General features: G+C 54.6%; 15 protein-coding genes across 15 annotated transcripts in view; 10 read left to right on the top strand and 5 right to left on the bottom strand.

Annotated features, from left to right (window-relative positions):
• C8A04DRAFT_36302 (hemolysin-III related-domain-containing protein) overlaps window positions 1-1,334 on the top strand; it is a gene marked incomplete at both ends in the record, with an annotated part of 1,488 nt that extends 154 nt beyond the window's left edge. The window contains one exon of the mRNA XM_062783477.1: window positions 1-1,334. This exon is cut by the window's left edge and continues 154 nt beyond it. Within this exon, the coding sequence (XP_062638103.1) occupies window positions 1-1,334 (1,334 nt within the window).
• A 2,627-nt stretch (window positions 1,335-3,961) lies between these two features.
• Window positions 3,962-5,660, bottom strand: C8A04DRAFT_36301 (rab-GTPase-TBC domain-containing protein; the record flags this gene model as incomplete). Its single annotated transcript, XM_062783476.1, has 3 exons — window positions 3,962-4,085; window positions 4,148-4,985; window positions 5,138-5,660. 3 exons carry the CDS (start codon window positions 5,658-5,660, stop codon window positions 3,962-3,964), a joined length of 1,485 nt encoding a protein of 494 aa, XP_062638102.1.
• Window positions 5,661-8,444: 2,784 nt separating this feature from the next.
• Window positions 8,445-11,292, top strand: C8A04DRAFT_36300 (sulfate transporter family-domain-containing protein; the record flags this gene model as incomplete). The annotated part of the gene is made up of 4 exons (XM_062783475.1): window positions 8,445-8,718; window positions 8,779-8,924; window positions 8,996-9,539; window positions 9,614-11,292. 4 exons carry the CDS (start codon window positions 8,445-8,447, stop codon window positions 11,290-11,292), a joined length of 2,643 nt encoding a protein of 880 aa, XP_062638101.1.
• Window positions 11,293-12,181: 889 nt separating this feature from the next.
• C8A04DRAFT_11242 (uncharacterized protein) lies at window positions 12,182-13,828 on the bottom strand (the record flags this gene model as incomplete). The annotated part of the gene is made up of 1 exon (XM_062776896.1): window positions 12,182-13,828. One exon carries the CDS (start codon window positions 13,826-13,828, stop codon window positions 12,182-12,184), a length of 1,647 nt encoding a protein of 548 aa, XP_062638100.1.
• Window positions 13,829-17,912: 4,084 nt separating this feature from the next.
• On the bottom strand, window positions 17,913-20,103 carry C8A04DRAFT_11206 (protein-tyrosine phosphatase-like protein; the record flags this gene model as incomplete). Its single annotated transcript, XM_062776876.1, has 3 exons — window positions 17,913-19,513; window positions 19,586-19,897; window positions 20,046-20,103. 3 exons carry the CDS (start codon window positions 20,101-20,103, stop codon window positions 17,913-17,915), a joined length of 1,971 nt encoding a protein of 656 aa, XP_062638099.1.
• Window positions 20,104-20,813: 710 nt separating this feature from the next.
• C8A04DRAFT_36297 (transcription factor Pcc1-domain-containing protein) lies at window positions 20,814-21,227 on the top strand (the record flags this gene model as incomplete). The annotated part of the gene is made up of 2 exons (XM_062783474.1): window positions 20,814-20,851; window positions 20,939-21,227. The coding sequence occupies 2 exons, from the start codon at window positions 20,814-20,816 to the stop codon at window positions 21,225-21,227; spliced, it is 327 nt and encodes a 108-aa protein (XP_062638098.1).
• Window positions 21,228-21,551: 324 nt separating this feature from the next.
• On the bottom strand, window positions 21,552-23,366 carry C8A04DRAFT_36296 (WD40-repeat-containing domain protein; the record flags this gene model as incomplete). The annotated part of the gene is made up of 2 exons (XM_062783473.1): window positions 21,552-22,185; window positions 22,252-23,366. The coding sequence occupies 2 exons, from the start codon at window positions 23,364-23,366 to the stop codon at window positions 21,552-21,554; spliced, it is 1,749 nt and encodes a 582-aa protein (XP_062638097.1).
• A 693-nt stretch (window positions 23,367-24,059) lies between these two features.
• Window positions 24,060-25,858, top strand: C8A04DRAFT_36295 (Endonuclease/exonuclease/phosphatase; the record flags this gene model as incomplete). Its single annotated transcript, XM_062783472.1, has 3 exons — window positions 24,060-24,888; window positions 24,956-25,740; window positions 25,817-25,858. The coding sequence occupies 3 exons, from the start codon at window positions 24,060-24,062 to the stop codon at window positions 25,856-25,858; spliced, it is 1,656 nt and encodes a 551-aa protein (XP_062638096.1).
• Window positions 25,859-26,147: 289 nt separating this feature from the next.
• Window positions 26,148-27,905, bottom strand: C8A04DRAFT_27446 (uncharacterized protein; the record flags this gene model as incomplete). The annotated part of the gene is made up of 1 exon (XM_062780303.1): window positions 26,148-27,905. The coding sequence occupies one exon, from the start codon at window positions 27,903-27,905 to the stop codon at window positions 26,148-26,150; it is 1,758 nt and encodes a 585-aa protein (XP_062638095.1).
• Window positions 27,906-33,504: 5,599 nt separating this feature from the next.
• Window positions 33,505-36,300, top strand: C8A04DRAFT_11233 (uncharacterized protein; the record flags this gene model as incomplete). The annotated part of the gene is made up of 7 exons (XM_062776890.1): window positions 33,505-33,842; window positions 34,065-34,147; window positions 34,218-34,870; window positions 34,947-35,825; window positions 35,885-35,927; window positions 35,985-36,140; window positions 36,197-36,300. 7 exons carry the CDS (start codon window positions 33,505-33,507, stop codon window positions 36,298-36,300), a joined length of 2,256 nt encoding a protein of 751 aa, XP_062638094.1.
• A 3,070-nt stretch (window positions 36,301-39,370) lies between these two features.
• On the top strand, window positions 39,371-40,746 carry C8A04DRAFT_27444 (uncharacterized protein; the record flags this gene model as incomplete). The annotated part of the gene is made up of 5 exons (XM_062780302.1): window positions 39,371-39,614; window positions 39,670-39,900; window positions 39,950-40,017; window positions 40,077-40,246; window positions 40,302-40,746. 5 exons carry the CDS (start codon window positions 39,371-39,373, stop codon window positions 40,744-40,746), a joined length of 1,158 nt encoding a protein of 385 aa, XP_062638093.1.
• A 14,460-nt stretch (window positions 40,747-55,206) lies between these two features.
• On the top strand, window positions 55,207-56,961 carry C8A04DRAFT_27443 (uncharacterized protein; the record flags this gene model as incomplete). Its single annotated transcript, XM_062780301.1, has 4 exons — window positions 55,207-55,279; window positions 55,344-55,585; window positions 55,645-56,415; window positions 56,479-56,961. The coding sequence occupies 4 exons, from the start codon at window positions 55,207-55,209 to the stop codon at window positions 56,959-56,961; spliced, it is 1,569 nt and encodes a 522-aa protein (XP_062638092.1).
• Window positions 56,962-58,666: 1,705 nt separating this feature from the next.
• C8A04DRAFT_11212 (endoglucanase) lies at window positions 58,667-59,911 on the top strand (the record flags this gene model as incomplete). The annotated part of the gene is made up of 1 exon (XM_062776878.1): window positions 58,667-59,911. One exon carries the CDS (start codon window positions 58,667-58,669, stop codon window positions 59,909-59,911), a length of 1,245 nt encoding a protein of 414 aa, XP_062638091.1.
• A 797-nt stretch (window positions 59,912-60,708) lies between these two features.
• C8A04DRAFT_36289 (CRT10-domain-containing protein) lies at window positions 60,709-63,267 on the top strand (the record flags this gene model as incomplete). The annotated part of the gene is made up of 4 exons (XM_062783471.1): window positions 60,709-60,801; window positions 60,978-61,238; window positions 61,298-62,052; window positions 62,118-63,267. The coding sequence occupies 4 exons, from the start codon at window positions 60,709-60,711 to the stop codon at window positions 63,265-63,267; spliced, it is 2,259 nt and encodes a 752-aa protein (XP_062638090.1).
• Window positions 63,268-67,884: 4,617 nt separating this feature from the next.
• On the top strand, window positions 67,885-68,354 carry C8A04DRAFT_27440 (ammonium transporter AmtB-like domain-containing protein; the record flags this gene model as incomplete). Its single annotated transcript, XM_062780300.1, has 2 exons — window positions 67,885-67,927; window positions 68,023-68,354. Coding segments are annotated over 2 exons (375 nt in total), but the record flags the coding sequence as incomplete, so codon positions are not given.
• Window positions 68,355-68,439: the final 85 nt, after the last annotated feature.

Here is a 68,439-nt window from a genome sequence, read left to right as displayed (position 1 = left end):
TTGTCAATCACCTCATGGACGGAGAGGAAGGCCTCCTTCTTAAGCTGGATCTATTCTTAACCGAACTCGAGAAGCGACTGGATTATTGGGAAAATTATGGAGAGCTCAGCTTGGACTCGAGTATATCAGCCGCCTTCGACACCTTACAGGCTGTCAGGACAAGATGCTCGCAGGTTTCGGGAGAGGTCATGGGCGCTGGGCGCAGGAGACTGCATGTGATGGTGGAAACCCTCGAGTCCGGCTACCAAGACGCGATGGCTGCGGCAGAATCTCTCAACGAAAAGGCGAAGGTCGGCATTGAGCTGCTCGACCAAATGCTGCAGGACCTGGAGGACCAAGCTGCCAGATTCCGGGCGAAGGGCCTCGCGAACACTGCCGAGACCATCATGGATGAAGCGCATCGCGTTGTGGACGAAGGCATCGAAAGGGCGCTCCGTGCGGCTGAATCACTCGAGGACCACGTCCAGCGTGCCATCTCTCGCGCCAGAGAGCACGGGCTACTCCGCTATGAGGACCTCCCCGTTCCCTGGAGGATTAACCCGCACATCACCAAGGGCTATCGCTTCTCCGAGACGAAATTAGCCTGCGTGAGGTCTGCATTCAGCTTTTCCAACGAGCTCGTCAACATCTGGTCCCATACCATAGGCCTTGTCCTCGTTCTCGCTATCGCGTTCTATTTCTACCCCACGAGCGCCAATTTCTCGCTGAGCTCAAAGGCGGACATTTTCATTGCTGCCGTCTTCTTCTTCGCCGCATGCCAGTGCTTGGTCTGCAGTGTCATCTGGCACACCATGAATTCGGTGGCCGATGTTTGCCTCATTTCGATGTTTGCTTGTGTCGACTACACCGGCATCTCGTTGCTCATCGCCGCTTCGATCATGACGACCGAGTACACCGCGTTTTACTGCGAGCCCGTCAGCCGCTGGGTTTACATGGTTACGACGGCATTGTTGGGCATCGGCGGTGTCATCCTTCCTTGGCACCCACGCTTCAATGGCCAGGATATGGCATGGGCACGAGTCGCCTTCTTTGTTGCACTTGCTGCCACGGGCTTCCTCCCCATTCTGCAACTTTCGCTGACACGCTCCCCGGCGACTGTCTTTGAGTTTTACACCCCGATCGGCAAATCTCTCTTGGTATATTTCCTTGGCGCCCTCGTCTATGCCAGCAAGGTACCGGAAAGATGGTGCCCCGGCATGTTCGATTATGTTGGGGGCAGCCATAATCTTTGGCACATTGCCGTTCTTGGTGGCATCCTGTTTCATTACACGGCCATGCAGGAATTCTTCTCCCACGCTTTCCGACTCGCTAGCCATGGTTGCACGACATACTAAGCTTGGACCCAGGTCCATTCCTTCCAGCATAACCATCTGAGCAGGTCTAGCCCAGGTCAGGACCCGATTCGAAAATCGGCGTTCAACGATCCCTAAGCCCACACCACCGGGGCTTTCGAGGGGGGTTGACGGTCGTGGCCTAAATGTCGTTCAACCACGTATCCGATGTGGTCTTCTGGATTGGTGGTGGTTTGAAGCTGGCAGGCGCCTGTGCGTCTGGGGGCTTGAATCGCGCGTTTCTTGCGCACGTCACCAAGTCTTCGTTCTGCGCAAGAGGTTAGCTTTCCCGCCGTCACTCGACAATGGCTCCCTCACATCCAAACAGCAATACCCAGCTACCGGAGCGCACCAGGTACCCTTGCGGCAATATCTGTTGTCCACATCGCAACACGACTACGCCGCCTGTCAGCCGAGCCAGAGCACGAAACCAAGAACATCACTTACGTGTCCCAAAGCTGGGCTATAGCAGGATCCGCTGTTCTGGACTTGATATTCAGCACACGCCGTATCCTTCATCGCGGACGGCAGTATCATACCGCAATCGCCTCATTTTATTGCCTTCAATGATGGCTGTTTTGTTCCTTGGTCGCTTCAGAAGTTTCTCTGACGGCAGTGCTCCTCAAGCACGCTCGTCATCATACGGCCATGCCGATTCCTGCCGGTCTTCAAGAAAGAAGGAAGAAGAACGACTCACTGTCGGTTAAAGAAGAGGGAGTGCAGGTGTTGTTATTTTATCATTATGTTTTATTCTTATTCTTTTGGCGTGTTTCTAGACTAGACTAGACAGGCCTGGTGTTGTTGTTGTCGGTTAGGGTGTTACGCGAAACGAGAACACGGCGGATGGAAATGCCAACGGATAACAAAAGAGCGAGCTGCCGGTGCCAAGAGAACACGGCACATTCCAGCAGGCTGGAGTATAGGCTGGATTAAACAACTAATAAGTAGGGGTACGAGCGATGATGGGTTCTGGATACACCAACGGAGGACGAACAGACTTTAGATTCATCAAGTGCCGCGTTTTATTGAAAAAAGTACGGCATTGATTGGCCAACGTGTGATCATGGATGACTGCGTGGTGGCACGGCGTTCGCAAGGTGCAGTTGATGAATCTATGAATGCTTGACCCATCTCGACACGGCAGGTATTTGAAACAGCAAATCCACTCAGTTCGCCTCCATAAATTATGTGGCTGTTCTCTCATAAACCTGGTGCATCATACCTCCTATGAAACAAGGGCCGCTTAAGCCCGCTTAAAGAAGCCGAGCGGCACGGCTATCCAATTTACCGTACCAATTCCCTTTTGAATGACCGCGCAGGTTATGCCTCGCACTCATAACCCATACGTCCCTGGTATAATGGAGTTAGAGGAGAGAAGAAACGGACCGGATGATACGTTTAAGGGCATGTAACAACGGGCAATAAACCTCAAGCTTTCGTCTCCCGTAAAAGGCGATCGGAAGGTTGAAAAGACCGCGGATCACCAACCGGGACGGCACCGAATTGTAGCCATTTTTATGTGCAATTGATGTCTGGTGTTCAGTCCGCGGACCTCAAGGGTAGCCGGAAGGCAGCCACACGGCTCAGAGATATTGCCGGATATCACGTAATTCACTCTCGGGGCCGAGCCGGTAGGTAGATAGATGTAACAAGCATCCGGACGGCGAAGAAGACATTGAGGCTTGGGCGATTAATGTAAGAAACCTGTTGCGTGAGAAGGAACGACGGGGAGTCTCAAGTCACATATCATACATTACGGTAATATGCGGGCCGTTTTAACCATGAAGGTGGCCGGTTGGAAAATGCTAATTCGTCGGCCCTTTCAAAACTCGGGTTGGGAAGAAAGCTAGCTGCTCCCACGATCGTCTATACGCTTCACACCCCCACCACAGTCCACGCTGTTCGTATTTTCGCGAATCGGAGTCTTCAAAACATTCCTTGAACAAAGCATTTCGCGGCGAAATGGATTACATCGGCACATAGTATACATGCCACTGAGGAGCCGGCAGGCGCTCTGCAATGCTACCACGCGGGGCAACGATGCCAAACCCAATGGCCGGGCTTGCCCATGTGGAGAAGATGGTCAGGCACCCAGGTATTATCCCAGATATTAACAGAACCCAACCAAACGGTGAAGCCACATTCTGGGGCAACCCTCGTCCCTCCGCCGGTACGCGTAGTGCTCCTTTTTTAGAAGTTGAGACGCGTTGCGGGTAAATGTGTGAGCCTCCAGGCCGGCGGAGCGGTGAGCCAACGAATCCCACTGGGTGTTGTTGGAATAAATTCCTACCCCTGCGTCTTTTCCCCACAGCCTTTCCTCGCATGTGGATAGGGCGGGCGGATCGGCCTCGGTTTCACCCCTCTGGTATGGGGTCAGGGAAACGCCATACTAATGGTCTCCAAAAGCCCCCACTCATCCACTTCGCCTCTCCAAAGGGAAGCTGGTTGTTTCCGGCCGTGGCTCGGCGGAGGAGGTGCACGTACGGTATGAGGTCTATCCGTGAATGTCAGGTAGGAGGAATCTGGGTCGTGACATATACAGTGAATAACGCTGTCTCGTCGAGATCCGAAATCGCGTCAGATGGCCGGACGGCCGCGTTAGCGAGAACGCCACATGCCCGTTTCGTTCCTTATCGAGCATGAGCAACAATTTCGGCGTAGACGTCGTCGGGTATCATCTTGGTAACGGCGAGGGTGGTAGCTTTGATTCGATCTGCCTGCAGAGCGGGGAACGACCGAAGAAGTTTGTTCGGGCTAGAGACTCTATGTTAGCGAAACTGCTCACGAGCGGCGTAGCCATGCATGTCTCGGCGTACCTAGGTGACTCCATGATCTCAGTGCGAATCATGACTAGCTGAGCGACAATGCATAGGATATTGAGATGCGGACCGTACGCGAAAAGGAAATCCCAAAGCCGTAGCACCTCAGGTAAAGGAGGCGTACAGGCACAGAGGGTGAGAACGGAAGGGAAGGCGTAGATCTCGGCGGATAGATTCTTGGAGAGCAGGTGGAAACTGAGTTTGGGGTCGACGATAGCCAGCACCTTGTCAAGAAGCGCCAGTCCTTTGTGTACCCCGTCCATCGCACCGCGAATGTAGCCCGGGCATTCCTTCGTCATCAATTGATGAAAGGCGACATATGCCTCGGCCTCGCTACGAGCGGCATACAGAAAGGGAGCAGCCAAAACGTTCATGCCTTGGACGTAGGTGCCTGGCTCTGTCGTGACGCTTGTGACGGAGCCCTCGGTCGTCAGCGTGAGAGCGCGTGCTCTCTTTGCGGCGGGTGACGAAGCAGGGCTACCAAAGTCGCTCCCGTAGCCAGTTCCCGGCCGGCTGCTTGACTGATCAAGCGATTTTCGGCTGCTGCTGGCCACGCTTGGGTCACGAGTCCGCTCCCCGCGGGCATCGTACAACGTCCAGGCAAAGGCGTTGAGCAAACGTATCAAGCTCGCTTCGCTCACGCGGCGTCGGAAGAGGGGGTCGGTGGATAGTGTGCGAAAGGTGTCGTTGCGGATTTTTGAGTAGGCTGGTGACGCGCCGCGGTGGATAAGGGCGAGGTAGTTGTCGGTTTCAAGCATCGGTGCGTTGAGTAAAATGAGCCAGACGTAGATCCGAAGCGAAGACTGTGTGGACGGACTTGTTAGTTCCTGGCCGACTACCTCATTTCTTCTAGTCCCAGTTATAATCCCCCGCGTCCATACCCCAGCATACCCAGCTTCCCCGGACATTCCATGTTACTCACCATGCCATCCGTATCGGATCGGATGCCCTGATCAAGGATCTTGAGGCGCGTGCTCTCGAGAGCACCCTCAATATCGCCGTCGGGGGGGCCTTCTCGGATAAGTTTTTCGAGTGACATTGCGTCGGCCGCGAGGGACCGCCGGCCAAGTGCTGAACGTCGTGTTGCCGTTGTCGCCGTCATAGTTGCTGGATTGAGAAGGGCAGTATTGGGAATGGGTGGTGCGTCGCTGTTTGACCGTCCTCTTTGCGGTGAGCGATTGGTGTTCGCATGATTCCTTGCCGGGGCAGGAGGGTATCGTTGTTGGAGGTGTTGATTCAAATTTTGAAACGACAGTTGTTGTTGGGGTTGTTGCTGTTGCCGTTGTCGTTGCTGCTGCTGTTGCACTCTCTGTTGCGAAATCAGGGACGGCGGGGCCGCGGCCTTCGCGCCCAAACTATGAGCCGACTGCAGTCTTCTGAGCGTTCGATGGTTGCTGGGCGAAGGTGGAGGGTGGAGCTGCACCGCCGACGGAAAAGCCCCTGGCGGAGCAAGGGGCTCCCGGGTGGGACTGGGCACGCCGTCGAATTGATTCAGATTTCGCAGAGTCATGTCGAGCAATTTTCTGACCTTGTTTCTTTTCCGTGGGTTTGTAGCCGCACAAAAGGAAGGTCCCCAGGAAATTGACGACGGTGGCGGCGATGATATTCCGGGCAATGTGGCTGGTGTTTAGGATAAATCCCGACAACGGGAGGTTGGACGAAAGTTGGACGAGTGAGAGCTGCCGCAGAGCCCACCCCAGCGTCCAGCCAGCGTCCAGCGTGTTGATTTCGCGACACCGCGTCTATCCGGCCAATAGCGGAGGACGCCGATTCCTCCGCACAACAAACTCGACGAGGAGAGAGGAGGTGACTTTCGTTGCCGGCATTTTAAGCTTGCAACTTTTGAAGCTGAGGTGTTTGCCCCAAACCATTTTCCCAATTGCTCCCCCTGCTTGCGGTGCATCTGATCCAGAAGAGATGTGTCAGGCCCGCGTGGCTGGTCCAGGTTCTGCGTCCCGATCGGGCGGGTTTGCCCCGCCCATTGATTGACCGATGTTTTGAGGAAGAACGGAAGATATTCAATTCTTCTCGTTACCCAATATCACCCCACAGGCCCGAAGGCATCACATGATTAAATGAACGAAACCTCAACAAGAGGTTAAGTCGAGTCCAAGGTGCAGGAGCCAACATGCACATGATGCACCGCTTTAGAGGTTCTCTTACCTAAAAGCCAGCACTCCAGCTCAACTGTATTTAACTGTCGTTAACTGTGTAAAGTTTGAATCTTCACCGAAGTTGTTCTCGAATACTACACGAGACTTAACTGAAGCCCAAGTGAGGAGTTTGGGGTGTGATACGAGCATCTTGCCGGGCCCTGCTCGCTTCCTCGACAGCAGAATCTCGCTTTTGATCAATTTCATCTCATGAGTGGGCGAAAGACTTACGCCGTGCGTTTCATCGCTTCTTTCCTGAATGGGATGACATCTGTAAGGGGATTGGCTAGCAAAAGAATAACAGCGGCCGAACGGACCGGAGGGTTGCGACGGCGCGGGGCGCAGTGCCCCGTTCCACTCCCGAGTTCTGGAAGGAGGAGAATCGAGGGGTTCCCGTTCTTCAAAATCCGTCGCACCTAACGCCATTCGCCTGAAGCGACGCACCAGGTAGAAGGATTGCATCCGAGTCATCCCCCTCTACACAATTTGGTTACAAGCTCCCAAAAGATGTACCACCTACTCGGGTTTTACTTGTAGCCGGTATCAAGGGAAATGCGGGTTTCGACTTCGTCCGAAGTACCCCCAGGCCCCGCTTTCGGAACCAGCGGCTGCCACAGGAAATTCAACAACATTACGGCGTAGTCAGTGTACTTCCAAGTGTATGGATTTTACACGTGGGCATGGCCGGGCACGCTCGATTCTCCTCAACCCCAAAATGGACGCAATATTGTTACAACGAGCATCTCTACAACAAGGCGTGATGGCCGCGCTAGCTGAAGCCACCCGACCTCTTGATTGAGAGGCCCGGTCAGTGTGACCGAAAAAAGATTCAAATGATTTGTGGTACCCGAGAGCACGAGCCATGCACTCGCACAGATTGGTCTTTTCAGCGTGGGGGTTAAGCTTTGAGGCGAGCACTTGGCAAGCCCACGAGCGAGCACATCATTGTCGGGGCCCGATTGCATCATCGCCACACCAGGCCCGTTCATTCGCTCCATAACGGAGCAGACCGACGCGCCGCGACGCCCCTCCTGCAATGACACCTTGAAAGCTTCAGGGCCTGCAGCCCGCCCGGCCGAACAAGCTCACAAAGGCTAGTTAAGCGCGTGGGATCTTGCATCGTCTCGCAATTTCGTCGCCATTTCGAGAACGAGATGTCACCGGGGGTTGCGAAAGGGCCGCGGCAGCTTCACCACCGAGGCATTGTCGTATCTGTGACCACACTCTTCTTGAGGTTGGTCGGGCGGCGGGATGTCTTTGCGGACACGGGGCACCCACGTTTTCCCGTCAAGAACACAGGGTCTCAAGTCTCGAGGCAACGCAACCCCATGTCTTCTTGACAGGAGTCCTTGTCAGCCCACAGGCAAGATCCTGATGGCCTGTTGAACGTGTGTGCCCGCCCAATCCCAAGTTCCACTGGCAAACTCCCGCTGCAAGCTGTGATAGGTAATCCGACGATTGCGCCATCCAGCTGTGCCCGCTCTCCGCAAATTCCGGGATCCGCTGCCTTGCAAACCTGACTTTGGAACAAGGCCACACTAGACCATATTTTCTATCTTGAGACGGTCCCAGGGGCATTTCGAGAAACCGATTCAGCTTTTTTTCTCTATATCCTAGGATCTGGCCTCTCCCCCCTTCCTTCCATCTTTTGTGCCTGTTTTGTTCTTCCCAGGAACACACCTCGCTCTGTCTCTCTCCAGGGTGCCCCTGTATCGCCTCGCGTCGTTTGACATCCCGCGGTCTTGTTGTATCATTCATTGCCTCTTTTGCCCCGACCCTCTCACATAGAGGTGTGAACTTTGGGCGTCATATATTTTTTCTGCATGCAGCTCACGCGTCGCGGAATTTCCAGCTCTAAACTAGCTGTTTCTCTCTACATGCAGAGCGCAGCATAACACAGCTCAAGCGTCTGCGTGTCTAAGGTTCTCGATACTCGGCACCATATATTTAGATCCGCACCTTCGAAGAGCTCCCGTCCCCCATCGATCGAAGAAACTACACACGTTCGCCTCGCTATCTTTGCCCCTTGTCAACTAAACATACCTAGACGCCCATTCGAAATCTACCCGTTTACGCCAAGAAGCGTCATCGACAGGGCCACATCCATCACATCCGTGTCGTAAAACACGGCACACGGCGAGATGCCTCTCAAAGCCCGCCACGTTGTGGCTAAGGCTCTGGGCATCAAGCTCCAAGACAAGGAACCATACACGGACCTTGAAGAACCGGGGGCCTCCTTAAAATCCCACGGGACAGACCACAGCTTTGTGGAAGAGCCTCCCCAAGTGCTGGACTACATCAACGACCTAATTCCGTCTGGCTCTGAGCTCTACAAATACCTCCTGTCTCTATTTCCCTTCCTGGCTTGGATAGGTCACTACAATTTGCAATGGCTCGTTGGAGATCTTGTTGCTGGTAAGTGTGGCGGTATTCCCTGTGCGCACTGACAGGCGTAGTCGCTAACAGAGTTCAAAGGTATCACAATCGGGGCCGTTGTCGTCCCGCAGGGAATGGCCTACGCCAAGCTGGCTAACTTGGAGGTCCAATTTGGCCTGTACTCATCTTTTATGGGTGTCCTGATTTATTGGTTTTTTGCAACTTCGAAGGACATCACCATTGGTGTAAGTGCAAGAGCACCGGGCGCGAGGTGGATGTATTTGGAGACCCCCTTTGTTGGCTAACCACTCCGCAGCCTGTTGCTGTCATGTCACAACTTACCGGTGGCATTGTTGCCGATCTCACTGAAGCCCTACCGGATCTCGAGCCCCATGCTATTGCTTCCGCCCTTGCGATTCTCGCCGGATCCATCGTCCTATTCATCGGCCTTATCCGCTGTGGATGGATCGTCGATGTTATCTCGCTGACAGCGCTCTCGGCTTTCATGACGGGTTCCGCCATCAACATCGCGGTGGGCCAGATTCCCACCATGATGGGCATCTCGGGCTTCTCGACTCGTGACGCTCCGTACCTAGTCTTCATCCACACGCTTCAGGGACTGCCTCGCACCACTCTCGATGCTGCCATGGGTCTGACTGCCCTGGCCCTTCTCTACATCATCCGGGCCGCTTGCTCGTATGCCGCAAAACGGTGGCCGCAGCACCAGCGGCTTGCCTTCTTCCTGTCGACTCTACGGACTGTCTTCGTTATTCTCCTGTACACCATGATTAGCTGGCTTGTCAACAGAGGCCTCCCAGAAAAACAGGTCAAATTCAAGATTCTGCTTGACGTCCCGCGAGGTAAGTTTTTGCGCGCGCAGATTCGGACCAACTCAAACCTGTGCATTTCCCAGGGGTGCTGACCTTAAACGTAGGCTTCCAAAACGCGGCCGTCCCTGTTCTCAACCAGCGCCTCGCCAGCAACCTCGTCGGCTATCTACCCGCCACCGTCATCGTCCTGCTGATCGAGCACATTGCCATCTCGAAGTCGTTCGGCCGAGTGAACAACTACACCATCAACCCTTCGCAGGAGATGGTCGCCATTGGCGTCACCAACATGCTAGGACCCTTCCTCGGCGGATACGCTGCCACCGGTTCTTTCAGCCGTACGGCCATCAAGTCAAAGGCTGGCGTCCGCACCCCTTTCGCCGGTGTCATCACCGCCGTCGTCGTCCTTCTCGCCATCTACGCCCTCCCAGCCGTGTTCTACTACATCCCGAGCGCCTCGCTATCCGCTGTTATCATTCATGCTGTCGGTGACTTGATCACCCCACCCAACACCGTTTACCAGTTCTGGCTAGTTTCCCCGTTGGAGGTCTTCATTTTCTTCGTCGGCGTCCTCGTCACCATCTTTTCGACTATCGAGAACGGCATCTACTGCACTGTCTGCCTGTCGGCCGCGATGCTCCTCTACCGCATTCTCAGGGCGAGAGGGCGGTTCCTGGGCCGCGTCCGGGTAGCATCCATGCTCGGTGACCATTTTGTCGGAGGCGATGACTCCAAGTACGGCGCCGAGTACGGCACCTTCACCGGTTCGGCCGACGCACCCTTCCGCAATGTGTTCCTGCCCATCACCCACGCCGACGGCTCCAACCCGGAGGTAGCACTCGACAACCCGTACCCGGGTATCTTCATCTACCGCTTTGCCGAGGGCTTCAATTATACCAATGCCAGCCATAGCCTGGGATACATGACCGATTACATTTTCGCCAACACGCGCCGTACCAGCCTGGCGACCTACGACCGGCCGGGCGACCGCCCCTGGAACGACCCCGGACCGTCCCCACGCAAGCTCAAGGCCGCGGCTAAAGCCGGAACCGACGCCAACGCCCTCGACGTGGACCGCAACCTCCCCACGCTCAAGGCCATCATCCTCGACTTCAGCTCCGTCAACCACGTCGACATCACCTCGGTGCAACAACTCATCGACGTGCGCAACCAGCTCGACCGCTACGCCGCCCCAGACACGGTCGACTGGCACATCGCCTACATTACCAACCGCTGGGCCAAGCGCGCCCTCGCCGCCGCTGGCTTCGGATACCCGACCAAGCGGCCCGACCTGCCCCATCTCCGGTGGAAGAGCATCTTCAGCGTGGCTGAGATCGGCGGAACGCAAAGCGCCGCGGCCGCGGCCGAGTTTGTGGACAACGAGAAGCAGCTCGAGTCCAACTACCGGCGCCGGTCCGTCCGCACCTCGCACAGCCGCCACGGGCCGGATCTCGAGGCCGCGTTACCCACAAAAGCCGAAGACGACGAAACTGTCACCGAGCCAGCCGGCGCGACGACCGCTAGCTCTGCGCCTGCTGTCACGCCTACACCCGCGTTAAACACAGGCCGGACCGTGGCCGTGCACGGCATCAACCGGCCGCTGTTCCATGTCGATCTGACTAGTGCGATGCAAAGCGCCATCGCCAACGTGGAGGCGCGTGGAGAGGTTGGCATTGATGACGGCATTGGCAAACAACATCACACAGCCGACACTGATGATGCGGGCCCTATCAAGGCTGGGTCCAGCAGCGGAGAAGGCATAGACCTGCCCACATCTGTGCGTTAAGTAGTGAGACGAGGGTGTAGATGGATGATGGGTTATTGTCGTTTCAATTATTTCAGCGAGAAAGCGAAATGGGTAACTAGGGCAGTGCCATTTTTAGGCAAATGGATATACAACGTCACATATGGGTTCTTAATCGTGGATCGGGCGGGTTTTGTTTTTTGGAAGGGGAAGGGGCTTGTCTAGCTTGGCTGTTAGTTTTGTTCGGCTTTTCTTTTTTCTATTTTTCTTTTTGGAAATACCCTAGTACAGCTACGTGAAGAGAGGATACAGTATCATGTCGGATGCTACATTTGATATTATTCACCATAACGTTCCATGCGTGCGATGAGGAAGTGAGCATTGATGAAGTGGTTCAGGGATGGTCATCCCAACATCACACTTGAGCCTTTAAACAGGATTTCAATGGTTCTAGGCCGTGTTTTTGCTGTAACTTAGTAGATGTTCGATGGCTAAACAGAATAAGTACAACAACGAGGCACCAATGGTTCTCGTTGATCATGACCAGGTGCCGGCAAGGGGATAGTCACGACTGGATGGATGTAAATATCAGTCTATTGCATTCGGTAGATCAACTAGCCGGCTTTTCTAAAATACATATAGACGTTTATCCAGCCACCACTCCAAGCAACTCTCCTTTGTCTCATTACCTGACCTGAATCATAGCGGGATCCCAAAATTACCCTCCGAGAACGCCTATCCTGCGTTACTGGGTCGACCACAGGGTGGGTGTGTACGTGTCGTACCCAATTTCTATTCCTTCCTCCTTCGAGTCAAACCGGTGGTCATGTCATGCTCAGATAGGCCAGCTTCTGATCATGCGGCGCCCAGCACGAATAGACATTTTGTAATGGTAAGTTAAGATTCAGGGTATCTCCGAAGGGCGCACGATTCATGACTCGCGGGCTTTCTTTTTCGTGCCACCCGAACTGTCCGACGGGCCGGCCTCGGAGACGGAGCGTTTTGCCCCTCTGGTGCTTCCCCTGCCGCGACCGGCTTTCCCCCGACCACCACGGCCCATGACACTGGCGGGCATTTCGGGAGTGAGAAATCGCACACTGGTAGATCGGCCGGGCGCGGGCGGTTGAACTGCTCCCGGTGATGGCTCGTCCGGCACCGGTGTCTCGCTTCGTTGGGTACCGCTCCCACCGGCGAAGGGCACATCTTCGGTCTTGTGGCTGCGCATGCGCAATATTAGGTGGCGCATGTTCGTCACGTAGGAAGGCGGAGCGCCCAGTACACCAATTTTGTCCATGATCTCTTCGAGAGCATCGATGAACTGGCTTTGGTCCGCAAGCATGTCGAGCGACGAGAAGACAAAGCCACAGTCTTGATTCCCCACCAAGCGGTCGTATAGAAGACGGTGTTCGACTACTGCTTTGAGAATGGAAACAAGAGCCCTGGCAGCCGAGGCTCGTGCCCAGCTAGAAAGCGGACTCGAGCCGCGGGACACGAGCTTTTCAATCTTTCCCAGACTGCGCTGAATTTGGCAGCAAGCCCAGCTCACGTCTCGGGGACCTTCGGCTCGCGCCCTTCGCGTTTTGGGGAAATTGCTGCGGCCCCCCTCGATTCTCAGGTAAGTGTTCAATCGCTCGATGACACGCATGACTCGGTGTTGAATGCTTCGGAAGGGGTCGAGAGGGAAGTCGGATAGGTCAAGCTCAGAGCGCACCCACTCTGCGAGCGAGTGCGAAGCCAGAATGAGAGAGAACAGCGTGGCCCCAACATCGCCACGGTGTATCAGTACTTCACGGTCGTACTTGACTTCCAAGTCTGGCCGATACTCAGCGAGTTCATTGTCCTGAACACCAGCAACTGCAGCAACAATTTCCCGAGCCTCTCTAAAACGTGTAGCGTTGGGTTGCGGAGCGTCACTGTCGGGCTCCGAGGCATCGCAACGGAGATCGTGGGCGAGAATATCGAGACCGATCTGGGATATTTGGTCAAAGGGGTCGCCAAGTTCTTCGGCATAGCCAGCCTCCGTCAGGGTAAGCTCTGAGTTGGGGTCATGGTCGAAGAGAGCTTGTTTTGAGATCCTGTCAAAGAGCCAGACCAGGTGTTTGCAAGGGCTCACTTGTCGATATCTCGCATCGGGGCACTCGCATTTGGGTACCGAAAACCTTCCGCTGTTTCTCGACCCGATCCGAACAGAGCACGGAACAACCTCGTGCATCTGGAAGGCATAGAATACCCCGGCGTCCTCTGAATCCGAATCCTCCTCTCTGACTCCGCACAACTCGAGCGATATTTGAGGCGGATCTTTGGAGCCGGTTTGGTTAAACAGCCCCTCCACAACGTGTCGGGCTTTTGGGGAGAGCTTAGATGTGTTGTACTTCAAACCCGTCGGCGACAATACGGTGTTTGTCTCTGGTTCCTCTTCCTCGCCCTCGACCTCCCAGTCGCTCCCCTCCAACGAGTGTTGCGAATCCGGCATGGGGGACTCTCGAGCCGTGGGCCGCACTTGGGGGTGGTCTTCAGATGCGGATGAGTTACACGCCAGGGATAGTCCGCTCATCCGGGTGGCCGGAGACAATGACATGGATCCCACAAGGGTGAGTGTGAGAACGAAAATGGCTGATCGAACGAGTTTCAGATCGAAAAACGGGTGGAAAATGGTGGTACCCGGGCCAACTCATTGAGCTGGGCTAAAGTTTGTGTGAATGGTATCTTATATGACTCCTGCGGTGAGCCAGGCAGGCTACCTTAGGTAGGCAAGTAGGTCAATCCGGAATGTGCCCCGCGACCATGTCCGGCCCAACGGGGCTAAGCGGAGACTGTCCACGGGCGCGGTTTGATGCTGTTGGTAGTCACGGTAGGTTTGGGAATCACAGACGGTATCCTCAGGGATGGCCCGGTCACTCGGCTGGGGCATTCCGGGGAGGCTACGAGCCGTGGGGGGGCCATCTTTCTGGCCAACGGCTGCCATGAACCGCCGAGTATCTTGGGCTTGTGCCCCTATTCATGCAGCAACTTGCATGCATGCCCGCCCAGATGCGAAGGGGAAGATGACGGCGGTAGGGCGGGTAGTAGGCAGCCCACGGCTGGGGCCTTAAAATGGATAGGGGGTGACGCAGGGGGAAAGATGGTACATGAGAAATCGCGGGTCATAGATCGTGACTTGAGTGAACGATGAGCCTGCGGTGTATAGAGAGCCCGAGAGCGGCACATGGGTAGATGGCAATCTCACCCCGACGGCACTCTCCTTCAAGGGGCCTCACCCCCCCACCTGCCGAGCCACCTAATCAATTCACAACTGACAAAACAAACAGGATACAACTCGATGTTGGGCTGCAAAGTCGGTCGGGAACCACCTCCTCGCTGGGCGAAGCCCATGCATAGGTAATGCATCTAGCGCGGGGGAGAGAGCAAAAGGAGAAAAGGCCAGGGAGCCGGGGCACAAATGCCACTTTCTTGTACCAGGCATGTGAATGGTACCGGAGGAGCGCACGTCACGAATTCCTATCGTTGGCCGATGTTGGTTCGCGATGGAGAGAAAAAAACAAGAAGTCCCGCTCGGCAGTTGATCGAGGTCGGGCGGCCCCTTCTCTCTTCAATTCTTGCTTACCTTTTTAGGACAAGGCCACACAGCCAGGCCTATAATCGAGGCCAAGTGGTCCGTGCAGCTGCTGAGCCACGCAGTACCAGTTTTTTTTAATTGGCCCTCCGAGCTTTTGTGACCCTCAGCCCTGTCATTTCCTCCTGTTGGTATCCGCGACTTGGGACGACCTCATCATTCCCTCCCGCAGCCTCAGCTCTGCTCCGCCTTGCCATCAATCAGCAAAGGGGGCGTAAGCCTTGGGCCGCCTCGCGATTTAACCCTCAGATACAGAAGGCTTAGTTACATATGGCCGCTTCTTCCGCGGCCCGGCCCCCCATCCCGACGATTTTCACGATTTCATCTTTTCTCACACGGTTGTGACTTTATACAGTGCCACCTCGCACCCTCTCCCTCCCAACCCGGCCGCAGAACGGGCCGCTCATCATTGCAGACCATCGTCCCAAATGCTTCGCCGCCTTATTCAGACGTTTACCAACGGGACCACCGACCACTTTCATCCTAACAGAAGTCGAGAAGCATCTCTCACCGGTCCATTCAGACCCTCCGTCCTGCTGGGCGGTACCGGAATCAAGTGCACTTCTCGACAGCACAAAAAAGGGACAGACTCGTGTTGCCTCGGCCAAACTCGATGGATTGAGAATACCACAGTCGGTCTTTAACCAATGCCCGTTCATTTTTCAGGAGGTGGATCGTCGGCGGCTTGTGTCACCGTCGCTTATCGCGGCAAGGTTGGCAACCAGTCACACAATTCTTAGCCAACCCCCCATCAACTTCGGTGACCTGTGAAGGTCTTTCGAAACCTCGTACTAGTGCTAGGAAGTTGCCCATACAGTAAGCGTAAGGAATCGCCTCTCCCGTCCCCCTTTCCATAGGGAGCGAAGGACCATGCCGCAAGAAAGGTGTAACCCACATGAGTATCGCAGGGAAACACACCGGTAGCCAATAACTAGATAGCCCCAAGGCTGGGCCCGAAGGTGCTCTACTCCGAACCCCTTTCTTTCCCCCTATCTCGTCACTTGGCGAAAAGATTTCCTATTTTCCTCCAGTATGATCAGTGCTGCCAATGTCATGGATGTAACCAGGGGGCCGGACAGGTACTGCACCACATAAAAATCCCATCTCGTCCTTGGGATGTGCGGCCAACGCCTCTGACGGGCAACGAGTGAAAAATAATGGGACGCACCATATGGCCCGCCCCCACTACCCAAGTAGTACATTACCTGGGCGGTTGACCGAGCCGGTTTTTGCCCGATCTCCATAGGTAGGTAGTTCCGAAGCCTGCCCGATTTCAGAGGGTTCTTGTTAGATGCAACCAAACCCAAGTAGTCCTTAACAGCTCGCTCTCTTGACGGCCCTAAAAGCTTTCTTGAATTCTAGCCAAGTATCCGTAACGACCGTGGATGACTTGCTTGGGGGTAACTTCCAACGGTCGAAGTAAATGTTACCCACCCCGAACGATGATCCACAGATCGTTCATCGAGCCACTCAAGTGGCCTCACATGATTTCCCGCTATTGGGGTGGCTCGGCTCCGTGTTGGCCGGATCTGGGGCCGGATCTGGGGCCGGGTAGGTGGGGGTATGTATGTACATGCATATACAGCATCCATGGGATCCCGCATTTTGGGCCGGTCGAGTCAATTTCAGGCCGAAAGATGGCAAAGCACTGAGCTCGTCAATGTGTATGCGAACTGCATGAGCAACAGACTTGACTTTCTCGACCCCGGAACCTCCCCAACACTCGTGCGACTAGGCTGAGCAATCGACGCCTTAGAGGCCGAGTTTTACTGTTGCACGACTCCTATGATTCTCAGCCGTGCCTTGCGCAGATAGGTAAGCAAGGGAGTAGTACGACAACCCAGTCGACCAAAAAAAGATGAGCAGGAAATAAAGGAAAGAGAGATAGAGAGAAAAGAATAAAGAAAGCAGGAAAGAAATCTCGGCCAGACAGAAACCTGTGTGCAATAGGGAAATATGATTGTAACACCTCAGGAATATAGCTACCGTGTTTATGAGGTACTGTATAGAAAATGATTTTCTCCGCAACTCATACGAAGTACACAACTATGGCGTTCCTATTTGTCATTTGACGCCTAGCGTTTTCTCCAAAAAACACGCAGTTAATTACAAAGCACGGCGCTACCAAAGCATGCCTTCAACTTCCCCTGAAGCTCGTTGTGTCCGCTGGGCAAGAGTGAGGGTCGCTTCCATTTCCGTTTTGAGAATCGCGTTTATTATTCGACCACGATCGAGGAAATCCTTACGCCAGGCATCACACAGTAAGAACTTGAATCAAAGGTACATCCGCCAGGTCTACTTCCCCTCATGCCTAGATATCGTAATTTTTTTTTTTTGCAAATTCTCGGGTTGGTCTCTGTTTGGTCTTATTGTCACATGGAAAGGACGCAGATATTGTTCATGACCTCATACTTTGGTATTGCTGCATCCCAAGAGACAAAGCTAAACCCAAATGCTATACTGTATCCTCAACACAAAGACTAAACATCGAAAAAATGCAACAATGGGTACTGAAGCCAAACGAAGCCCCGTCAGAATAAGGAGGCATCTCCAAAATGAAAACCCTTCCATCCCCTTCGGTAGCCACATCCTCGACCATAGACACACCCACCCATGAACGCCAGCAATTACCCCAGCCCAAATAAGTAAACCCCAAAGCTTCCTTCCCCTCCTTGTTCCATCAATCCCTGTTGGGCTGTTGCTGTCCTGCTTCCCGCAACCAGCACTAATCGACCGCACTGCGAATCACCGCTTGGGGTCGAGAGCCAAAACGGGATAGGTCAGGTAAACACCGCAAGGAATAAGATGTGTATAAAGAGGAGGTCGGCATCATGAACGCTTGCTTTTCCCCAAACCCCATTGTTTGGCTATCCGCCACAATGTAACGCCGAGGATTGCAGTAACCGAAGGCTCTGTTTGAAAAGGAAACAAAGTAACCTAGCAAGACGGCACTGGCTGATGTCATTAACTAGTGAGAGAGAAGTGTAGTAGACCATCATATCGTCGTGACTCGTGAACATCGACAGTGTCCGGGGAGGGACTGCGTCGCCTAGTGCGTCCCGCTGATCTTGCGTGTCGCCGCGGTTACAGGTGACACAGACCCAATGCTCCCGACCCGGCCGCTTGTTTTGCGGACACCAGCCTCCCGTACGCCAGCGCCGGCGGCAGCCCTTTTGGGGGAACTGCTGCCGCCACGGACTTTGGCGAGAACGCCTGACGCGGAGCTGGCGCGCTGGGTTTGGTCGTACGACTTAGGCTTGGCTGCGGCCATGCTGATGTTCTCGATGTCGTTAGATGCGTCATTGTCGATAACTTGATACACTGTGGTGGTCGTCGTAGTTGTGTGATGGCTAACCGAGCGCTCGCGGCGGTCGGGGGAAAGCGAAGCTGACGCCTTGCGGTGGGAGCGCATACGCAGATTCCATTCCTCGTCCGACTCATTTGCGTGAGACCGACGTTTCGAAGCCGAAGCGATTCCCGCCTGAGCGTCTTGCGCGACAGCTTCTTCCTCCACGGTTGGCACTGCGCTCGTAGAGCGGCCATATGGATGATGGCGATCGCTGCCATTACGTTGGGCCTTTCGCGGCTGCCCTGGTGTTGGAGCGGGGAGGTAGTCCTCCTGCACACCGATGTTTTTGTCACGACCGTGATCTTGATCAATCTCTCCGAGAGGCGTACGAACGCGGGTCCTATTGGGCGGGGTAGAAGTGCCATTCTTGCTGGCGCTGCGACCAAGATGTGTTTTCTGGACGGCACGGATAGGAGTGCTCGGCTGGTTGCCGTTGGCCTGGGCAGCCGCGGCGGCCAGCGCTGCTTCCTTCCGGAGTTTCCGCTCCAGGCGTTCCTCAACCCACCACTCGCGAAAGGTGCCTTGGTTCAGATGAAGCCAATGTTGCTGGGGACCAACCACCATCCCGGGGCGCATGAAGCGCATGTAGGAGATAATCTCGTTGGCGGTGAATCCGTGCCGGTAGATCAAGTAGGCGCCAATGAGGCAGCCGGTCCGGCCGAGGCCGGCCTTGCAGTGCACCGCGATTCCCTTCTTCTTGACAGTGATCATATCGTGCGCCATCCGGATGAACTTGCGCACCATTGAAAGGGGAGGGCAGGTGCCGTCCTCGAAGATCATGTCGATGTGTTGAATACCGAGGGCCTCAAAGAAGGAGGAATCGTAAAGCACCGAGTTCAGGCGCACCACCAGACCAATGTTCCTCTCCGTGAAATGTTCCAACACATTCTTGAATGGCTGCGCTAGTGTTGGGTGAGTTGCGACGGCGTCCAACGTCTTAGGTAACGCCATCCAATCGTCGGTGCCCTCAATGGTGCGGGCAGAGGGGTTGCTCTGGGGAGAGGCAAAGGCGAGAAAGTGAGGTGTGATCCAGTTGAAGTCACCCTGCTCAACGCGCTCGAAGCGCTCATACTCATCGAGGTCAAAGGACTCCAAAACGCAGCAGCCCTCCTCCTTTGCCTTCCAGACACCATATACGACGTCTTGGACGGTGATTCCGTAATCGGCCTGACTATATCCGGCATCCCTGAAAGGCATCAGCGGTGGATCAACCTGCGCAACGGGCGCCAAGGCTAGGTGTGGTGGCCACGACTGGATGAGGACCATGTAGCATGCGAGCAAGCACGACGCATTGGCGCGGCCTACACATTGCTGTTAGTTGAGCGCATCCAACTGTTGTCGTTGACCTTGTCCTCAGGGGTAAAAAAACTTACTGCGTGGGTCAGCCATGCTCCAAAACACAATTGGCCTGTCCTTGTTCTCCTTCGCGCCCAAAATCTCGTGGAACTGCAGCGCAAAGCGGTAGAGGTGGCCGATGTGGAGCGGACCGAAGTCGTGGTGAAACGCATTGTAAAGGAGGGTATCATCAACGGTGAAGTAGAAGGGCTGTTTATGCTGCGGTGTTGGGGCGGGGGATTCGAGCGAGCGTTGCGACCTCTTGCTCGGCGATCGTGGAGGTGGGTCGGGGTACGGGAAGACCGTGTTGGCATCCGGAGTCTCGACGTAAGACGCAAGATAGAGACGATCTACAACGGTTAGAACGGTCGCCGGTTGGGTTAAAGAACGATGCATTTTCAATATACATGCAACTGCTTTGAATATTGCCAGGCAAGGAGGGTAGAAATGTTGCACAAGAACGCGCGGGGGCCTCGGTTAAATCATCTGGGGCCGTACCTGGAATGTATTCAATAATCTGTCCCAGATTTCTGGACTGCCTTGAAGAAGGGGCCATGACTGCCGGCGGCTCGGGCCAGGGAACTGCTACCACGCGCCGAGGGGAGGATCGATAGGTTCTAACGCGCCCAGTTTCTTAGTTGTCGAGGTTCTCAGAACGTCGGCCGATCACAAAATCGGGGTTCGGCTCGTTTGTTGCGGGGCTGTCTGCCAGTGAGCAAAATAATGAGTGGGAAGGAGCCTCGGGGGGAAGGCTGGTGGATGTGGAAGACGGGAGCGCGCTGTCAACACAGAAACACAATGCGTCTCGCCAACAACGCCGGTGTAGGAAGCCTCGAAGAAATAATTTGCGACACCGGCAAGCTGCGTCAATGATAGATGCAATTGGGAAGGAGGAGATGTAGGTGAGCGCAGCGTGAGGGCGAGGTTTTGTATTGGTGGCAGGGTGCGAAGTGGTGTTTTTGGCCGTTGCATTGTTTTGGCCCTACGTCCAGGGGCCTTGCTCAGTTCGGACCTGGAGGCCAATCAGCGCGAGACACCCCATGCCTGGGACCTGGTCGCCATGGCAACGCTGTGAAGACCAGGCACAGCGGGTGCGGGTCTGTTGGGACCGGGGCACTCGGGGCTTGTCGCCGCTCTTTTTGACGTTATCTTATCGCTTCGCAGCGACCTTACGATGGAAGCCCCACCATTGCTCTGGAGGATCCAGTTGAATTTCACCGTCATCATCAAGAAGCTCATCCAAGACTTGCGGAGCCCGACGCGATCATGACATCCAAAGGACAAGATGAGTTTCCTTGCCTGCTGTATGTCTAATGGGCGTCGCGGGGTTCGAGCATCCTGTTGCGGACCACCCTTCCATTTATGCCCCACTAATTCGCCGCGCATCATAGTACCCTTGATGTCCCCTTTCCGGACGCACGGCTCGCCTCCGTCGCACACCAAGCGCTCCGAGTTGATAAAGAGCTCTCCTCCTTAGTGAAGCGCGACTTGAAAACCGTCGATGCCGGCGACTCCGGGAGCCCGACCGTCCTCCGCATCGAATACCAAGCTACTACCAACCGTATGCTCCGCGTTGCTGTTAACTCATTTCTCGAAAGCCTCGCTCTCGTGTTAGAGGTCCAAGAAGAACTGGACGTGGACGCGGTGGATGCACTACAGTCGCAAAGCAGTCTTGGGTGAAGCATTGCCATGATAACAAGACGACGGTTAGCACCGATAATGCCTGCCTTGTGCATCATCTACCCGCTAGGCTAAGGGGCTACATCTACATGTACTGAGCTCTATCCGAGCTAGCGTCACATTCATCCCCAGGAAGGAGAGCGAACTTGCCGGAGAATTACGAAGGGGAAGGAGGGGGGGGGGGCTGGACGACGACCGGTGCCTCCTATCTGGCACCCGCGGGGTCCCAGGGTACAGGTCGACTGGTCAAGAAAGTTCATGTGATTACATGACCGCGAATGCGGGCTATAAGTGCCTAACACGCGCCATAATTGGCTTTGAAGTTCACACCTGCTCCTCCTTGACACGCTGTCCTGGTGACTCCGCCTCGGCCTCCACCTGCCGTTGCAACTCCTCATCTGCGGTCGTAGGATCTGGAGCATCCCCCAGGCGTGCGTCGGTGTCGCCCATCGCGTTCGCTTCACTATCCTCTCGCTTAGGATGGTCGTTTCTAGGCCGGTGCTTAAACAGTTTTATCAATCCGTCTTGGCCTGCGCTTACCATGGTCGTCCCGTGAATATCAACACAGAAACAGACTCCTTGGTGTACGCCCTTGATTCGTTGTATCACCTCCTTGCTTTTGACGTCCCACATAACTATATCACCCTCCTCGCTAGCCGAAGCTATAAAAGGTCGTTGTCGAGAGCCTATTTCCTCGTCCGGTAATTCCTCTCTCATCCCATCATCTTCATCTGTGAGTAGTCCAAAGCACCCACCGATCGAAAACCCCTTGTTTGTGTGGCCTTGATATGTCTTCTTGACGGAACCCGAAACGTAGTCCCATAACCGTATAGAGCTGTCGAGGCTGAAAGCGAGTACGAATCGGCCGTTGGGGCTGAAGCAAACATTGGCGACGGCGGGATTGTCTTCGTGGACAAGGGTGCGTAGGCACTGGCCGGTGGAGGTGTCCCAGACACGGCTAAGACGAGTCGCCCACAGTTAGATCCAAAGAGACGATGAGGTGTGGGAAATCTGAGACACTTACATCAACCCATCGGTGGAACAACTCACCACCAAGGTTCCATCCCTGCAGAAGCCCACTCCGCTGACTGGGTCGCTATGCGCTGGCAGACTGCGCATCAACCGGCCTGCCCGCACGTCCCACAGGAAAACTGCCTCATCGTAGCTCCCGCTCACCAAGATATTTCCCTTGGGCGAGAACGCGAGAGAGTACACATAATTGTGGTGGCCCAGTAACGGACCCCGGCCGGTTCTCCCGCCTCTCACCCCCTCGCCAGGAACGCCGATCCGCGCCCGCCGCGCTGCCGCCCTCATTGCCACACCCTTCATCACCACACTTCCCATCCCTTCGCTCGAATTATCCCGGTGCGCGACGTCGTGTGCGGGACTTCCCGTTACCCGATCCCAAAGCCGGATAGCTTTATCGTCAGATCCCGTGGCCAGAGTGTCGCTGTCCGGCGCCCAGGCAAGACATGAAACGCCAGCCATGTGACCGACGAGTGTTTCCAAGTGTACCCCAGTAGAAGCGTCCCATATTTTAGCAGTGCCGTCGGCGGAGGCCGACGCGATCCAGCGGCCGTCAGGCGAGATCCGCACTTGCGATATAGCGGCGGTGTGGCCTTGTAGGAGAAGGTGTGAGCGGTAGTTGGGAAGTAGGGGTAGTTTGCCACGTCGGTGGTGGTGGTGGTGGTCGGGTTCGGCGTGGCTCGTGGGGTGAGGGGTGGTGGACGAAGACAAGTCCGGACTTCTGCTTCGAGGGTGAGAAGCGCTGCGGCTCCGAGATCCAGAGCGCGAGCGTGAATGGGAGTATGGGGCACTGCGAGAGCGGGAGCGCAGGATTGAACGTGATCGGGATCGAGCACTGGACTGGGAACGAGATCTTGACCGAGAAGTCGATTCCGAAGAACGGTACCGTCTCCTGTGATCGCCGGGATTTGGGTTTGGGCTTTGGTGCTTGTTCTCACTCAGTAGCGGGCTACTCGGAGGGCCCCGTCGGATAGAGATATTTTGGTCGGTAAGGCGGGTTGTTTCGGGCGGGGAGCCGGGAACAGCCTCTTCGGATGAGCTGTCCCGAGGTGTGGAATTGAGGCTCTGATCGTGCACCCTCCGCCGCTTCGATGGTGGTTCTGAAGCAGGCATCCCTGATATTGCGCCGAGTCTTAGTGCACTCCGTGATGTTCGCACATTGATAACGGTGACCGCACCCGGTTCTTTAGATTTGAACCACGGTCGTTAGCGGGGGTTGGGATGGATGGTTTTGAAAACATCGCGGCAAGTTCCAATGGCGCACTCTCGACGCGGCAACGCGCCGCAAGGAACATTAATTTTAGTGGGGCTTCCCCCTGCAGCTTGCTGCACGGGCCAACGCGGCACGCCCGGCTCCTGATCTTCAAATCCCACGGTCTTGACAGATAGTTACCGACACAGTACTCCGTAGTTACATTGGTAGTAAACTCCATAACTGGGTAGTTACCCCTGGATGTCCGGTGTTTGCTCCTGTGCAGTAAGCATCCTTCTCTCGAAAATAACTCGAAGAACTAGTCCAGCGCCTCATACTTCATTGACCAGCCCTTTGTTTCCTTTTCCGCGCCTTACAGGACATTATCAAATGTACTTCACTTAAATTGAACGTTAATTATTTCATGATCGAGCCGAATTCCTCTTCCAAGCACGGGTGAACTTCGTTTCGAAACCCTGCGCGTCAAACCCGTCGTAAGCGCAATTCGGTGTTGGTAGATAAGACCGTAGGACTAGGTTGTTGCTGCCTTTACGCTCCGAATTCTTGAACTTAGTTAGTCCTATCACAACTCACACATCACGTAGTGGCCAGAAATGCAGGACCTGCCGGATGATCTCCGCCTCATCACGCTCAACTGCTGGGGTCTCAAGTACATCTCCAAGCTCCGTCGAGAACGGATCACAGAAATCGGTCGCCAGCTGTCCATAGCCAGCCCACAGCCTCATATTGTCGCTCTGCAAGAGTGTTTTACCCAAGAAGACTACAAGAACATCCGCCGCCAAACCCGCTTCGTTCTCCCATATGGCAAATTCTACCACAGTGCGGCCTTCGGCGGGGGATTGGCCATCCTTTCGCGTTGGCCCATTGAGGGGAGTACTATGTATCTCTACCCCTTGAACGGCCGTCCGACCGCCTTTTGGCGTGGCGATTGGTATGTTGGCAAAGGTATCGCACACGCAAAAATCCGTTATGGCCCGGCTGCGAAACAGGTCATTGAGGTCTTCAACACCCACACCCACGCGCCTTACGAGGGTGGCAAACCAAACGACTCGTATCTCTGCCACCGTACTGCACAATCGTGGGAGATGGCCAAGCTGCTCCGCGGGGCCACTGAACGCGGCCATTTAACCCTTGCAATGGGCGATTTCAACATGATCCCGCTGTCACCTGAGCACCAACTCATCACAAGCCTGGCCCCGGTTCGCGATGTTTGGCGGGTCATGCACCCCGACAGTTCTCTGGGTCCCGCCCACCACCCGGCTGAGAAAGCTCGCGGCCGCCCCGTTCCCACCGCTGAATTCAATATCCAAGAGAATGGAGCCTCCTCTGACGGTCCGTACAATACATGGCGATGGACGAAATCCCAGCAGAAAATGCTCGGACCTGGGAAACACCCGACTACGGTGTCTCCTGATACTCCTGGTATGAATGATGTCCTGACAGCAATTCGTATGTGTCCCTTAGTTAATCCTGCTACTGACTTGCCTAGATCGCCTCGGTAAAAAACTAGATTACATCTTTGCTAGCTCCGGAGACATACAGGCGCTTGGGGGTGCTTGGGTGGTCAAGAACGTGAACGTGGGCATGATGATGCGGCATCCCGAACTCGGCTGCTCCCTTAGTGATCACTTCTCCATCGAAGCGACCCTAACCTTCCACCCACTGCCGGAGGACCAATCTCCATCACCAGCCTTGTCGACAGGACCGAACGTTGATCACCTCTCCAACGGCCCAACCACACCCGCCGCAACCGATACCCTCCCCCGACCACTACCTGAGCCCACTCTAGGGTCAGCCGAAACCGCCGGCGCTGACTCTACTCTGCGCAACGGCGCTTACCTCCAACTTCAATCGCCCCCCCCCAGCCTCAATCATGAGCCCGACTCCTCTTCGCGGGCCCAGCTAGCCTTTTTCCTCCGACATAAGCATAATAGCCACAACTACGCGAGCCTCCCCCCAACCACCTACGATACCATCCTTGCCATCATCCAAACCTACGCTTCACGCGAACAGAGCCAACTGACCTGGCGAGCACGCCGCTTCTTCTTCGCCTTGTTCGCTAGCGTCGCCTGCCTCGTCGGCGTGTGGTTCGTACCATCGGGTAGGAACTACATATCCTTCATCCTAGTGCTGGTCAGCACGCTGGGCTTGGTGGCTGGCACTGTGGAGGGGCTGATGGCACTGCTCTTCTTCCGCAGCGAGCTTAACGCTCTGCGGGAATTTCATTGGGAAGTGAGGAATGCGAAGAGGGCTCTGTTGGCTGGCGACAGTGGAGTAAATCAGGTGGAGGACAACGAGGGTGAGGAGAGTGAGTGGTTAGGCTAACGTGCTAAATGCGTGTGTGGCCTAGGGGCTGGGGGGGAAGGGGCTTTCAGAGTTTGACGCGCAATAGCCCAAACGCAATATCTGTCGACCTTTAGATAGAGTGCGTATATTTACCACGTTACCGGTCACATCAACATTATGAAGCGTATAGTGGACCATTTTTCTGACACTGCCGGATCCGAATTTCCCCCTTGTGCCGACACCCACCTTCGATTAGCTGACGTACAAAGTTGAGCGTGTTTGATAGCAACGACGCGGCTCTTGAGGAAAATGGCCTCAAAATTAGGTATCCCATACCCTCAAAATATCATCTAGCGCTGAACGCCCAACTGCAACATCACATCACCGCCGCCACATTAGCTCTTACTTAGCCGCTCCAGCTCGTTCAGAACGTCAGCTAACCTAGGCCGCCCAAAGTAGTTACTGTCCCAGCTCCCATCCTTCTTAGATTCTTCTCGTAGCTTGATAAAATCCTCGGCAGCTTTGACCTCTGCTTGCCACCATGCACGGGCCGTGTCGGTAACCTCAGCAGCACTGCCCCCTTTTTTGTCCCGGAGGACAAGCCGACTACCCTCTCTTATGATCAGGCTAGACAATGCAACCCTCCTACCTCTTGTACACTGGTCGATAAGACTCCGAAGTTCGGGCGGCGTTGAGTGAAAGGTTGGAAATTCAACGTCTGGCTCATACCGATACGATTGCCAGACAGTGGCGTTCTCCGGCGCGCTTTGGCCTTCGAAAATACACCACAAGACCCGACCCAGCATATACACCATGGAAGCCTCCTGTTCAGTGGCGTCCAGAGCAAGCCATGGAATGTTGTAGTTGGAGTATCCATTTGGCCGAGGGGTTGCGTAGTCTTCGCGGGACTGCAGGGTGCCCCAATCCGGAAGAAGGCGATTCACGATTGCGGCGAAGTGGCCGCGAACGTTCTCTGGAATGGCGCCGGCCGTCTCGTCTGCTGGGTCACTAGCTAGGATGCGCATGTATTCTATTGCGTTGACCTCCGGACTAGCAAATTCGCACCATACCCCGCGTTGCTCAAAATCCACCATGATGATGCTCTGGGAGGCGGAGAAGAGAATGTTGTCGAGTCGAAGGTCTGGGTAAAACATTTTACCGTGCGTATGGACATGCAGTACAGCCGAGGTCAGTTGTCTAGCCCACCGCAGCTGTTGCTCTTGCTTCAGCTGACCGTGAATACGCATCAGTGGGAGGAGGTCACGGACGCTGCCGTGCTCGTGAAAAGGGAGAAGAAACCCGATCACGGCCGTCTTGCCTCCAAATAAACAGCGCTTAGTAATAAGATAGCCGGGTCGCGAAATGACGTTCGGGTGTGGCTTCATGCGTAGCAGGTTGCGCAACTCCAAGAACAGGTACTTGGTGCTGCTAGTCAGCGCCTTGAAGACCCATAGATTTCCAGGCGTGCCACCATGTCCGGCTTCACGCATGCGGACAAGGCAGACGCTGTCTTGCAACCTTTGGACAAAGCTCAGGCGCGAGATGTCAACAGCCTCGGGGAGTAACTCGGGAGCAATATCGAGGTCTCGATCCAGCCTGGAGAGCCCAAGCAGCTGTCTTTCCACGTAGTACGTGGGTACAACCGAGATCTTCGTCCGACGGACATCGAGGTGAAGAACGTCGAATATGATACGGGAACCAAAGGGTAGCGCTTCGAAGAGAGCAGAGTATGTTTCATAACCACGGTCGCTAATCCAGTAGTGCAGAGCGCGCACGACATAGATTGATATGCCCAACCGCCGAACCCTCAACGCGTCCCTGGTGTGGAAGGCCATGTGCATATCTAGCAGATCGTAGAGCTCGGGGGTCGCAACGGCTTGCTTGGGGAGGAACACATCGAACCACATCGGTGGCAAATCGGGGAGGAAGAGCGGGACAGCATGGAATTGAGTTCCTAGACCGGTGCAACCGTCGATCCTAAACAAGGCTCGTTGAGGGAGTTCGAGGCTGTCGAGGCGGTTCTTTGGGTTGAGTTGTGAACCGTTCCAAGACGGCGCCTCCAAAGGGGACCTAGGCTGGTGGGGAGTCCGATTTTGGTTGAAGGCGGCCGTGGGATGAATGACGTCGTGAATGGCGGCCGAGGTAAGGTCCATGGCCAGAACTTCTTGACTTAGACAGGAGAAGGGTGGGCTTTCTCGGACGTAGATGCAGGCCACGCGAGCAATATCTCCGGACACGGCTATGCTCCCTTCGTAGGCTACTGCTAATGACCGGCAAGGCCGAGAGCTCGGTTGGGATGGGCTGGGCTGAAAAACTCGGGGCTGATCGGGTAATGGGAGCCGAGTTCTTGAACACGCATAGGTCTCAACGGCGGGTGAAACGAGAATTCTGCTCGAGTCGGCCGGGTTAGAGCAAAAGGCGCTGATACCCCAAGGCTAACCTGGGGACTGCTGCCGCCGGGCTGCAACTGGCCGGTCAAGTCGAGAGCTTTTGACAGACGCAACTTCCATCCAGCCCTTGCTAGATCGGGCGCGCTTTCCCCCACGGCCCGCGGCAGCAAAGGAGGGGTCTCGCCCGTGCCTGCCATCCGGGGTTCGACCGGTGTATGCAGCTTGCGACCCCCGGGGAAGGTACGAGAGGGCGGGATGTGTCCTGTGAGGATTCAGGGCGAGATATGGAGAGGGTATGTTGCAAACTGAAGAAAGTCACAGAGGCACGACTCCAGCAGACCCAACCGAGAGACATTTAATGATGTCTGATTGGCTGTGGGGTTCTCTTGTTGCCAGCGACTCATCGTCAATGTTAGACAGGAGATAGGAGGCGGGATGCTTGGGCAGGAAGAAATCACGAAGGTGTATGGTATCAGGAGTCGGCTGCCTGGCGAATATTCGGCGGTGCGCAATATTGTCGTTGACCCGTCCCGCAGGAGGACCGGCACGATCCGTCGCAGTGCCGGTGGCCCTCCAAAACTTGGCAAGCGCCAACGAAGACGAACGGAGATGAGCAGTGCAGTTGGTAGCAGCGCTCCACCTCAGCTCACATTCACAGGCCGGGATTACTCCAAACCCTTCGAGGATGGTTGCAGTTGGGTTTGAGTTGCCATCAAGCTCGCATATAACGCCGGGCTTCTCGGAGCAAAGGCTCGACATATTTTGCCCGATCCTGACAGCAACACTCGGTAGTAATGTACGTCAGGGCCCCCAACTCAAAAAAAGGCAAAGCTTCCTATGTGACGAAGGAAACAGCAAATCAAGCCCGTTCTGGCCGGCGTGATGGTTTTCTGGGCGGTTATCCATCACATATCCCCTGGTGTTCTCACCTCCAACCAACCCTTCCGGCCGCTCGGCTGTCACGGATGTCGGTGGATTGTATGATAATGTCAAAACACAACCCGAGATGGGAGATAGTTACTGGCGCTTCTCGCGTTGTGTTGCTTCATCCTGACTTGTTGAACCCAGCTCCTGTTTCGATGCTCTTAAAGACAACGCGAATCCCATCCCTCAGCTATCATCTCACTCCTTTGCCCGATCCTGAGTGCAATGTGACCCCCGTGGACTTCTTGTGTTAGCCAAACTGGAGCATAGTGTGACCCTTTTGAACCCCGGAAGCCTTCGATGAGTTCCAACGTGCTCGTTCTTGGGTGACTGGGAAATGCCACGACATAGAGAGTGGTTCGGCAAAGGTGTGGCTGCTGGCGGTATGCCCTGACCTAGGATTATCCGCAGAAGGTTGCTGAATCGCTCTTGTTCACCAATACACGACATATACTTCAACAGATGCAATTTTAACCTTGGGGATGAAGAGGGCTGATATTGAGATGATGCAGCCCATCAAACACATCGGCGAACGGAAATAGCGCCTGGCCCTGAGCAGCCGAGCGTCGAGCTCAGTTCAAATGGCAGATTGAGGGTGGATTTGACAAAGGTGCTGTCGGCGTGGATTCAGACGGCAGGCAAAGTCTAAAGACCAAGCAACCACAACTGGAGTTCAGTCCTACCCGAAGCTTCTCGCGTCATACCATCACCAGGCCCCATTTGTATGCTCGAGGCGGCTACCCCTCATTCGTCCTGAAGAGAGGGTGCCCTGCTGATGTAAAAGCTTTCCTCCATTGAATTAAAGAGGTGGGTTGGGCGTGTTTCCGTCTGGATGGAAAACATTGTTTCGGGATCCCCGTCAGCAAACATGATGGAAGTGACGCAAGGGGGCGATTCAAACCAACGTGTTCTCGGTAAGCTGGGGAGGTTGTTCATAGGAGTGCTAACCTCAGACCATGCTCACCGATTTGCACGGGTGAGGCCATACCGCCAGCGTCAAAGCGGCCGGTGAACCACCTTGCCCGGCGTTGCGGAAGACGAATTACCTCGGGGAGGGAGCATCTGTGAAGGGCGAGGGTCTCGCCGGTGAGGAGCTGCATTGTCGGTTGCAGAACCCGAACGCTCCGAGTCACGCGGGACCCGCTCAATCTGCAAGACTAAATTGACCGGTGAGCAGGGGGTGGTCAGCAATGCGGCGATTCCGGCGGAGTGGAAGCGACGGGGCGACGTTGGGGAATCAGAGGGGCAGGCCGCCGATGATGCCCAGGACAAGCACGTTTCCCTCCCTTCCCCCTCTTTTCTCTCGAGTTCTTTTTTCCCAACGTCCGACAAGGTGGCTCGGTACACTTCCACCAGGGTCACAAACCAGACAGACAAGGGGTATGGGCAGGGGGTTTGGCCACAGTGATCCAGCCAGGGCTCCTACAATAAACAGGGTTGAAGAATCAGCAACGGCAGGAATTTATTGTCCTGATCACCCCTTGCCCACACCCCTTGTCTGTCTGGTTTGTAACCCCGGCGGAGGTGTACATACGGAGGGGCTTGGGCCACGTTGGTTGACACCCGACTTCCAGGTTTCCTTTACAATGATGATCGGAAAAATGAAATCGCGATTTTTCAAAAACACGAAGCAGAAGACGGTCCCGGAAACGAGGTACACGTCGTGTAAAGCGGAGTCCAAGCGCGTTGAGAGGCCGGGCCCTACATAACTAGTAGAAATTTCTGAGCAACCGGACGGATTGAGAGGGGAAAGAAACCGGAGCACCATTTGCTTTCACCCAGCTGTTCCTTTTTCCAGGAAGAGTCTCGGCCCGATCCCGGGGGTAGCGATCCCAGGTGGACTCGCGAGGAAGCGCCCCAAATCATGGAAGGACCTGGGAGGCGGCGGGCATCAAAGGGTCGATCGATTGGCTCGAGCTCCAGCACAAGTCGCTTCCCTGAAGCTTGGGGAAGCAACGTCTTCGTAGGCTCACAGCATCACAGCCTTCACAGGGACCGGGCAATATCACCTCCTCAGCCGCAGGCGTCTGCGGGGAACGCAGAAACCGTTTTGTGCCGACTGCAAGTCAGTCCTGCATGATGGCTGCTGCGGAGATTGGTAGAACCGCCGACACTAAGTGCGGACTGGTCCCTTGATGCCTCACATTAGCGTATTGTGGGCAGGATCCGCAAGTGCTGCTGAGGAAACAGGGACGGGAGGGGCCTCGGCGGTGTGGCTGCCACGCGACCTTGAAGCGTGGTGAGACGGGCCTGTGAACCCGTCAGCACCGCCATGAGCCTTTTCGAGGCAAGGCGGAGGGAGCTAAGCAAAGTTGCAGGCTTGCGGGTTGCCCGGATCAGGCATCTTCGTGGATTACTAATAATTACGAATAGAAGAGAGTTCTCGCCATGCTTGTCACTTCTCGAAGGACAAGCCCAAAGACGTGAGAATTGAACGAGGGGGACAATGATAGGTAACGTTAGGCTCGAGATTGTCTTATGGAGGGCGACGTGATGTTTATGCTGTGTTTTTCCCGGTTTCTAGGGTTGGAATGGTGAAAACGTGGTGATTGTGGGTAGGCAACCTCCATGGCCCGAGAACCGAGATGGAATGAGACCTTTAACCAACTTGCTGGGCTCAAGTTTCCGCGGCATGCAGCTGTTTTCTGCCCTGCTTCGCCAAGCATCATCGGTCCACCTGAGTCCGCACGCTAGAACCTTCCCCGCTGGTTCTGAAACTTGCCATTGGCTCACCCGATAGGCGCGAGGGCCGTGCTCCTCTCGGTTAGGTGTGCAGGGATCCCACCCGCCCGCTGACCACAACAACGGAACCCGTCAGCGAAAGTAGTGGGGGTAGCTCCCGCAAATATAGCCCAAACGAGACGATTCCGTCGGCCAGATTCCCAACTGGTGTGTTTGTTTTAACAGTCTTGGAATGCTGGTTTGAGTCTCGGCATTTCCATGTTGGAGGGGAAACGGCCGAGGCGCTGCAGGTGAGATAGAGTGGGCGATTGGGAAACGAAAGTTCCCTGTGCGACTTGACTGTTGCAGCTGCCAGCCAGGCCCTGTCGCATTTTCACTTTCCCGCAATTGCCCTCCCCTGTCTGAATTTGCTGCGCTCACTGGCCCAACCTGACGCCCGTTAACCAGGAACAAGTGGTCAGGCCGCGACTTCCCCGCGACCGGTGAATCTCTCTTCTTCACTTCATCTCCTCAACGCCCTCACCGATTCCTTCCTTTGACAGCAGACGAAACAAGAGCATTCTTCACCGGCTGTTCTAGACTCCACCGAGCAACAACTGCAGTCTTTTCCGGCCTGCGCCCGTGAGACATCGCGCTGATTCCTGACCTGGCTTCGCGGAGGGCCGATCCTCAACCACCATTGGGCACCAGACGACGGCGGTTGCTCCGCACGAGGCGTCGACAGAGAGAGAGAACCGGAGTCGGATCCCGTTCCTGTGGACTCGCCCTGCACTGCACGCTCGTTGCTGGAGCTCATCGATTGTGCGCGCCATCACCAACGCCCAGCACCGATAGGTTGCGGAGGAGCAGCTGCGGTCGGTCGGTCGGCTGCGACTCTATGCCTCGGACCAAACGGCTCCCGCTGCCGCAATCGTTCGAGAAGCTCCGTCTGTGCCCCGAAGACGCCGCCCGGCTCCTGTCCGACCCGTAACTCTAGGCCACGGCCGCACTTGCCGAAGCGACGGGATAGCAGAAGCGCTCGTGCTCGGCACCCGAAGCCTGCAACTCTCCGTCCAAGGGGTGGTGGGAGTCAAGCCGCAAGCAATTCGTGCGACTCGTCTTCTGGCTGATTTCTTGGCCCAGCCTCCCCCCTGTCTCTTCTCCCCTTCACACTCCCGATCTTGTTACAGTTCCACCCCTCCTCGCCGCCGCCCCAACTGCATCGGGTACCGTTTTCAGGTGCGCCCGCATTGCTCTCCGCCGCTTTCATACCGCCTGCGTCGTCCCTCGTGGTGATGGCGCCTCTGTGAGATGCTCGATCCTGGGCGTCTGCGTCCTCCCCCTCCGCCCCTCCCGCGTACGATTGTACCTTCGGAGTGGCTCACCCTTTCGTCTTGAGTCGTCTTCCCGGTTGTTGGCTATGCACATTCCCTTGTCTCCCCCTTGCAGACCAGGTACCTCTCCACCTTGTACACACCCCGGCCAACGTTTCCCTCACATTTGCCCAGCACAATACCGTGGGCCAGCTTCATCATGGTAAGAATTTTGTTTTCCATTCAGGGCTCTGCGGCAGGGTGCATGGCGGCAATCACCGATCACCCTCGTGGCCTCGCTCATCGCCCTATACCCCTCCCGTTCTTCATCCACCCCCTTCTCGTGTCACTGACACCCATCTTCCTTTCCCTGTTCTCTCCGGTTTCCATACTTGACCCTACCGCCTCACGACCGACCTCACCGGTCCGCGCCCCATCCTCAACTCCCCTTTACTATTCGTCGAATGTGCAGTGGATTAACCCTGCTTGCCCAGAACACCAACATCAGAAAGCGGCGGGCTTATGGTCACGACGAAGTGCCCGTGGAGCCCTCCTTTTATGGGCTAACATACCCGCCACCTCTTCTCAACGACGTACCCTTGCCACTTGGCCACTCATATATACTCGACCAAAGCAATCAACCCTACGCTTTTGGGCCTGCCAACCAGTATGTCCTCGAACAAGCTGCTCTAATCCTCAACCGCCCCGTGGACGCTCTTTTAGACTTCAGTGATCACCATCAACATCAACCACAACCGCGGCAGCAGCAGCAGCAGCAGCAGCAACAACAACAACACCAACAGTTACAACAGCCACAGCCGCCACAGGGCCGGCAGAAAAGGCCCGGCGATCAATATCATTTCCATAAACGGCCTCGGCTGGACACGACTACCGTTGAAATGCCAACGTCACCCTACTTCAGCGGGATACCTACCCAGCACGTGCAAGAGAAGGGCACGCTTGACTTGCGGGACGCCGACGTTGACGTGGATCGCAAGCACCATGCGTTCTTCTCTGGGACGAGCATCGCGCCCGGTTGGACAGGCGCGCGGCTAGCGGACTGTTTCGCGAGTTTTTCTATGTGCCCCCCTTTTGAGCCACAAACCAGTGAGTTGTCCTTCCTCGCGGTTGCAGATCCCCGCGTTATTCCAGAGCGAAACACTCACCGGGCCGGTAGCATATCAAGCTCTTCCAACGCCCACACCATACGGCTACAGCGATCACCAACCCCCCATGCTTGATTCTGCCGTGGTGTCCGTACAGCCACAAGCTCAGGCATCCTTGCTCCCCACGCCCATTACTCCCAACTCGACTGCATTGTTCTCATGTGATGACCCATCATTGACGGCTGAATACTTGGCAAGCTATCCCCCGCTGCAGCCCGACCGGCCGATGGGCTTTCAACCTGCTATAAGCCCTGAAGAGATGGTCTATCCCGGGGCTGTACCACCTGTCAAGTACGAAGACCACGCTGGTAGGTTACAAAACGCGGCGAGGCCGGAGCTGCAACTCCCTTACTTGGTGGATGCACCCCTATCGACAGGTGTCATGTCGGGTGCTTACGTTGCGGGGGTCGAACCCCTACCGTACGACGGGAACGGCATGATGATGACCTTACCATCACGCTTTCACCCCATTTCGTGTTTCGACGTTGAATCAGGGACCGAAAATGGAGGCAACCAAGACAAGCCATCCGGACTGGAACTTCTTCCACCACACAAGACCACCCCTGTCAAACGCGGTCCCTTCAAAGATCAGGACTCTCGAGAAAAAACCGCTCTTACCAGAAAGATGGGGAGCTGTATTCGATGTAGGATGCAACGAATTCGGGTAAGTGGTTGACGCGCCCTACGAATAATTTCTTGTGTACCGAGAAAAAAAGCAGCTGGCTGATATCCCATCATAGTGCAATCTTGACCCAGAGAACGAGAAAGGGCCTTGTTTGACATGCAAGAGCATTGCGAGCAGTGCTAAGGTGTATCGTTTGAACTGTTTGCGGCTGAAAATCACAGACGTAAAACTCTTCAAGCCTGGTCAGCTCAAGGGCCAGGAATGGACGAATCGCTGGAAGGATAGCGTGATGGACGATATTGGTACCTGGGATTCTGGCCAGGTGCGAACGATTCAGGTCACGGAGGGCTACACCGGCCAGTCAGTCAAGTTACAGGTTCGGCAGTTCAAACCGCAGCTCGGTGATAAAATCAAGAGGTCTTGGGTATCACGAAGTGGGCAAAAGCACGAAGTTCAAATCCCGGCCTTTGCCATCGTCAACATGGACGACGCCAAAGCCGAGTTTGATCAATACATCAAGATTGGCTTGGTCGACTGCTGCCATCGCCTTTTGGGCTCGCGAGACGAACTACTCTGGCGGACGTACTCGCTTGCTATCAACGCGGCACGCGACCCCTCGACGCCCCAGTCGGAGAGAAGCCTGTTAATTTCGACTTTGGACCTTTGGATGTCAGTACGGCTAACGACCAAGTCTTTTGAGATCGTGGGAGACGACACATTGGGTATGCCGCCCAACATCATCAACGACCACGACAATCCTCTTCACGGGAAGATACCTCTCCCACCAGTGATGGGAGCACAAATTGACTCGGTCATCATCCACCAAATTCAGCCTCGCCTTCGTCGAAAAGCCCTCGAAGAATTGCAAAAGATGACTCAGGAGAAGAAACAGAAGACCTGGCTCACCACATACCTGGTGACCTTCATCCTGCTGCATAACATTGCTCTGATCACCAAACATGACGCTGACTACGCTAAGAAACACGGATTGCGGGTGAGCACAGCGAGTGATCCAACATGAAAACACATGGGCTAACAAGTACCACCCTGCAGACACGCTTTGCACGAGAGGCTAATGTCAAGGAATACAACTTGGGTGAGTAGGCTTGGCGAACCCATGAACCGCCAAACCGAGGCTGATGCAGTGTCACAGGCGCGAACACGCTTCTCGCGTATTTTCACTACTGCAATAAGGCCATCTATCCATTCTCCCGTGAATGCAAAGACCAGGACCTGCAGAATTTAGCAGAGCTTGACGACACCGCCATCTCGTTTGTCCATTACACGCGAGAGCAGGTTGTGGCACACAGTATGTATACCAGCTCAAACCCCGCTACAAGTACCTGGCGCTTACACACGCAATAGAAAAAACATGGGAAGAGCTGTGGGCGAACGACAATTACGAGCATGAGTACTACTATGTGAGCCAGCTCTTCGAACCCAATTGGCAACCTCGAACCATGGTGTAGGGACACCCGGACGGAAAGCCGACAGCTTGTGCCACCAGTCACGCAGGGCAAGTTACAGACCTTGCCGGACAGCGGATGCAAGCCCAACAACACGCAGGTAACCATGCATCGGAACAGATACCCGCACTTCGCTCAGGGAAAGGAGCTGTCAAATGTTCGATGGTTGGCTTGGGTCAAGTCCATTACATATGGACAAGAGACCGTCGCGGCAAGGACATGAAGGCGGACAACCGGCCGAAACAGGAACTCAGAGCAGTGGGCGTTCGAGATCAATGCAGGGGGGTACGTACCCCTTCGTGGACAGTCCAAGACATGTGGCATGGGTATGCGAGTCCTGCTCGAGAAGAGGTGGGTTTAAAGAAAAGAAAGAAAGGGTCCTCAGCCAGCCATTAGAAAAGGAAAGAAGCGATAGTGACCACTCAAACCACGGGCGATGCAGTGCCCCGACTCGCCTGGCCATGTCGCGATTGTGTTGTGAAAACGCCCGTCGACCAATCGCGGAACAGCGCGGTGTCCCATTGAATACGACTGCAGATCCCCGGTTTTGTTGCTCCCCACCTCCTAAAATTGAAATGGCGCTCCAGTGAAAATTGACATCCACAGCCCCGAGCCCAGGATCAGGGGTTTTTGTCAAGGGAACACAGATCTCTCCTATCCGATCCGATCTTTCACCCAAACTCCCACCCGCTTCCACTCTGGCTTTTCCGGAACTTCATGGCGTCTGAGACAATCGGGCTGGGTGGTGGGTACCGGCAGGCGGCCGGAAAGGCAACCCGAGTCTGGGCCAGACTGAAATGCCCATTTTTGTTTTCTCAATGACCCATCCATCCCATCGGGCTCGGACGGCGCCTACACTAGTGTACACTAACTATGCTCTTTCTCCTCTGACCTCCCGACACTGAGAATCGGAGACAAGTCAATCGAATTCACCACGCGGAAGCGTCCGCTGCCATATTTCCTGGGGCGGCCGAGAATTCCCGATCAACTTAGGGTTTCCGATTCTACCTGCAAGCAACCATGATGTATCCGGACCTTCTGCCCGTCCGCACCATCGCCCTCGATGCATTGGGGGGGGGGGATTCATGTGGCGTGCCCTGTGCACCTATCTCTGCTGCAGGTGCTGCACATACCACTTAGCAACCCCCAGTCCGACCATGGCAGCCACATGCAATGAAGATTCCCCGTCCCGTCCGCGCTCCCGTCGAGATGAGATCTGACGAGGCGAGACAAGAGCTGTCTACACCTTCCCGTTATCAAAATTTTCACATTTTTTTTTCTTTTGGCATACCGGGGATTCCAGGCCCACGAGAGCCAGGCCGTTCTTTCCTCATCACCTCAGCTCATCGATCCACTTTTGCCGGCTTTACTGTGTAAAGATTAGAACAGTCCACTTGCCCTCGAGACGGGGTCGGTCGGTAGTTAGTTAGTTCTCGGCAAGAACGGTTGTCGCAAACCCTGTTGACAGGCAAGGAAAGCTCGATTCCTCTTCCCACCACCTGGGTACACGACCCTTCCTGCGATGTTGTTTCCCGACCACTCATTCCCTGCTCCGAGACTGATGTCGAAACCCGATGTTGTACTCATGGAACAGAAAGAACGAGCCGTTGACATTACATGGCCAGCCCGTACCACATGTGCACCCAACAAGGCGTTTTTTTCCTTTTCTTTTTTCACGTAGTCCCACCTTGATCCCCCCTCCCCGGCCATTCAAAGAAGCTTCCATCTTATCAGTCTCCAAAGCCCCAAGCCTCAATTATCCAGGTTAACATGTGTTTGGCTTCCCAAACAGTCGCTGCTAGTTCTAGAATGTCTATCCCCACACCCCAAAAGAGCTCTTGCCCCAAACCACACAGGGTGTCTCCAACACAGTCCCATTTGTAGGCAGGCAAAGTACAACCTTAGGTTCTTTAAACATATTCTAGAAGTCCACGTTACACATCCCGAAGTTTCCACCAAGTTCAAGCAGAGGTCGTTCTAGGTTCATCCAGCCCCTTTCCGACGTACAATAAATGGGCCATCACCTACGTGGTGGGATTCAGTTCTCGTCTCATGGGTGCCGCCCCATATCTGAGCCGATGGCTGTATCGCCAATCTATCGAATCTCGCTCGCATCGTACCATGGATACCACGCCACTTTGCCTCGTGCCTCCGATCTGATGCTCGGTTTGCCGCGATTCGATCGGTCTCTCGACTGCCTCGCCTTCCAGGTTCTGTCCCAATGGTCATTGGGAGTGATAGAACCCAGCGGATTTAACTAGGTTCATGGGGGGGTGCCTTCTACTCTTCACCCCCTCCCCTCCTCCCTCCCCACACCATGGAACCACCCCCGTCACGGAAGCAACCGCACATCTACAATCCCCACCCCTTCTCGTTCTTCTCATCTTTCTGCTAAGCCCCGACATTCCCTATCCATCTTTACCACCTGTACATCCTCATCTCTGCCCGGATCTGAAGCCCTGCGGCGGAACCCATCACAACCCTTTGCTTTGGGGAAGAGCCACATCCGTCCGGCTGGGTACCTGCCGCTGCTAGTCCTGCTGGTGTTACCCCTTGCCCTATCCTCACTCGCTCTTTCTTCTTCACCAGCCTCGGCCTCCCGTGTAATAACTCACATCTATTCTTTCCCTGACCGCTCAATCTGCGTCCCGTCTCGCGGACACAAGCTGTGACGGGGAGCCACTTTCCTGTTCAACCTCAGGTGTTTGGTGGCTCAATGCTTGGGGTGTGTTATTCCGCGCTTTGCAAGGGCTCTCCAGCGTCTATATAAGTCTTCTTGATCTCCTCGTTTACCAGTCCAGCCATCCGCCTCTCATTGCCCTCACACAACCTTGCTTTCGACCAAGTCGTTTGTTCTCGACTTTCTCCTATCGGGTTGTCAGTTCCTTGATCTCCCCTGAGCCAAACTCTGGACCATTCATCCGCCGTTGATCCTATTCAACTAGACTGAGTCCCCCGCTTTTCAAACGTAAGTCTCGATGACCCATCTCGAAGCCAAGGCACCACGGGCGGCCCCTTCCATCAATGGTGCTAGACAGGGTGCTGAGCTATAAACAGGAAGTACAGTGTCATCATGTCCCCTGTCGCCGCTGGACCCATTCTTGCCGCGACTTCTACGCCAGTCGTGAGCGCTCCCGATCTAGCTCTGCGTGCCAAACCCGGTGCTGATGTCCCCGCGCTCCCGGCTGGCTTCCCGGTTCATCTTTCCCACAAGCTCGCCTGGACCGGGTCCGACTTTGACCACTCATCTGACCATATCTTGGTCTTGAATGACACCCACCACTCCGAGATCGCTACTGCCCTCGAGAATTACAAGTGTCAGTCCCCCCCACCAGCGTTTGTTTAGTGTGTATGTTTTGACAGTTCGCGCAGCCCTCGATCAAGATGGAGACCTGGTGGAACCGTCGAACTTCCCACTCCCGACACTTGGCCCGAGACTCCGTGAACTTTGCCGTGACGTCCACGATGGCAAGGGCTTTTGCATCGTCCGGGGCATTAACCCCAAGACATACAGTGTTGAGGACTTGACTCTCGCGTATCTCGGCATCCAGTCCTACATTGCCGAGCAGCGCGGCCGCCAGGACAAGTGTGGAAACATGTTAGGTTGGTAGACATATGTGTGATCACCTGGCATGTGCTGACTTTGGGCTAGTTCACATTGTTGCGGACAACAGCACCAAGCAAGCAGCTGAGCACCACCGCCATTCCACCAAAGCAATTGTTAGTTTTCGTCCCCCGGGTGGGTGAGATACGAAGGCTGACTATGGAAAATTTCTTAGACCTTCCACAACGAGGAGTCGGGTGATGTTGTCAGCTGGTTAACCCGCAGTACGGCTGCAGCGGGCGGTAAATGTATCATTGCCTCTGCCTACACGGTATACAACGTCTTAGCTGCGACCAGACCCGATGTGATTCGTACGCTGGCTCGGTCCGACTGGCCGTTCGCTATGTAAGTTTTCTTACCCAAGCAGTGTGGAGAGTCCGTCGCTTATTGTATCTACAAGGCCATTTTTCCAATGCCGTCCAGTTATCTTCCACGAGAATTCGAAGCTCATCATGAACTTTGGCCGTGCCGCGCTGCTTGGCAACGAGGCACATCCCCGGCCTCAACACCTGCCATCCCTGACAGCGCGCCAGATCGAAGCACTGGACGCCATCGAAGCCATTGCAAAGGCTACCCAATTGGAGATCCAGACGCAGGCAGGAGACATGCACTTCATCAACAACCTAGCGATTCTTCATCGCCGTGAAAGGTACGCCAATGGGCAATCTGTAGCTGAAAAACGGCACTTGGTGCGGATGCGCCTTCGCAGTGCCGAGTACGGGTGGCCAATCCCGCGTGCTCTCAAGGGAGAGTGGGACACAGCATTTCAGGAGCATGGTGTCAGGCATTGGCACGTTGAGCCGATGCCGGCATACTATTTCCCGATGCGTGCATACCCCAATTAAGCGGGATGTGTCTTATTTACCTCTGAACATATTTTTTCGCCCCTTTTCTCGCTGCGTTTGAGGCGTTATAGAGACAAGCCCGGGCATGGGACGAGGGCTCCAAAAAAGGCACGGCGGCGTTGGTATCAGCATTATATGTTTAGCCCATCTTTCCTAGTAATTACGGACCGAGATGATAATGAGCATCTGGCATTCTGAGGTTTGGGGGTTGCGGGATGGAGATCGGGAAGGGCATTTTTCATTGTTTTCACCTTTTCTTAAAAGCACAGTGGCTCTCTTAGCTCTCAGGCCGGCGCGCCAGAGACAATTTAATCTTGCTCTCAGCCTAGTTAATTAATGCTTGCTCCCAGAAGTCTTGTTCAGTACACGGCCGACGTCCCAAGGCCACACCAGATTTCCGGAGCCCCTGAAGGTGGTGGTGTCTGACTGAATTCGCAAGTGGGTCCGAGAACAGGTGGGCCCCTGAAGCTCGAGCTCCCCGCGAAACAGCTCTTGCGACAAGATCTGATAACAGCTTCACCTACGGAGCATCCACCCCCAACAGAATCCTCCCTTAAGCTCGCATTCATGAGGCCGACTCTCCTACTATGTAAGTGTATGTGGGCTTTTTGGCTGATGATTCTTCCTCCTTCTTTTGCTGCAAAACAAGCTTTGCAAGGAATCGTTTCCCAAGCGTGGATCCTCCTTTCACTTGTGTGAAGCCCGATCGCTCTGGGCAGCCCGGGATTCAATCCCGAAGCGGGGCCGAGAGATGAACACCAGGGGGGTCGGGCGGCAGCGCATTCACGAAGGCTCGAGCAATCCGACTTGAAGGACAAGTAGATAAGGGGGTGCAAGCCAGAAATAGTCCAATGCTCTTATTCCCTAGCCTCACTTCCCAGTGATGAGAAAATGCAGGTTCTCATGCTTGTTTCCATGATATCTATCACCCCGAGAGCCATTTTTATGTTGCATTCCCGATCGAAAAAGGACGGGTCCCAAGATCCGGGTCGGCAGGGCTAACGTTAGCAGGGATGTGACGACAGATGTGGGGCCTTTTCTCAGCTTCAGGGGACGCAACTCGAGCTCGACGACACCTCGAAAGCTGAATTGTCGATTTCTTTTTTCTTTTTCGCCAGGATGGGGGCCCCGGTTTCAGTCTTCCCCCTCGAACACTCAACTCTCGTCGTTCTCTTTCACCCCTCTACGGTTTCCTCGGGCAGCACCGGTACATGCATACCTTTGCAAGATGTAAAACGATTAACTAACTGCAGTAACGTTATCAAGAATGCTTCGGTGTACTTCGTACCTTTCTCCTTTTGACCCCCCTCATTTTTGCCCATGTGTCGCGGAACAATCTCCGGGCCGCGCGACCAGAGCATCCATCCCCTTCCGTCTAGCCAGCCACGATTCTGCGGCTCTTCCAGCCCCGCCCTGGCTTGGTAGATCCTGTTTTCCATGGTGACCCAGCTCTTTGGGACGACCGATCCTCACCGAAACCCCTCATCTCCTTTTTTTTTCCACAGCCGAAATGGACAAACCCATCAGCATTCCCCTACAACTCGAGAAAGTCGGATGGACCAGCGGTGAGTGCCCCATTCCAAAATACCGAGGAGAGACGTGATGGTTGCCCCCCATCTCCTCGGAGAGAATTCATGATGGTAATTTCTGCGCACCACTTCCTCCCCGTCAAGCGGATCAGCGATGGAATTTACGAGGAACAAATCGCTACCCACCCGACCACCATCACACCGCCCCTCCCACCATCTGAGAGGGAAGGCACCGTCATTGTTGTGTCCGAGCGTCACTAGTTTGATGACCCACCCATTGACTCGCAAATGTTGATCACAGATGGTATTTTGGGGTTCGACATACGCAAGGTTACACTAGTGTAGTGTTGTTTTCTCCTTTCGGAGGCGGGGATGGGAGACTGGTGACTGCGGAGGTGAGGGGCATGGAAGGCTTGTCTCCTTTCTCCGACACTAAAACTAGCGAAGGTGAGAGAAGATATGCGGCAAACGGATCCGACCTTGCTTTTTCCACCTTCACTCCCAATAGGCCCATCCACGCCATCCAAGCTGGGGGTTCGTCCAAACCTCATGCATCTCACTCGTCACATTCTGCAAAGCACGGAACAAGCCTGACAGGTTTGCGTTCATTGGCTAGGTGCGAACAAGCATTCTGTCTTTCCGTGTGTCGAACGAGGCCGCTCTCGGCTCACTTCCCGTTCTTTTTTTTTTCATTCTCGTCCTCTGATATGGGGAATTTGAATCAAGGCTCCCATCCGACTTTGGGAATTGTGTCTCACTCCCACATGCTGCACCAACCAAAGCCGTGAACCCCCCTTGCCCCTTCCCCTCGGCCCGTCGCATCTCGTGGTAAAAAGAATCGCGTGATGGAGTAGCTTGAGGGGCAGAAATTCCCGGCACCAGGCACATCCGGGAGCCACAGGCCCGTTTGGGCATCTGTTGCAAACCGGCATCCCCATACGCAGTGCGCTGAAGCTTCCAACGTGGCTAGTGTAGGCATGTCCTTGAGACATGCCGAACAGCCCTGATACGAAGATAATCCTGTCACCTTTCACGAATACGGGCCGTATCGACGCTTTTTGGTCGCCTTCATCCCGAACCCAAGCACAACCACTGCCCCATCTCGCCTTAACTAATGTAGGTGTAGTCTACTTGGTCATTCGCCCCAACGATATTGGGTGGGCCTTGCCAAGAAGAGCCCGAATGACCGATGTTCCCCAATGAGGTCGACCAAACGCGTGGGGACTTTGGTGTCACTGTGTGTCAACCATCCTCCCCCCGGGTCGGGAGCCGGCTCCGGGGGTCCATGTTTGCAGGAAATACCACGGCTTCACGGTCATTCTCAATATGGGGAAATAACCACAATGCGGCAAGGGCTGGATGGCGAACTAGTGACCGGTTCTGGCCCGTCATCACGCTTGATGTGGAGTGGCGATGGCTTCTCAAACCTCCCTTCCCCGGATTGGGAACCGGGCACTGGCCTCCAATGCAGGAACTCGTGGGGTCAGTTCGGCTTTGAAGGGAAATGATCAGGCCGAGAAGCGAACGACAGGGCCGTCGGCAATGGGATGGCTCAAGAGAGTTGTGTTCGCTGTTCTGGCGCCAATCGGGAAGGGGATCCACTGACGTTCCGGGGACTTGGTGAATTTGGGGTGAAGAATAACGTAATGACTTGCCTCTTCTTTCTTTCGCTTGTTCGCTCAACTTCCCCCGCCTTCTCATCCGACGCTGGGATTCAGTTCTTCTCCCTACCGTTGCACGTGCGAGTGGTTCAATGTCTCATCTATCGCCGAAACGGCAAAAATCCAGGCGCAAAGAGATGCAGGAGCCAGCAAAAGTAGGCTAGGACGCCCGTCAAACCGGGGTGTCCGCTACGTCATTGGGTTGCTGGAACGTGTCGAGAGCAGCGATGGCGGCAGTTGGAGTTCATTCAGGTAATTCTCGACAGTCCGTATGTGCCCTGTCTACGCGAGTTAACCGATGAAAGCGATGACTGTTGAACGGATCTTGCAAGATACACGACGAGGGGGACGTAGTGAACCACCACGGAGCATGCTGGGGTGTCTTGAACAACGGCCGGCGTTTAGTGTATCTGCTGTGGCACACCGGCTGTCGGGTAAGGCGAGCGCGAGATCATGTTTCAGGCTTCGTCACAGTGACACATGAACCAATCGTTCCGTGAAAGCGATGTGTTGTTCGTCTGTCTAAGGTTGTATTCCCAATGTCTCCGATGCCATGTCTCCATGAAGAGACAGCCAACTAAGCCTTCCAATGATGATTGGCTCAGTAACATACACAAGGCGACCACAATCGAACGCTTCATCCGGGGGTGTTGGTTAGCCTTGGCCAGAGATATGCTTGAGAGATATTGTCACACTTCCCCCCTGCCATCTCCATTCGAGGTCTGTGGCAAAAGTTGTGCGTCAACATACATCATTACAACAAGAGCCGCCCTATCCGGGCGGGATAATAACTATTCGTGTTCGTGTTTTCCTTCTCTAGCGTGCGTGAACGAGAGCTGTTAGGAGGAACCGGGTGAAAGCGTTCTGAGTGCTTGGGGTTTCACCAGCACCGTATTGGACCGGATCGGTTTCCACACTACACGTACGTAGTATGCTTTTGCGGTTTGCCCGGTGATGGTTTTACCCCCGGCAGCGTCTCACCGGCTCGATAGGGGGGAGAGGGGGGGGGGGGGGGGGGGGGGTGTTGGAGTCAACGCCGGTACCGATATCGCCGAAAACATTCGGGGGCCGTTCAGTGCCGGCCCAGGAAACATGGGCGGAGGTTTTGTTTACTGCTGAATTCTACATGTCCAGAGAGAGACTAGGGCCAATCTCAAAGTGCAATCGCCCCTGAGCATCGGGCCAAAGCAATGGCTGCTGTAGACAAGATTTGAAGGGTGACCCCTCGACCTGCGTGGGTGATTGTTTTGAAGTGACTCGGGGAAAATATCCAGACAATCCAGGTGCCGCGAAAGGGGCAACACAGATTGGAACAGAGAAACAGGACGGTAATTGGCTCGGCCCTTCAAGATGGTATAATTGAGAGATAGCTGTGATCATAACGACGCATTAATACTTGATTCCTCAAAGTTCATTGATGATCCGATATCGAATATTTCCCTATGATTTAGCGGCCGATGGACCAAGGAATGACGACTGATGCAATAATGGCCATGTTTATGGCTAATCAGCTGGAGAAACGCGTCCTTGGTTTATACTTTCTATGACACTTCGAAATAGGAGAATGCCATTCTTCCCACGAGCTTCTCTGATTGTACCCTGAACGCCTATAATTATTACCGTATCTACATGCTTCTCACCAAATTAGCATAATTCTTATGGGCTCGTAGACATGCTATTGTCCCGATTTTCAACAAGAGTTTGAGAACAAGAGCTGAGGCACTGTTCGTCATGCTGCTGCTGTGTCTACTCCTAGTAATTATTAAGATTGGCCCCCTTTGGGGAAGGGCAAAGCAAGAAGCACACTGAGTCTTGAACAAGGCACCATGGATTCGGGCTAGTCACAAACATTGGCCACGGCGCCTAGTTGCTGCTCATAGTGACATGTTCCCACTGGGACATACCGCTGACATACGGTGGGTGCATTATATTCGGACAAAACCCAGGTACTCTTGCAAGAACCCTTCTTATGTCACCCCAAGCCCGAGATATCGGTATCTGGGGTGGGACCAGGAAGAACATACAAACCTACTCTACGACCCCTGATACCAAATTGCTAACCACACAAAAACAGCGGTAGACTATGCCATGATATCCAACACGAACCCCGAGAGTTGGACAAGTATGTGGGACCCGTTTAGCATTAGGAACCACAGTACCGCAAAGTAACTTGAAATTAGGAAACGTAGACAAAGCTTCCACCCATGTAAATGTTGAGCTCTACTGATATATGATTACGGTGGCTTCTGGTCGACACGAAGGCGTTGTGTTGTTCTTGTCTCGGGCTCAGTGGGAACTCGAAAAAAATCAATTTTTAGCAAGTCGGATACCGCAGTTGTAGTGAGTATCAAACACGAAGCAGCAAGAAAACTAACCAAAGATTGCGCGACATGTCAATGCTGAGTTTTAGGCAGCTGCAACGTTCCAACTCTCGACGGCATAGAGCACATAATGAATGCTTCTCGTTTACCATATGAATGACTGGCTTGTTCAAACTAAAACTGCCTCTTTATGCGGACATTGCGGTGGGTGGAAAGGCCTTGACGTAGGGAATGTGTTGGGAATGTATGCGGAAAAGAAAAGATTCTTCAAAGCCCACTCGACTTATTTTGAAAAAGGGGCAGACGAGGGGGGGTGGTTTATAGGAACTTGGAACGGGTACTGTCGTTGCCTCTCCAAGTCCAACTGTGACGCGCCTTCCTGATCGGTCATTTGCGGTGCGATAAGCTTGTAGGACGGGGAAGGGAAGACCGAGGAAGTTCCATGACCGCAAGAATTGATAACTGGTGGTTCTTGTCTTTGCCCAATCTCCCATAGGTGGTGTCATCGGCGTCTCCTTCCCGCACTACCTAGTGATAGGTATGGACGATGATGGGAACTGACTGCCTGCAAAACAGCTCCCTCGCGGCCTTGCCCTCTGATAGGTAGGCAATTGCTCATCCATGGTCCCGGAACGAGGCTCCTCAAGTGGCTCGCCGTTTCCAAGTTGAAGCTTCCATCAATCCCGGCACTCGCCCAACGAGACGGGGGATACGAGTCATGTCAACGGCAACGGCATATTTCTCCCCACACGAGCCGAGTGAGCACAGAAAACACACAGTTGCTAGCCCAAGGATTGCCGTTGCCCGGCTTTCCGGTTGCCCCTATTCTTCGGACCCGGAACCGGTATCGTGACTGCTGCTCACGATCGGCCTCGAGTATTCCGAGAGGACAAGTTATACGGCCCGCGTTATCCGCCGCACTCGCTTGACTCTCATTTTATTTCTAGTCTAAATTTGACAGGAAGGCAACTCTTGTGGTCTGCGAGATCGTCCCGTTGAACTCACATGTTCTTGAGTCTAGATAGGGGTTGGGAGCCTTGATGCTGCAGAGGGTAAACTTTGAGTTCATGTCTATCATCTGATTCTTCCCCAAGTTGACCAGGAAAGGCATGTTCTGAAGGAGGAGACCTGCGTCGATGCCCCGGAGCTCCTTCCATGTCTGCGCGAGACCTACAAGGTTGTGTTCACTAGACCTGCATCCGCTTTCCCATCTTCCCCAGAATCTTCCCCGCGTCCATGTCAACCTTCCCCACACACCGTCGGGGTGGATTGCATACCTACCTCAGGTGCCTACTTACACGTGCAATTCTGCTAGGAGGGTGACCCGCCTCGGCAACGTGATTCCGCCTTGGACACAGTTACGGATTTATCTGCTCAGCAAAGACAGCGGTCATGCTTGACGTGTTGGACATCGTCGCGGAACCTGAGCGCTCGCTATCTTGATTTCGATTGTCTAAGTTTATCACAAGGAGACGGTCCGGAGAGAGTTCTCTTGCGGGTGACAGGTTGCCTCGGCTTAGATGAGGTTCCAAGAGCAAGCTTCACACCCTCAAACCCTCGCAGCCTACCTCGAGCCACTCGCCTTTTAGCATCCGTCTGCTCACCCACTTCTCCAGGATTTCAAGAAGGGTTGTAACGTCTTCCCGTCCCTCCTCGTCAACGGACTGGGGAAACTGCGGGCCAAGGAGCCAACTAAGCACGGTATATTTCCTCTCTCGCTCTCGCTTCCACCTTGTTAGTTTTTTTCGGACTGGGTTGTTGGAGAACGTAACCTGTAGGATGGCCCCGCGGCCCCCGCCACATCCTCGATCATGTGCCCGAGCCTGGGCGCTGGGACGCCATGTTCGTAGCTGGACAGCTCCGCCATCACCGGTTTCCGCGGATATCGACAAGGGATCGCTCCATCGGCGCGTTGTTGCCATCGACACTCAACTGTGCCTACCGAGCCTACCTGTCTACTTTATTACATCAGCAGCTCTCAAAAATTCCTCCACAGAAAAGTAAGCCCCTGGGAGTTGCAGATAATGTGCCCTGTCGTGGGGGGATTGGTGTGCGCCAACTGCATGAAGGCACAATCTCACAGTAACCACAGTGCGCTACGAAGGGAGCATTCTTTGGCCAGGACAAATTAAATAACTGCCGTGTTATTAATCTTCGTCAGCATCGTTCAATAACGGATTAGGAAATACTGCCGACCATGTCCGTCCCAAGCGATCCGGTGAAACGCCGAGGTGCATGCGCACTGACGCTCCGGAACTGTCCCCGCAGCAGTTCGCAGAAGGAGTGTTGCATTGGTTCCTGGTCCATGGTTTTACAATGAGGGTATTTAGCCATGGCCGGTACCAAACACCGGACCGACCAGAAAAAACCAATTGTCTGCGAATCCGGGTTTGATTTCCTCGAAAATTATGTATTCCCTTGCCATTCTAGAGTGCCGGAAGCTCGGGTGCCACAACCGATAATATGAAGAGTGTGGGCTCGGACTCGAGATGCCGGATTGGTTTCCGTGTCCCGCAGAAGCGCCTGTTGATATTAACGTGCATGGATCACAGCAAGATACGGATACAATTACTACAATTCTACATAGTATGCTTAGTATGCTGCATGGTAGGTTGGAGAATGTGCTCCCAACCCAAGCTTGCCAAGGTATTACAAGGCGAGTACGAAGTGCAAAGATGTACTGTGTAAACCTTCTCTGTAAGTTCGCCCACACTTTGGTAATACGGAGTGCCCGTGACGGTCGTGGGTATTCTCCTGCGGAGATGTTGTGACCATGCCGTGACCCCCATCAGTGATGTCCGGAACATGTTGAAGGGCTGGTATCCCGAAGGATGAGCATCCTTTTCTAGCAATTGCCGATCGCCGTCAGCCCCAAGCTTAACATGGAATTGGCCTTACGCTAAGCATGGGTACCGTCCCACGTTTCGTGGTATCTGCAGAAAGTCCTAGCCTCTGGAAACCGGCGCTCACGGTCGGTGGCGGCCGGCCTGATCATTCACGAAAAGCCCCAAAGGTGGAAATGTTTTCCATTTTTTTTTGTCTCCCCACAAAACTCGGACGGGCAGCCGATGAGGGACAGGGTAGTCGGTGAAGAGAAACGCGCCCATTGAAAGAAGGGCATCCCCGTCGACATTCGTACTCTAGTAACTAGTCGTGTAGTAGATGGGCATTCACTCCATGACGATAGAGTTCTCTCTTCAGACTCTCGTCGCCCATCGCTGCCCTGTCTCCCTGTCAGAGTCCAGAGTGGGATCCAGACCTCTGGCCTTGTCCAACCCATGCCCATTGTTTCGTTCATCACCGAAACGAGTGAAGGAAAGCCGTGCCGACTTGTCTCGGAGCGTCGAAACTACGGTGTCTCGCCTCTGATCAAACGTGAACCTGCTTTCTTTCCCGTATGGTACAGTACCAGAACGTTACCGTATCCCGTGGGGGACGAGGGGCGGCATCAATAAAGCAGCTCCTGAAGACAGCCGTGGTCCGAGCCGCCGTCTTGGCATATCAAAAGAAGAATCGAGGAGGCGAACGTTGAACGTTTTTCTTTTGCCCCTGCGAGCCCTGGTCGTGCCGCAACCACCCCCGCGGCCCCGCCACGCCTTCGGCATCGGAGATGCAACCGGATGTCGTTTAGCGTGTTTCCAACCGACACTAGCCCCTTTCTTGGAATTTGGCCATGAGGTTGCAGATTCGGGGAATTTGGGGAGGGGGGGGCATGTTGTTGTGCTTGCCTCGGTGGCCCTCTTCTTTTCGTCGTTTCTCTCGAGCATCGAGGACATTAACTAGTACGGGGGAGTTCACAGGGGCAGTTAACGGGACAGAAGCCCATCTTATTGTAAACCACGAGTTTACATCTGTTGTGCCGGACCGTGCCTGGTCGATTTCCTTTTCTCCCTTCGCAAAGAAACGAGGCCAGCCCTTCCTTCTTCGATTTGGTGTGCGAAGAACGATGTGTGCAAGTCCGAGGTTTTCGTCAACTGGTTTGGGACCACTGCGTCGCAATCTCGGGCTGGAGCTGAGACGCGACACGGTCTGCCACAGTACTCGTAGAAAGTATCCGCACTCTACGAAGTAACTACGCTATGATTGTTAACTACTATGTAGTCATCCGTACAGGGCAGTGTCGCGGGGGTCGAGTCTTCCCGGCAACTAGTGAAGCCAACACGGTGCGTCAGTGAGCGGCTTGTTTGCTGGGAAATTCGCCTTCGGTCGTATGGACGTCGAAATGGCGGGTTTGTGTGAAAAGACAGATCATGAGATCTCAGACAATGCGCGAGGAGGGTGTCAAGGAACCGAACAATCGGGAAATTCAATGAAACACTGGGGGCTTCACAGCCCCCTCGCTCACGAACTTCGTGGCTTGAGGTCCTCCCTCCCACCTTTTGGTCAAGGGAGCCGAGAAACAAGACGGGCCGATGCGGCGGGGCTTGTCATACCTGGCAACTGTTGCAACGCCCTCAAGTGGACGATGTACATCCTGATACTGTGGAATATGCAGACACGACAATATTAGAGAACCCCTGGTGTGGTATGAATTGATTGCTGGGGTTGCATTCAACCCAAAATGTCCAATTGTTGGAATGATCTTGCGACAGGGAGGAGGTGAGGACGTACAGCTAGATTCGGTTCACATTTGGGGAGTTTGAATCCTGGTGAGAGAGGAGCTCAGGAAGGAGGCGCATGGGGAGCGAGGATTCGACCCCCTTTTTGCCACGGACGGAATGGAATCGAACATCTCGTGCGACTGACCTTTGGCGGTGTTTCTTTTTTGGACCAGACCCGACCCGAACGGCTGTTGTGATCGCGTTTCCCAACGCCCTTCTCATCCCACGCGGCAGACTTCATTTCGTCTAAACTGGAACAATCGAAGAAATAGGATGACGACGGTGCGCAAGACCGAGAAACACGCGCGATGCCAATGGCGATCCGGCAGGACATCCGAATGCACGGCCGGAAGCACAGACAGTCGCCTTCCCTGACCTGTCCTTCGGGCTGCAGCCACCGAACGCCAGTTCGAGTCTCGTCCCGCCCACGAGGGAGATGAGACCCTGGAAGGGTTCTGGAAAATCAGACGAACATTGACATCGCTCGGCGCTGCATCCAGCAACAAGCGACTTCTCGGGAAAGACACTCCCAGGAACGACTTTGAGGATAGTATCGCTTCCCAGGAGGGAAGCCCGTTGCGTGCTTTGAGTAACACCAAAGTTCTGGTGAAAACCCCGGTTATCTCGCCGGCCCGGCTCTTGGTTCCGGGGAAAACGACGATACAATCCTCGCTTCTGATACCCCTGCTTCTCTCTGCCGTGTTTCGGGCGATGGCATGGACGAGCTCGACTACAGATACTATGTCCATACTTCGTATGTATGGGACCTTTCGCTTTGCCGTGAGGGTACTTTATTATTAAATTGCGTGGGACTTCCCCTCCGTGGTGTTGACCGTTGTGGGTTATGGCCAGCCATCAAATCTGGGGGAACATCTCCATCCTAGCGGGTGGGCTTGGTGGAGTGGTTTCGGAGATGGCGTTGGCGGCGTTTTGTCCCTTGTCAACAACGTGCCCAGCATCTTGGTTCGATCTTGGAAGGTTTTGGATGAGACGAGGTTGTGTTTTACGACTGCGTCACACGCACCAACCCTCTTCGCATGACGTTAGAGGGAACTGCCCAAGCTGGGGAACACCCACATATACTACTTGACTTCCACACTACTTACATCTACATGGTAGTAAACTTAGTGAACTTGCCGCCTTTGTCGAGCGACCCTGATTTCGTCGCTCTCGCGGGACTGTTTTCAACCCAGATGGGCTTGCTCGGCTCGCTTGGAGTTACTGGGAGACTGGCTCGGTTGGCTTGGGATCGGGAAATTGGCGAATCGCGAGCATGGGGAGGCACCGAGTCTTGGCAATGCGAAGCAAATTGCCAAGTTTCCTACGGCGTCATGGCCCCTCTCGACTTCTCAACGAGGGGAGCAAAGATCTGCAAGGTGATCCGACGACCAAGGAATTGATGAGTGAGAGCTCAAGACGATGAATCGTGCGTGATGTTTGGAGACCGCTTTTTTTTTTATTCGAGCTGACGTTGTTCGGTTCGACCCGAGGTTGCCAAGTTGCCGTATCGGGGCGGGATGTTAACGGGCGGACGGCGACTGTGAATCTCAAGAGACGGCGAAGGCCAGAGGCACTTCTGAGCGAGCGAGCTCCCATGTTGTTTCTGTCTTGCAAAGAGAGAAGGCTCGAATCTGCCGAGGCTGACTCGCAGCAAGATCGATGAAGGCTGCAGGGGGAGGCCTGCCAAGAGACGTGGGAAGCAAATCTCGCCAAGTCAGTGCGGCGTTGGGAAACCCACACGGCTTGTCCACTTCTCATTTTTTTCCCTTGCCCCACGAGCCCAACTTGCCCATCAACCGTCGATCGCTCATGTCGGTCTTGATGGGACTGTGTCTAGTGTCCACTAACTACACTAACTAGGATACTAGTGTAATGCTGTCTCCATTCCATGTTGCGGTACACTACTGTGTATGGCGAGCTCTGCCCTCGGACCGGCGCTGTCGTCGTTTGCTTGTCGGGATATGAAAAAAAGAGAATATCTCTTTCTCGCCGACCTGGGAGAGCGCATCATTTTTCGTCATCTCTCTCTGCTACTCCGTACTGTGTAAATCTCCCCAGGCTCGCCATTCATCCGGTGTGCATATGGACGAGACCACTTTCATGCTAAGCCGACCACTTTGTAGGAGCTCGGCACCCGAGCCAACTCGCTCCCATCCCTCACCTAGGGCCCGGGGAAGGTGTAGATAACTACAGTTAGTTATGACGGCGCTGTGTCTCGTCAGTTAGACTCTTGTGTTTTACAAGACGTCCTTCTTCCCTCCCCACCTCTCACCCCACCCGGCTCGAAACAATCACGATATTTTTGCTGACTCTTCTCCAACTTCCATCGTTTACCCCAAAACTCGATACCATGAAGAAGGGAGCGGGGGTACCTGCTCGCGTAGGTGCTAGATAGCTGCTTGTTGTCGATCTATATTGACGAGTCAGGTCAGCCTGGAGGTCCTTCGTGGTCGAAGGCCAGGGCGTCCCGTCGAGGTCTGATCACCGAGAGTTAGTGCAACGCTTCGCATGATACGACTTGATGGCCGCTTCCCGGAGTCGGTCGCTAATGCGTAGTTTTGTAGCGATCGACGAAGTATAATCTTTCGGCAAAGAGCAAGTTTCTTCCTCGACATGAGCGCGGCTGGTTTCTCGACCACGACGACTGGGGGGCTCGCTTGGGCTTCGATTCTGCAGTGTGCTCATATCATACAAACGCAGCACACTCGTAGTGCACAAGGAGGTCATGAGAACAAATGATGACAACCATAATCTCCTGGGTTGCTGCTATTTGGTAGGCGCTTCCTCCTTGAAGATATCGCATGGTCAACTCTGGAATCCACTGTCTGTCGAAAGACCTATTGATCGTCAACTTCTAGGCCCTCCTCGATCTCGAGACTCGACTCGGGACCGTCTCGGCGTTGACAGAGGTTCCAGTGATCAGGGGCACGAGCACAGGCTCGATATCGGTACACTGCTTGGCAGTGACTTTGGAAACATATGTTCCTGCGTGCTTGCGTGCTTGCGTCTTTGCGTCTAAGATGGACGACGATGCTGTTGATCGGCGGATCGAGAAATATAGCATGACTTTCTTCCCCTCACAGATTCTCCGGCGATCGAAGCTTCCAAGCGCCTTGCCTGTTCGAGTTTGTTTTTCGGTTCTGGGGGACCTGAGTCTTGGACTGAGACAGTGTGAGAATGCGGGGCTTCAGGGGAAAGCTTGCGAGCTTGCCTGCCCGTTGAAGAGGCAAATCCCTGCGGAAGGCGGGTCGGCCGACGATTTCTGCTCTTCCATGGAGCATGGCTCGACCCTTGCGCTGGCTCGCGGGCTCGGCCCTTTCGGCTGGAAGGGTCTCTCCCCCAATGGGATTCCATCTTCAAAGGCCAGCCTCGGGAGTCTTGCACTTTTCGATGACTGGGGGGAGGCCCCCCAGCACTTGCGCTCCGCTTGCCCGCTACGAAGCAATTGGTCAAAACCCAGTTTATCAACCCTGGTCTCCAAGTTTCCCGGACCCACCCTGTGAAATGCGGCATGCTCACCAGACTGCAGACTTCCAGGTTCTATGGGGTTGCCGTGTTCTGTTGCATTGCGCCAGCCCCTCGCCCCCTTCCCGGCCACACCACGCCTCACCCCGGCACCCTTGGCCAACTGCCAGTCGGTCGGTCTGCCCAGTGATCCAGTTCTCAGGGGCGAGGGGGCCTATCGCTCGGTGGGAGCAGGGCAGATCTTGACAGGATCCATTGGACGAACTCCTCTGTACATATGTTCCACACCCCTCAGGACGCCGCCCTGCGTCCAAGTCTCACGCTCTTTGGACCCCTTCTTTTGCTTCTTCCTCCCGTTGATGGCGACCATCTCGAATTCCCTCCTTGTTTGAGATCCGGCCAGCCTTCTTTCTTTCCGCCGCACAGACGCTGTCTTTCCTCTCACTAATACAACCGACACCATCACGCGACTCGAACTTCATACTTTTATTCTCTCGTTCGTGCGACTCGAACCTCGTGCGAACCCTAGGACGGCCGACTGTCTCGTAGCTGCTCGGTGGTCAATGGGCTGATAATTTGTTCGACGCGCAACCATCTGGCTCGCCTACACTGCCCGACCGACCGACCGACCAACCGACTGACCGGCCAGCCGATTGACGCCTCCCGAACGCTTCACCAACCTCGACTTGGCCAACGTGGAGGTGGGCACTCTTAGGAGCTGGGTTTGCAGGTACAGGATTCAAAACGACTGGATACTGAATTCGTCTGTTCGCATCGAAGGACGGGCAAGGCTGATCTACCCTGATCACCTTGCGGGCGTGGGTTGGAATCAACATCTTTTGGTGGATCGAGTGTGGGAAAGACAGGAGGAAACCGCGCCAATATGGCATCCAACAACGAGACGTCCCTTTGCCCGAAGCCATTTCTACAGGATTCTCTCTATTCTAATGGCGGCTGTAAGTCACGCTTTGCGGAACCCGAAGCAGGTTACGACCCTTGCTAATACATATCCCAATGTAGTCGTGGATGGGCGTCTATGCCAGAAGTTGAGCGATGATCTCACTTGCTGTCTTCCGTGCCCCTTGACGGATTGGGCGTATCCGGACAGTTTTCAGACGATGAATCAGGCGGCAAACTGGGTGGCTGTTGTGAGCACAGTCTTCTGTGTTTTTCTGCTGCTTTCCTGGGCTGTGCTCCCAGTAGAGAAGACCTACAGGCATTACCTGAGCATATGTCTAACGATCGGCGTGTTGTTCATGAACGTATGTTGTTCCTATCCCTTCATGGTGCTGATGGCCTGATTCTGACTTCGCTGCACTAGTTTGGCTTCGTCATCCCGTTGGCTGGCAATCCTGCGCAGTGCGTTGACGACATTACGCCTGCTTCCATGACTACTGACTCGATGTGTGCTGCATCTGGCTTCTTCCTCATCATCGGGGGCTGGGCGGGCGTGCTGTGGATCTTCCTGCGTGCTCTGTCCCTTCACCTCCAGATTTGCTGGCAACTGGTCGTTGGTCGCAACTTCATGTGGTTTGCTCAGGCCATCGGCTGGGGCATCCCGATCACCGGTGTGATTCTCGCCTTCGTTTTGAGCGGAGTGTCGTTCCGATTCGGCCAAACCTGCCACATCAACCACGAAAACAGCCTGGCTGTTCTTTGGATCCCTCTCCTTGTGTTTGCCGCTTTGACTATCATCATTCAATTCGCCACCTTTGGCTACTGCATCAAGGTCTACCTGGCGTCGCTCGCCGACAACAGCGCCTCGACTGAAGGCTCAGGGATGCCCTCGTACACGAACAGCATCCGGACCATGACGCCGAAGCAAGCCTACCGCCGTGTTCGGCGCGTTATTGCTCTCCAGTGGAGAGGCATTGCGATCGTGCTCATCATCGTTTGCGACGTCGTCTTCTTCTCGATCATCTTCGTTTTCCAGGACAACACTGTGCAAACCGCCAAAAACGACCCGACCACCGCGGCCCCGTGGATTCTCTGCCTGGCGATGAACGGCGGCGACAAGGTGCCATGTCTTCCCGAAGCGAGCAAGCTCACTGTCAATATGGCGACCATCGGCGCCGTCCTGTTTCTCCTAGGGGTAAATCCCGCCCCACTTGCTTTGAGTCGTTGAACGAGACCGTACTAACTCTCTTACTCCTAGATTAATGGACTATGGCTCCTCATCCTTCTCGGCCGCTGGTCCATGGTTACCGGCTGGGTCGATCTGTTTAGTTCGAGCCCGAGCAGGAGCCAGAGGGAGTTCGTCTCAGTCGATGCTCGTCTGGACGACCTGAAGAAAGAAACACGTTCGTACGAGATGCTATCCCGGGACACCGGGAAGACCATGGACGATTCAGTAACACCCTCCGTAGTGACCCCCATCTCCCCCACTCACGCGAGGTCGGCGGCGGGGAGCCCGATAAACCATGAGTACATACAAATGTCCAATTCCGACGGGCGCCGGACTCCCGATTACTTCGGCAACACCGCTCGATATCACACCCCGGCACGATCGTTTTCCAGCCCACGGCCTCCTCAGCAAACAGTCACGTGGGACGCCCGGGAAACATACGCGCGGCCAACATCACCCTACAACGCTCAACAGGACCGATATGTCAACCCGCTGGGCATGAACAGGATATAACCCTGACGAACGGATTTTGATTTTCGCCTCTCACCGCACCTTTTCTTTTCGATATCACAAGCGATAAACAACCGGAGCTAACGGAAACGCCACACGCTCGAAGCTACACATCATTCGCCACGACAGCAAACGGAGAGGTTGAAGACCTCCACAGAGTCCAGTACAGGGGGTCTTAGGGGCAGGACTGGATTTATAATGAGATATAATACGAAGACATGTGGCAATGATGAACTTGCCGACCTGAACACTTGGACGAATCGACCTTTTCAGGATCTAGATTTGGATATCTGTGGATCTGATGTGGTTCCTCCGGCACATTGGCACATTGGCAGCACAGGTGGATCTGGAAGAAGGGGTTGTGGTGAGAGAAGGCGGGCTGGAGGGCGTTGCCAAAGTGACCGGATGCGGGGTGCTCTTTTTGATATCGGACTTAGTCATCAACGACAGCTTCGCCCGGGCTTTCCGATATCACCATCTCATATTTCCAAGGCACTAGGAAGACGGAGTGTGGAATTGAGACGGAGGCCACCAAAACAACGCTGCGGTTGAACTTTTTATCGATGGGCGTCCACCTATGGAATCCGCGGGAAGCCGGAGCTCTCGGGTCACGATACAAGGATCGCCGGCGCTTCCGAAACTTGTAAGCGGAGTTCGCGGCGGTTCGGACTCAGACCCACGAGAGTAGCCTGTGTATATATTCGTTGGCTCATGCTCTCATCATGTCGCACTACCCCTTACTCATAATCGGGGAACTTAGAAGGCGGTCGCAAGTGCTTTTTCAGATACCAAGCAAAATATTTTATACTTCATTTAGATACCACCATTTTATGATTGACGAGTTCGTCACCCAACGTGCCAAATTGCTTGCTTGTCAACATAACCTGGAACGGCGCCCGGTCAAGAAATCTGGCCGTTTTACCTAAAACTAAACCTCTGGTGAATGTAAGTTTTCGCTTCACCCCAAGTCGCTTTTTCTGTTCATTTGTCTGTCTTGCGAGCTGAGCTCAGCAGCCCGCCTCGTCCATTCGTTTGTTCGCGCGTCCCACTCTCAATAGTTAGCGGAGGGCTGGGGAATCTTGTTGCCTTCCCTCAACTTGGGGAGATGGCCCGGTTTCCGAGCTGGGCCGCATTCGCATTCCGGCCGTGCTTGCCCATGCCTGCAGCGCACAGGTCTCAAGATGGAGGTCAAGAAAGCGGTTTCGCCCAAACATGGAAAACGGTTAGCATCGAACCGCAAATGCTAATCTAATGGTAGTGGATGAAACTGGAGGCCGCGACCTCCCCTAGGTGTTCTGCTTTGCTACTTTACCTTCCAGCGCAGATAACTTTGAAGGTTCTGCCTGTGCATTTATTTTATCGACAAGTTTCGCGACTTCCAGGTTGGCGGGGTCCATGCGATGCCCCTCGTCCACCTAGCCTTGGGTACATACCTATTAGGGCACCTGCAGTTCCCAGCTCCAGCACTTTTTCGCCTGCCAAGACTTCCCGCTTCCCGGCACCTGAGCTCGCTTAGCCCCCTAGCTTCAGGGTTGTCTCTCCTGCCATTATGTTCTTCCTTCCACGCCAAAAACGAATAGCTCTCACCGTCGCTAATTCTTCCTTGTCATCGCCGCCGTCGGCGTCGGCATTACCATTATCATCACCATCGCATCTATTCCCCTCATTACATCCCGGGGACCCCGCCCCGCAACGAAGTCGACGATCCATGTTTTTTCTTATCCTCGGCGCCGTGCTTGCCGCCGTCCTGTTGTACCTCTACCGCGCCGAGTCGCGGCTCTTGATTCCATGGGTTCCCGACACCTCGGCCCGCCTATTTGCCCAGCGCCCGCTCCCGCCACCACTCGACGACATCTTTCTCAGCTCGTCCGAATACACCCTTCCGCTGCGCACTCGGGGCCGTGATGTCGTCGACGCACGCGGCCGCCGCTTCAAGCTGGCGAGCGTGAACTGGTACGGGGCGTCCGACGAGCTATTCATACCCGGTGGCCTGGACATCAAACACCGCGACGAGATTGCACGAATTATCCGCCGCATGGGGTTCAACTCGGTCCGCCTGCCGTACTCGGACGAGATGGTCGTGGCGAATCCCGTCGTCTTGCCTCACCTACTGAGCGCCAACCCGGATTTGGTCGGCCGCCGCGCGTTGGACATTCTGGAGGCCGTGGTGGAATCTTTGACGCGGGAAGGGATTGCGGTTATCGTGAATAACCACATCACCAGCGCGACGTGGTGCTGCGGTGCCGACCCGTGTGACGCTGGGTGGGCCAACGACCATCTGCCCGCCATGATGTGCAGGGTGAGGCAGACCGAGGAGGAGTGGATCCAGCACTGGGAGGAAGTGATGAGGAAGTTTGTACGGAACCCGCTGGTGATTGGGGCGGACTTGCGGAACGAGGTGCGCGGAATGTGGGGGACTATGCCCTGGGATCGATGGGCGACTGCAGCCGAAAAAGCGGGAAACAGGCTGCTCAAAATCAACCCGGACTGGCTGATCATTGTGGGCGGTACCGAGTCGCAGAATGATCTCACGGGGGTTGCGGCGCGGCCTGTGGTGCTGGATGTCCCCAACCGCGTGGTCTATTCGGCGCATGTCTACTCATGGAGTGGCTGGGGCAGTGTGGGCGGCAGGTATGCGAAGCGCACGTACCCGAGCTTTGTCCAGTCGATGCGCAAGAATTGGGCGTACCTGGTTGAAGGGGACATTGCGCCTGTGTGGGTTGGCGAGTTTGGAGCTCCGGCCATGCCCGGTGAGGGTGATGCCAACTATTGGAAGAACCTGTTGCGTTACCTCAAGGCAATCGATGCCGATTTTGGGTACTGGGCTATCAACCCCCGCAAGCCCAAGGATGACGAGAAGGAATCATATTCACTGGTGGAGGATGATTGGGAAACTCTGGTCTTGGACTATAGGATGAAAGACATGACCGAGCTGATACGGACTGGCAGATAGGAGATTTAGTTTTATCGGTTGGCGACCCTGGCGCTTTAGGAGTATCATCGTTGACTCTTTCTCTTAAAGGATGGGTACTCGAGATTTGAACACATGCTTCTCCATCTAGCGGGGGTTTTTCTGCCCTTCCTGGGGAAAATATTGGTTTAGATATTACTAGATGGCCAAGCACAGAGTAGGGCGGTATGGCGTTGAATAAAAGGGGCTCCATTCTCGGGTTGTGCGACTCACTCTTCATGATGAACCTCGATTTGCCTTGGGTGTTCCGATGCTTGATATGCCTGGGGAATATTGACGTTTTCCATCAAATCCTCAGAATCTTCACCACAAGGCGAGTTCATGGCTATTTCACTCTTTGGAATTCTTAAATTTCCTGTGGTCATCGACCCCTTCACAGGCACCTTGATGGCCAGAAGAGCCGGGCCGCCCAGTGGTCCCACGAGGAAAGGTTGCAAGCCGATGCAACCGCTGACGTTTGATGCAGGGGCCCCCCCCACCAATTGTTCCGCCTGGGCCCCACTTCCCCGCCTAATCGCTCAGTATCTATCGATAGGCGCATTTGGCCCGCCCCATGAGCTCCCCATCCAACCTCCGTCTCCCATGAACACCAACCAGCAAACGAGCCTTCTCAAACCGACCAGAGAAAATTCGCCCCAACTATTGAGGGCCTCTATGTGCACGCCGTTAATCGACCTAGGCACGCCATCTGTTGCGCCAGATAGCCACTGCTCAAGAATCTTCCATCAAACGATGTTCATTCTTCAAGCAGCCTCCGAATCGGTTAACACAACGTGACGATGGATTCGGCCAACATGGACACCGGCGACGGCTCCCCTTGCGACGAGCTCTACGTTAGCCCGACTTGCTTTATTCAGACCCCGGAAAGCAGGGTAAGTTTGCGCGTTGCGCTGGGCTTCTCGGGAAACCAGGGTGGAGGCCACCTCCCGACGGACTCGTTTATAGACCTGGTTGCCGGCCATTTTATTTTTCCCTCTCGGAATGATGCGGCATAGTTACAGTTTTACATTAAGCCAGTGTTTGGGTCTAACCTGCATCTCTTGATTAGTTTGGCGCCGGTGTTCTCGATGATCTGAAAACGTTCATTGCTCACGGGCCATATGAACTCGAGGTTGCCCTGACGGACGCGGGGTCCGACGAAGAAGCGGACGGGCCAGATGTGGAAATCACCGAGGAAAGCGAGACGACGTATAGTTGGCAAGTCGCCTTTGACGGAAGCCTCGAGACAGATCCGAACCATGCTCAGCACGGCTTCCCAAGGATTGCAACCACGAGAAACAACCTGACGGCCCTTTCCCAGCGATTCAATGTAAGGTCTTTGAGTTCGCAATTCGTTTTTTAGTACTGACCTAAACCGAACACTATCAGCTCTATTTCGCGGCGTACCAAGATAGGATTTACGTCTACCAACCACGAAGGACCGGGTCTCAGATTCTCCAGTCACCCTCCGTCATTCTTCACCCACGACAGTCTAAGCTCGGCGAACAAGTCGGAGGAACGTTGGATTCGCATTTTCCACATCAGGTCAATAACATAGTGGTCGGAAATCTTGGAGACTTTGAGGTTGTTCTGCTCGCCTACGATGACGGCGACGTGATTGCGTACTACACGCATACCATCGTGCGGTGCGTTAGGGCGAGCAACAGTCAAGCACGTGGGACGCGTTCTTTTCCAAGTCGCCAAGCAACACATCCACGCCCCTTCTTCCATGAAAATGTGGGAAGGTCAGCCTGGGGGCTTGCCATCCACGAGCAATCTCGCCTGGTTGCCGCCAGTTCAAACTCCCACGACGTTACCGTTTTTGCATTCGCTCTGAGGGGCCAGAACCGGGACACGGCCGAACAATCATCTGGGAGGGACAGCTCACCACTCCTTGCGAATGGCCAGACGGCGATTCAACTGCAGAAACATTTCGAATCGAGGACTCGAACATGGAGAATTGTCCTGCCGCTTGGCAAGAACGGTAACAACGTTCCCAACATCTCCTTTGTCGATGACGAACGCGGAAATGCAGACAAAGTTGCCGCTATTGATATTGGTGGATCCGTGTGGCTCCTCGACATATGGAATATTGGCACACACCCCATCCGGTGGCCGGACCCTTTCTTCCCTAGGGAGTCGCAGTTAGTTCACGGGTACGCATTTTCTCCCGGGATCTTTTGGGGACAGCAAGCTAACAAGGGCGCAGCGCACGAGGTTGGGGCATCTTGGTGCTCCCCTACAGTTGGTTCCGGCCGACAAAGACGATCCGGGAAGCGCTTGGTGTTCCTGGCGGCGAGGTAATCGCTGTCGCGAGACCCGACGCCCCCAACAGGGTCTGGCTGGACACGACCTGTGGTCTTTACTATGTTAAAGGTCTTTCCACCAACCTGGATAGTTTGCTTCGGCAGCGTCACGCTCGTCTTGACTATGCCCGAACGCATTCTTCAAAGTTAGAATGGCAAGAGGACGACCTTTCAGACTCTGAGGATAGCGAGAGCGATTCGGGAACAGACGAGAGCGAGCACACGCCCAACCCGCCGGGAACAACGAATGAAATCCTGATGTACCCCGGTGCCGCTTGCTCGGTGTCACAGAGGTGGCCGAATATCACTCCTTTTTCAGGGAGCGCAGAGAGTGGCTTCCACGACACTGCCAGCGACGTACAGCTGGGCCAGTGTATCATACCGACATTTGGCGAGACACCATACCTCCGAGATAATCTCGTTGATTATATGTCCTTCAATAGGCTATTTGCCGACCGGCAACGGAGAACTAGGCACGTCGAGGCTCCCAACGCCTTCTTGCCAGACCATCTCGTCAAGGATTACTGCATTCTCCGCACCAACTCCACCGACATCGAACTCCAGCCCTTCGACAGCGAAGCGCCTTGTATTGAGTGCAAAATGTTACTCACTCACCGGGGTCAGGGTGACTTAAACAGCCCATGGGACCTACACCCGGCGTATTCAGAGCGACTTAGCATGTTCATCCCTGTCCCAGAGCTTAATTTGGTTGTTGTTGGCTCACCTACTGGGTCCGTCGCGCTCATAACTTTGACCAAGGCATCGAAACGGCTTCACCTGACCAAGGTCAGGTACGGGTTCCGGGTGGAATGTGTTCTACCGCGCAAGCAGGACGAAGCAAAGAATATGCGGCCTGACTGCACCCTGATCGGCGTAGCCGTGTCTCCGGTACCACACAGGCCGGGGAGAGGGTTAGTTCTGCGCCCTAAACACAAAATGGGATCGGATGGCGAAGTCGTTTATCGACTGATGATGCATTATAAGGATCACACGATCCTTATGTACGATATTGCGAGGGGTAGAGAGGATGATGATGCCTTGATGATTTTCTAGATGGAGTTAGGGTCTAAGGTGACGAATACTTCCTTGCTTAGCATGGTGCGAGAGAAGTAGTAGCCGTCAACCTTCATTTTCTTTTTGTTCGTCCCGGCTTAGTGTTGGGCTTGGGGTACTTGGGCGTCAGAGGGCGGTACATTGGGCGAATTTGATTCTGAGGGAGTTTCCGAATATCCACCATCTAGACGAGGTGCAAATGGCCGCTTTTTTTCTAATTTGATATTCATCTTCCATTACTGACCTAGTTGGACCATGTGACTCCGGTTGCTTCACTCTTACGCCGGCATGTAATAGGGTAAATTGAAGCATGCCCTCCCTTCAACTTAGCGAAGTTGTCGTCGACACTGAGCTCGATACTGAGGAATCAAGAAGGGGCATATGCTGCGTACTTTAGTGAGGCAGTGCGAGATGCGCCGCGCAATGCTGTTGCCGGACTAGTTAGACGCTTAAGAGATGTCCATCCTGTCATTATAATGATGGAGTGAGGCATAGCGCAACTAAAGGTGTTGGAATACGCGTTCGGGCGCCGTCGCTCACACGACACTTGTTGGGCTGGCTGTGAACCAGTCAGACCAGTTCGAGGTGCTAGCTTCGTAGGGAAACCTCTCCCAGCTCGTCTGATAGGTTGTCTGGACAATAGGGAAATGCCATCGCCTTGTGGAGTGGATTTTATGGATCACCAGGTTGACTGCTCTCACTCCTTCTGCCACCGAAGCCAAAATCCCATGAGGATTCCGGTGAGGCCAAAGGGAATGCGAAATAAAAGCGCTGGCGTGGGGGGTTCCTGGAAGCCTTATCCTCCACCACACATGTATCAACCAACGGCAAGAAAAGACCGGACAAGAAACCACTTGGTCTATTCTTTTGCCAAGGGTTTCCGAGGAACAAGACCCGTTTCCCTAGGAGGAAACCCCCATGGACACAGAATGATATCAGCCCTTTCGGTTTGGGACTGTGAACAACAATGCCACTCTGGTCCTCTACAATGAGCCCCCCACGTCTGTTTCCATCCGGAAGGTTCAAAGGCTCCATGGTTGAAGTTCTCGAAGGAGACTTCCGCGGAGGGACGACGCCACAAACGTGGGTGTCTTGCATACTTTTCAACGTGTGACCCTGGGTTCAGAAAGCTTCAGGGGTTCTGTTAAAGAGTAAGACCTCTCCTGTGGAAGGACTGCGATGTCATTGGTGTATGGGCCAGCCTCATCTTCGAGGCGCGATGAAAGAGCCATCATGAACCCCACCGGGACGGTTAACCGTGGTGGGATGGAATGCTCCCTAACCTCCTACCATCCCCCACGGACCCATGAACAGTGTATGTACTGTACATGTACGCTTTCTTGCTTCATGACGCCCATCGGTCTTATCTCCAGCGTGGAAACTGTCGTCCATTGTCCACCGAGGCTCAGACAACGTAACTACCTCCAAACCCAGGAGTTGTGGTTCATCTCATCGCTTCGCCAAAATCCCAGCCCGTGCTGTTCTTCCCTTCGTCCCGACATGCCTATTTCTTGTCCACGAAGAGGTACTTTGCGGGGGAGGAATTGGGTTGCCTGCATGGTCAATTCCTGGGGTGCATAAGGAGGGGAGTGGCAGTCGTTTGTTCGGCATTCCGAGTTTCTTCCACCACTCCCTCGTCAGCTAGGTACCGAGCCATCGTTACAATGTCGAGGCACGCGGGGGTAGCTTTGGGTTTCTGCAAAGCAACAGATTTTAGGGGTCTCCCCGTCCTGATCCGTATTACCAGTGTAGTTCCAGCGCGCTTGACCAGTGACTGCCCAACGACATTAGAGGCGGGGGCCATAAACACGCCGGCTTCGGCCGCCAACGAGTCAAAGACCCGTGAACGTGGGGATCCAGTGTGGGGATCGGGATGAACCGTATCTTTGCATCTGAAAGTTGGGGTCTGCCCGCCATGATGGGTAAAACAGAAATAAATGCCAAGGTACCCACCGCCTGCGCAGGACGAGAGGGATAGACGACTCGAGCTCAATGCGCTGCGCCGTTCCCGGAGATTGGGTTTTCTCCCGCAGTTCCAAGGGCGAACCATCAAAGTTCATTGCTGAAGCCACCCCAAGCGAAGGTGACGCTAGATGCCTGCCTAATACCTACTTTTCGGCGGAATTGACCTGGCTCACCGAATGGTGCCCAATCTAACCGCAAGGGACAGCGCTTTCTTGACCCGAACGAATTTCGCTTTATTAGTGTACATGGATTGCTCCCACCGGTGCTGGGCCAGCAACAACGATTCGGGTAAAATTCAGCTAAGTGGTGGTTTTTGGCCACCCGTGGCTTAGCTCAGAAACCACCACTAAGCAAACGGACTGTCAGCGCAGTGATTCAAATTCTGGTTGTCAGTCCTGTGCTCCACTTGATAAGCAGCCTTGCCCCCCGGCACCGATGAGACGCACGGAAGATCTTGAAGAAAAATGTGGACCGGAAGATAAGAGAGATCTCGAGCCGCGATTGGCCCAAGATTCCCTATGGTCTGGTTGGAAGTCGCTGGTTAGGCCAAGACATGAGCCTCAACAGAAACGATTTCGTAACGAAAATTGAAGGCCCCACGCTTCCCGGCTTGGCTCGAGGCTCTCCAGTCCCCCTGTTCCTGCCTCGTTCGAGCCCATCGACGTCGGGAGAAACCGCTGTTTCGCATTGAGCGACCTCTTTTTGACATTTTGCCACCGATGGACTGACTTGTCAGGTCGCGGGCAGCGGGTTGAATCTAGGCGCCGCCTCGACTTCCATGGTCCGAGGAGGTTGGCTCGGCAGAACGAAGACATGAGGGCAAAAGAATGGCTTTTCCTTCTGGCTTCGAAACCGTTCCAAGCCGGAGCTGAAAGGTGGTGTCGACGACAGGGCGAGCCGACTGCATCAAAAACCCCGGTTCGGCTATCAAAGTTGATTGGCTCTTGTTGAGGAAAGTGGAGGGGCTGTTCCCTCCATCGAGAACGAACGTCACAAGCTGGTTTCCCATTTCGAGAACCGGCTCACGAGACTTCGTGGAAACGTTGACCACTTTCAGCCACTCCTGTTACCTGCCCCACCGACGAGACTACCTTCACTTGACTTGTCGCCCGATGAAAAAACAGCCCGAGGCATTGTCTTGCCTCCGTCACCCGCGTATCGGCTTGGAATTGCCAATACCCACGACGGACGACATTCCAGGGCCGTGGAGGAGGCGCGGAGGTTCTTGTGGTCCAGTAACTTTAGTGTATAACCAGACTTGATTCATCGACTGTACGACCCCACCCCGGAGAGACCAAGATGCTCTTCATGCACCAAGCACCCCGCCCCCAGTAGTTTGAGAGCCAGTCTACTCTGGATATCCTGATGTCCAAGCTGGAAAGAAGGGGCTCGGTTTTGAAAGGTGGACGCGGCGGGGTATGTCTAGACAACGGGATACCCCCCAGAGCCCCTTCTGATGCAGCACATCGTGCAGAGACAGTGTCTTTCTTTCTGCTTCCCGTTGCCTCGGTCGAATGTCATCGAGCCCGCCCCGGCTTGTCAAATGGATAGTGTCGACCGTTTTATCCACCGCCACCTCGTTTGCAATTTGAGACATCAAACGTCCAGTATGGGAGGCAAGCGTTCGACATCAATTTTAGAGATCCGGAACGACGGAGGTACCATTGTCACCTGCAAAGGCGGGAACCTCGGAGCGGGGGTCGCTCCCACATTCTGGGACGCCACCCTCCGGACCCGCTCGTTGTGCCTCAGCAGTCCAGGGTAAGCTTCCTGGGGGTACCTTGGACTCGCCTGGTTGACTGTGGATGAATTTGTGAACCATGGGGCATCGCCAAAAGGGGTTTCTGGCCTCGCAGCCCAAGAGTTGTCGTGTGGTGTAGTTTGCCAGATTGCGCCCCCAATCCCACGAGTTAGAGCGATAAGGGAATGGACGAGGCGGCTGACAGCGCGGGTTCGTCACTGACGTCCCTTTTTCTAAAAAAGAAAAAAAAAAGAAAGCTAAAAGCCCTGCGGTCCAAAATGGGATGACAACTGAGCGGCCCGGCCAAACAAACCCACGCTCCCGTTACGCCCACCCATTCAGGTGGGCTCCCACCTTGAACGCTTATCCGGCCGGGGTCGCATGCGCGCCCACACCTCACCCGCAGCTCGCATGGGTCGATGACATGGGGCACTTGCAAGTTCTTTCACCCTTCCCTCGCGCCTGCCGAACACCACGGCCAGGGTGCGGACGTTGTCACTCCCCACTCCTCGGAACAGATAGGGCTTTGACTAAAGTAAGGTAGGAGATAAGGTATGGACTGGTCGTAATGGGTCCCTGAATTTCGGAGGCACCCTCTTTTTATATACCTGACCTCCCTCACCGTCGCTCCTGGTCTGGCCCCCTTGATTCGAGTGCGTTCTGTGCATTTTAAACTTGTCGATTTGTGCAAAGCGGCCCATCCTTCGAACACACACCCGGGCCCTGCCCCCAACGCGTTGACAGTTCCGTGCCGTTTTGGTGTGGCGCATTGATCCATTGAGCATTTGTTTTGTTAAATGCGCGTTGTTTCGATTTGTCCCTCGACTTTGTAAGCGTTCAGCTTTGACACGACTTTGTACATTACCATCTTCCCGCGGTCGGCGGACGACTCCCCCCTTTGACCGACCATCATGTCCTCCGGCGACAGCACCGGCCATGTTGGCACTGATCCAGGTATGCAATTGACACCATTTGTTGTCCAATAATACGCCGGGCATCCCGCCGTGGGCTCGGGTAGTCCGTATATTGACACAGAACGCCTTTTTTAGCCGTCGATGACCTCAATGTGCCGTTCAACGCAGGCGACCAAGCCTTCATCATTGTGGCTTCGGCCATGGTGTTACTCATGATCCCCGGAATCGCCTTCCTCTACTCGGGCCTCGCTCGCCGAAAGTCAGCTCTCTCGCTCATTTGGGTTGTTATGATGTCCTTCAGCGTCATTGTTTTCCAATGGTACTTCTGGGGGTACTCGCTCGCTCTCAGCAACACCGCAACAAACGGTTTCATCGGGAACTTGGACAAGTTCGGGCTAAGGAATACTCTGGGCGAGCCCAGTCCTGGGTCTCCTCTTATCCCTGAGTTGCTTTACTCCTTCTACCAGGTACGGAACATTCCGCGCGCATTGAACATTGTAGAGCGTGAGAGGGTGGGGGATCTGTGTGTGTGTGTGTGTGTGTGTGTGGGGG

Source organism: Dichotomopilus funicola, assembly GCF_033296635.1.
Source record: "Dichotomopilus funicola strain CBS 141.50 unplaced genomic scaffold C8A04scaffold_21, whole genome shotgun sequence".
Lineage (NCBI taxonomy): Eukaryota > Fungi > Ascomycota > Sordariomycetes > Sordariales > Chaetomiaceae > Dichotomopilus > Dichotomopilus funicola.
This window is presented reverse-complemented; position numbering and strand designations above follow the sequence as displayed.